General features: G+C 38.3%; 5 protein-coding genes, 1 long non-coding RNA gene and 1 pseudogene across 14 annotated transcripts in view; 2 read left to right on the top strand and 5 right to left on the bottom strand.

Annotated features, from left to right (window-relative positions):
* The window catches only part of LOC132157800 (G-protein coupled receptor family C group 6 member A-like), a 12538-nt gene extending 1749 nt beyond the window's left edge, over nt 1–10789 (bottom strand). Inside the window, 4 exon segments of the mRNA XM_059567078.1 lie at nt 2982–3179; nt 3317–4078; nt 9086–9383; nt 10539–10789. Of these exon segments, the coding sequence (XP_059423061.1) occupies nt 2982–3179; nt 3317–4078; nt 9086–9383; nt 10539–10738 (1458 nt within the window). The 5' untranslated portion in view covers nt 10739–10789.
* A 2681-nt stretch (nt 10790–13470) lies between these two features.
* Nucleotides 13471–25939, bottom strand: sphk2 (sphingosine kinase 2). Of its 4 annotated transcripts, none has more exons than XM_059568106.1 (8): nt 25865–25939; nt 21199–21381; nt 19768–20252; nt 18448–18600; nt 18214–18308; nt 17759–17874; nt 15520–17254; nt 13471–15310 (listed from the first exon to the last, which is right to left on the bottom strand). In XM_059568106.1, exons 3-8 carry the CDS (start codon nt 20219–20221, stop codon nt 15248–15250), a joined length of 2616 nt encoding a protein of 871 aa, XP_059424089.1. In that variant the 5' UTR covers nt 20222–20252; nt 21199–21381; nt 25865–25939; the 3' UTR covers nt 13471–15247. The 4 variants fall into 4 exon arrangements, with proteins under 4 accessions (XP_059424089.1, XP_059424091.1, XP_059424088.1 ...); XM_059568108.1 differs by having other exon boundaries at nt 19768–20208; XM_059568105.1 differs by having other exon boundaries at nt 19768–21381.
* Nucleotides 25940–27504: 1565 nt separating this feature from the next.
* On the top strand, nt 27505–39258 carry LOC132158620 (CCR4-NOT transcription complex subunit 3-like). 3 transcript variants are annotated; one of them, XM_059568102.1, is made up of 19 exons: nt 27505–27661; nt 28278–28338; nt 28480–28547; nt 28650–28724; nt 28974–29063; nt 29255–29383; nt 29476–29571; nt 29898–30117; nt 30203–30330; nt 30478–30528; nt 30881–31520; nt 31608–31790; nt 32298–32403; nt 32505–32646; nt 32799–32898; nt 37743–37920; nt 38044–38176; nt 38254–38379; nt 38935–39258. In XM_059568102.1, exons 2-19 carry the CDS (start codon nt 28314–28316, stop codon nt 39031–39033), a joined length of 2589 nt encoding a protein of 862 aa, XP_059424085.1. In that variant the 5' UTR covers nt 27505–27661; nt 28278–28313; the 3' UTR covers nt 39034–39258. The 3 variants fall into 3 exon arrangements, with proteins under 3 accessions (XP_059424085.1, XP_059424084.1, XP_059424086.1); XM_059568101.1 differs by having other exon boundaries at nt 30881–31790; XM_059568103.1 differs by lacking the exon at nt 28974–29063 and having other exon boundaries at nt 30881–31790.
* Nucleotides 39259–41300: 2042 nt separating this feature from the next.
* Nucleotides 41301–44774, bottom strand: LOC132157798 (U4/U6 small nuclear ribonucleoprotein Prp31-like; annotated as a pseudogene).
* LOC132157799 (uncharacterized) lies at nt 42642–44923 on the top strand. Its single transcript, XR_009437621.1, has 2 exons — nt 42642–42765; nt 44715–44923. It is a non-coding gene; the product is annotated as an uncharacterized LOC132157799 (long non-coding RNA).
* A 5527-nt stretch (nt 44924–50450) lies between these two features.
* Nucleotides 50451–66001, bottom strand: lmtk3 (lemur tyrosine kinase 3). 3 transcript variants are annotated; one of them, XM_059568098.1, is made up of 16 exons: nt 65491–66001; nt 63214–63347; nt 62908–63046; nt 62646–62734; nt 62281–62399; nt 61728–61815; nt 61175–61323; nt 60970–61054; nt 60597–60718; nt 60191–60340; nt 53566–59884; nt 53333–53496; nt 52892–53025; nt 52125–52459; nt 51931–52009; nt 50451–51821 (listed from the first exon to the last, which is right to left on the bottom strand). In XM_059568098.1, exons 1-16 carry the CDS (start codon nt 65576–65578, stop codon nt 51694–51696), a joined length of 8322 nt encoding a protein of 2773 aa, XP_059424081.1. In that variant the 5' UTR covers nt 65579–66001; the 3' UTR covers nt 50451–51693. The 3 variants fall into 3 exon arrangements, with proteins under 3 accessions (XP_059424081.1, XP_059424083.1, XP_059424082.1); XM_059568100.1 differs by having other exon boundaries at nt 52125–52387; XM_059568099.1 differs by having other exon boundaries at nt 62646–62716; nt 65491–66000.
* A 1277-nt stretch (nt 66002–67278) lies between these two features.
* Nucleotides 67279–69565, bottom strand: leng1 (leukocyte receptor cluster (LRC) member 1). 2 transcript variants are annotated; one of them, XM_059568097.1, is made up of 5 exons: nt 69374–69565; nt 69095–69235; nt 68637–68828; nt 68217–68527; nt 67279–67863 (listed from the first exon to the last, which is right to left on the bottom strand). In XM_059568097.1, exons 2-5 carry the CDS (start codon nt 69224–69226, stop codon nt 67650–67652), a joined length of 849 nt encoding a protein of 282 aa, XP_059424080.1. In that variant the 5' UTR covers nt 69227–69235; nt 69374–69565; the 3' UTR covers nt 67279–67649. The 2 variants fall into 2 exon arrangements, with proteins under 2 accessions (XP_059424080.1, XP_059424079.1); XM_059568096.1 differs by having other exon boundaries at nt 69095–69564.
* Between the last annotated feature and the right edge of the window lie 825 nt (nt 69566–70390).

Genomic DNA, 70390 nt, shown 5'->3' with positions numbered 1-70390 from the left:
GCCTTCCAGAACTGATTTTGAACACCCCTGTTCTACACTATACATTACACAGCGGTCCTAATGTAGTACTACGGAGCTCCTAAAGGGACATGGTGATGGACAAAAATATGAGATAAGAGGGGAAAAATATTTCAATGCTTTTGTGTTTATTCACAGATTTGTGTTACCCCCAAAAACTCTGCGTTTGGTAGCAAGACAACTAATCTTCTGAGCAGTGTTGGGGAGTAACTAGTTACATGTAACGGCGTTACGTAATTTAATTACAAAATTATTGTAACTGTAATTAGTTACAGTTACTAAGAAAAAATGAGTAATTAAATTACAGTTACTTATGAAATTTTGAACGATTACAAAGTGGATTACATTTGAATATTTACACACATCCACATACAGATTTAACTGATATCTTTCCCAAATTTCACTGACTATTCTGAGACATACCGCCCTAATAATTTCCGGGATGCGGAAACACAAGTCTAGTTTGTAGAATCCAGTCATAAAAACGGAATGCCTAATGCGGACGGAATATGCCACATTTTGGATGACTAAATCAAAAGTAGGTCAGTACACTTGAATCAAAACATGACTTGGACTAGTGTCTGTGAATATTAAGCCCCAAAAATGCAATATATGACTTGCATATTCTGCGTGTCTGTGGAAATCAATCAGGCGCGGACTGGACACCGGGAGAAGCCGATTTTGCCCCAGTATTTGATATCATTATTGTATAATTGTCTGCCGAATGTACTAAAGCGATCATTTGCGAATCCGCCATTTGATAATTAAATCTCTAATAAGTCATGAAGTGTTAGTCATGAGTCGCGCGCTCTCCGCGCCTCGCGCCAAACGGTTTGGATCAGACTCGGAGTAATCAATGCGAAAGAGAGAGAGAGAGAGAGAGAGAGAGAGAGAGAGAGAGAGAGAGAGAGAGAGAGAGAGTGGACTGCTGGAGCAGAGAAGCAGAACTCCTGTTCACGGTTTCAGTTCAGTTTCATCTGTAAAGATGCTTTTTTGTCTTTGTTTTTTTTATTTATTTAATCAAGCAGCAGCACGTTGCTCATCAGTCATCACTCAAAATACTATATAAAGGACATCATTATTATCTGTTGTAATGTTACAGTAGGAATTTAGCTGAAAAAAAATTCAGATTTTTTTTATAGGTTTAGGGGGAGCTTCGACAGACAACAACACAACCCTTACGAAAATTAACATTTTAATATTTAACTATAAATCCAGAGAAAATGGTTACTATTGTTTAACTGTGATAACCAAAAATGTAAAATTATTTTACAAATGTATTTATTTAAAAATAAATACAAATCCATTAGCAAAAAAAAAACAAGGTTATTTTACTTTTATATAGGCTAATAAAAGCATGGTAATTTTTTGTAAGGGAAAAACATGACTCATGTACAGTATTAGGATTTTTCTATAAAGATATTGTAGTATTGTAGAGTATTGTATTGTAAAGTATAGTTTTGTTCAATCTTGAGTATTAAAGTCATGAGAGAGATGGATAACAGGGCAAAATAAAGAGACTGAAGAGAAAAATGGAAGTGAAGGTGCAGTTCAGGAGAGAACTTTTAATTATTTTGCATGTCCCCAAATTAAAGATTTAAACCTTTTTTATGTCAGGTCCATACAAAAAATAGTTTTGTCCATGAATTTGTTTGTATGAGTTTGAATTTTCCAGTCTGAATTTTTTTCCCAGTCCGCAAAGACATGGTTTTATTTACTACACATAGGCCTACTGAAGCTCGCAGTGCTTTCAACCTCTGCTGCCTCAATATAGGAGTACACGAGCACATAAACATAATTTCTAGAACTGCTCTGTGTCACTTCATGTGCATTTTACTTATTTTGAGAAAACTATCATCATATACAGAGACAGCAGTTTAAAAAAAACACCAATGTTTCAGGAGTTTATTACACAGAATACTATTAGATAACTGTATTTAAGTTGATGTATATGCTTTTATTTATTATTCTTTAATTTTCACAAATTTAGAAAAGTAATCAAAAAGTACTCAAAAGTAATTAGTTACATTACTTTAATAAAGTAATTGAAAAAGTTACACTACTATTACATTTTAAACAGGGTAACTTGTAATCTGTAACCTATTACATTTCCAAAGTAACCTTCCCAACACTGTTTACTACACATAGGCCTACTGAAGCTCGCAGTGTTTTCAACCTCTGCTGCCTCAATATAGGAGTACACGAGCACATAAACATAATTTCTAGAACTGCTTTGTGTCACTTCATATGCATTTTACTTATTTTGAGAAAACTATCATCATATCATATACAAAGAGACAGCAGTTTAAAAAAACACCAATGTTTCAGGAGTTTATTACACAGAATACGACACATGCTCATTAGATAACTGTATTTAAGTTGATGTATATGCTTTTATTTATTATTCTTTAATTTTCACAAATTTAGAAAAGTAATCAAAAAGTACTCAAAAGTAATTAGTTACATTACTTTAATAAAGTAATTGAAAAAGTTACACTACTATTACATTTTAAACAGGGTAACTTGTAATCTGTAACCTATTACATTTCCAAAGTAACCTTCCCAACACTGCTTCTGAGAAACTTTGTGTTCTCTTGCAAAAGCTTTGCATTTCCTTGCAAAATCTTTTTTGATTCCCAAAGAAAACTCTGCATTCGTCAGCAAAAATTACTCAAAAGTTTTGCCAGGGAACACAAACTTTCTTGGGGAATGTAAAACCTTCGCGAGAGAACGCAAAAGCACTGAAATACTATTTTTACTTAATTCTTATTTTTATTTTATTTTTTCACCATGTCCACTTGGGGCCGATAAAAATAAAAATGTTAATAATAATAATATACACTGTAAAGAATTAATATAAAAACATTCCCTGTATAAACAAACATCCAAACAATGCTGCATGCTAGCTTCCAATTTTTGTTGATTTTTCTTGATAAAAATGACAATTAAAAAGAATACATTACCTCAATATCACTTAGATTCTTCCTTGTAAAAGTGAAACTGCTGTTAGATGGATAATATTCTGCTATTATGTCATGTTCTTCAGATTCATGGTCATCCCATAGGCAGACATCATAGCCCAAATTAATGTCCCCATTGGCGTCAAAATTGTACATGACTCCTTCTTTCTCAAAAGTGACGTTCCTCAGCTGTTTTAAGAGCTGGAATGCAAACATGCAATGACTTGTAGGATGTTGATTGTGACAAAGCAAATAAGTAATTAAATAAATAAATGAATAAAATCCAATAAATAAAATACTGAATTTGAACGTATGTGTCTCAAAATTTGGTAAAATACCTCCCAGGGTTGGATAGCTGAAGGGGTCTTGCATTGTCTTTCTACACATAGTTGAACCACAGCTTTAGCAATAGCACTGACTGCCATCTGAACACTGAAGACCATGTCCAAATATGTGTTTTTAATCAGTTCCTGTACAGCATTTGCAGCATTTCCTATATCAGGCAGTTTTAAAAATTCTTCCAAGAATGAATTGTTCATCTTAGATTCACTTCCATACTTCAGATCCTTAAGGTATTGAAGAAAAGCTGTAACATTTCCACTCTTGAAGGTGAAGCCTAGTATATTTCCGATATCTGAGAGGTTTACGTCTTTTAGAATATTTTGATCGGTAGACCAGTTATCGCTGGCCATCCATACTTTATTTTTGGGAATGTTCCTACTACGCAGGCCCTCAAATAGCAACTTCATTTGAGATGACTTAGCAAATGAGACCACCACATTAACCTTAGTATTTTTTTCAATGATGTCCACAGTCTCGTTGATGTGCATGTTTAATTTTTGTTCGTCTGCTAGTGAGTCTGGTAGGATCACCTTAAAGGCCACACAAATTCCCTCACTTTCAGTGTGCTTAACAAAACTTTCCATGGCAGAACGCCCATAGTCTCCATCTGTAATGATAATCCCAACCCAGGTCCATTTATTGTCCTTCAGAAGTTGTACCATGGCATGGGTTTGGTACTCATCATTTGGGACAGTCCTCATGAAAGCAGGAAAACGACTTTTGTCACTAAGAATCGTAGCTGTAGATGCATAACTTATCTGCACAAAAGAACAGACAGCAAACAAAAGGTTAAATATATTATAATACAATATATTTAAGTTAATATATATTAAGGTCTTTTAATGACATCTATAGTTGCATGAAGAACCTTTAAAGGGATAGTTCACCCAAAAATGAAAATTTTATGTTTATCTGCTCACCCCCAGGGCATCCAAGATGTAGGTGACTTTGTTTCTTCTGTAAAACACAAACCAAGATTATGAAGTCAAACAGTTGAAGTCTGTCACTCTTATAATGTAAGTGGATGAGAATCATGGCTAAAACATACAAAACTATAAAAAAAACATACATAAACAAAACCAAATTAAACCCTGCGGCTCGTGACGATACATTGATGTGTAAAGACACAAAACGATTGGCCTGTGCAAGAATCTGAATAATATATTTATATAGTTTTTACCTTTGATTCACGCAATGTCCGAACTGTTAGAACTATCCTGAGCGCGTCCTCTTGAGCGTGTTCTCAACAGGCACATGAGGCATCATCTTCTTCTTATTGCTTTATGGCAGATCGCAGACTAATAAATGCATTACTGCCATCTCTCTCTTAAATGGACCATTGACACTCTATCTACAATCTCAATTAGAAGTGTCAATGGTCCACTTGAGAGATAGGTGGTAGAATGAAGAAGACGCCTCACGTGCCTGCTGCTGAGAACGCACATAGGAGGACGAGCTCACGAGAGTTCTAACAGTTGAAAAATTACATGAATCAGAGGTAAAAAAACGATATACATACTGTTCAGTTTCTTGCGCAAACCAATAGTTTTGTGTCTTTAAACATCAATGTATCGTCATGTGCTTTAGAGTTTAATTTTGTTTTGTTTGTGTGTTTTTTTTTTAATTGTATGTTTTAGCCGTGATTCCCATCCACTTACATTATAAGAGTGATAGACTGCAATAGTTTGAGCTAAAAATCTTGGTTTGTGTTCTACTGATGAAACAAAGTCATCTACATCTTGGATGCCCTGGGGGTAAGCAGATAAACATCAAATTTTCATTTTTGGATGAACTATCCCTTTCATACCCATGGAAGCTTTCCATTGGACAAATGATAGTGGAAAAAAAGTGTCTAAATTATGGCTTCACATTAAAAAAAAGTGCTTTTGAGAACTGTTAACTGATAAGTTCTTTGGTGAACCAAAAAATGGTTCTTCTGTGGCATAGCTGCAAAACCATATTTTTATGAACTACTTCATACTAATTATGTTGGCTTGGCAAACAATCTACCCGTTAGAACACACCAAGAGCTAAATTCAGATGTTTCTGAACTGTTTAAAGTAATAACATGATATATTCGCGGCACCCAACTGGCCGCGAGCTCGCGATGTATTCTCTGAACACTTGAAGTCCACATAGAGAATTTACAGCCTTTCACATTAAAACACTGCAGCGAAATGGCACAAAACAATTAGAAGAATATATTATACACATGAAAATGAGTGTTTATATGTGCTTGTGAGATTTTCTCTGTCAGGCTGAAGGTCACCGGCGCTGCACAACAAAGCAGGGAACTACACTGCGACCAAAATGGTCACATATGCATCACTGATTATTTTTGTACCTATGTGTTATGCTATTATTTAATATGAGCATTTATTAAAACAGAAATGTGTATTTTAAGAATACGTTTTATAACGTGCTCCGAGCATTCAACACATCAAGTTGGCTTCAGCCCCGCGATGCGGGAAAGCTGAACTGAGCAGCTGGTGACTCGCGCTGTGTTCGGTCTGCACGAGAGAGCCGCGTCTCACGAACAGCAACACTGAACCGAGCTCTCCTTCAGGTGAACGTCCTCCTGCACCTGAACGAACAAATACAAATCGCAGTTTAAATAAACAGAAAAAAAAGAGCGAATAGCGAAAGAGCTCAATTCAGCACCGCGGTGTTCTGGTGTTCAGGGAGCAAGCAGAGAAAAGTCTTTTTGCTTATGTACCGACAGCAAATAAATACAAAATATGTCGAAATACCCGACAGAAAGTCACATAGATTGATCGGCGCTGCACACAGGGGCGCCCCGAAGTGGTGACCGAACTCTGGCCACCCCTGCGGCCACCCCTAGGATTATTTACAGTGGGTCCTATTAATTTAAATGCAGATTGTAAATTCACAATAGTTTAAGAAGTGAAAAAAAGTGCAGCACCTGCTGCAGCCACAGTTTTGCGTCTCTGAGCAACATTAAAGTGTTTCGTTCCTGAATGAATCAACCGTTTAAATGATTCGGTTCAATCGCAATGACTCACTTATTAACAGTGACTCGCTGCCACCTATTGGCGGTTTTAGTTTAACATTTAATGGAACCTTTTCATTTTTTAAATAATTTCAAACATCAGTTTTCAATGTTTTATCTTTAAAATATCAATACATTTTTTATTCATTTGTAACTGCAGGTTAAAGTATTCCATGTTCCACGGAGCTGCATTAAACAGTGTGTAAAAACATCTAAATGGCACTTCAGATGCAGCTTCTGTTTTATTTACATTGCAAAGATCAATTTTGTTGATACTGATTGCATTTGCTTGGTAACAGCCCAAATGCAAGTATTTGACCTAAAATATGGTGCACACTTTTAGAAACAATGGTGTAAAGGTAAAAAAAAAAAAAAAATCAGGTGTCAGCACAATTAAAAATAAGATATCAGCACTATAACACTCAGCAAAATAGTGCAATTATCGTTATCGATAAAATCCTAGAACTCACAGAGATATAACTTTTTGTCTATATTGCAAACCCTTAATTTTTTTTTCTTTATTTTAATGTGCCACCCCCAAAATTTACTGTGGCCTCATTTGGCCACCGATGTTAACATTTTCTGGGGGCGCCACTGGCTGCACAACATGGTAAAGTCATTTATATATTTTTTAAGAGCTTCTTAAAATACAATATTACTGCGAATGCACACAATCCACCCTTTAGAACACAACGAGAGCAAAATCCAGGGTTTTTTGAGCCATGTATGTGTGCAAAATGCAATATTTGACATCGCGAAGGAAAAAAAAGTCACATGACAGCTGCGTTTCGGGGCGAGATCGGACAAATAAATACACATTTCATTCACACTGACAAGCTAAACCAACATATGTTATTATTACCGGGTCAGATCTCATTAAAAATTATGTCTCTGGCCAAAGAACAGAGAGAAAGACGAGAGAGAAATGAGCGCTTCATCAGCCAGCCCAGTTATCACTACGAGCTCAGAATAAAAGCATTTCTATATTTTTTAAGAGCTTCCAAAAATAATATCACAGCGAATGCACTAATCCACCCATTAGAACACAACAAGAGCAGATTTCAGGTGTTTTTGAGCTGTCTATGTGTGCCAAATGAAATATAATTTGACAGCGTGATACAGCTTATGAATACTGGAAGGAAAAAAAGTCACGACAGCCTTTTAAAACCCTCTGGAGTCGATTAACGCATACGCGTTTTGAGTCATTTTCTCCTGATATACCCGAAAATTACTTAAATTACACCTTCAGTTTTAACCGTACAGATAAGAGCAATACATCAATCGAATCTGTAAAGGGTCTACTTTTTTTGGATACAAACATAATAACAACAAAACTTTGTGCACTTATAAAATAAAGATAACAAACAAGGTGTGCTGTCTGCAGCCTTTGTCTGCGCTGATCTTCATTTACAAACACGTCATTAAAATGAACTGTAACTCCATGAATACTCAACGAAGAGACATGAGAGATATATCTATAGAAAGCTTGACATGTCTACTTTTAAACTAAACAAGTGCTGCCGAACAAATATTCTGTGATAAAGTAATCCATATCAAAACAACGCGATGTCCTTTTTTCACGTCTCCCTTCATTATATCTAATGTGTATGGAAGGCCAAGAGGGTCAAATACACGTGAATTTTAACGCGTCAACAACACGTTAAATACGTGTATTTCACGTGTAGACAACACGTATTTAACGAGTTAAACACGTGTTGTTTACACGTGAAAAATCAACGCGTATTTAACTACGGGGAAGTCGTGGCCTGGTGGTTAGAGAATCGGACTCCCAATCGAAGGGTTGTGGGTTCGAGTCCCGGGCCGGCAGGAATTGTGGGTGGGGGGAGTGCATGTACAGTTCTCTCACCACCCTCAATACCATGACTGAAGTGCCCTTGAGCAAGGCACTGAACCCCCAACTGCTCCCCGGGCGCCGCAGCATAAATGGCTGCCCACTGCTCCGGGTGTGTGCTCACAGTGTGTGTGTGTTCACTGCTCTGTGTGTGTGCGCATTTCGGATGGGTTAAATGCAGAGCACAAATTCTGAGTATGGGTCACCATACTTGGCCGAATGTCACTTCACTTCACGTGAAGTACTGCATTAAAAATCAGTTTGAACGGGTCATTGGCTGCTGAGGACTTGGGTCAAACCACTTCTGTGAGCTTAGAGGGGTGTACCATTCATAGTCTTTTTTCTTTTCTTTTTTTGTATAGCCTATAGAAATAATATATTTAAGTTTCAGTTTTATGAAATATTTATTTTTTAATAAATATAAATTAAAATTTTGTGGTGATAGTATAAAAAAGGTACAGTATTTTGTAATGAAACAGGACTTTTTGTTTAGCTCTTGACTCGCTGAAGTATACTATATATAGTGTCCCTTCTTTAATTTTTCAGTACTGTGTGATAACTTAAATATGTTGTCAGTACTATTAAAATAAGATCAAATTGAATGGTATTTAGGAGATTATAGTTTTTGCATGACTTATTTTGCATTCAGCTAGACAACCCTGTCCCAGCTGTTATCATAGCCTAGGCTTTTTATTAAAAAGGAAAACAGCAAGGGACCATGCAAAACGACTGTTGCAGGTGTATTTTTTTATGGTATTATTATTTATTTTTTTTGCAGCGGGGCAACTCAAGAATGTTGGGCACACAAGTACTGTGGCTCTTTTGCCCCATGGCCAAGATGGCCAAGCCAACATCAAAGTTAGTTCACTAACTTTTAATTCTAGTTTCAGTTTGAGATCCTACCTGTGGAATCATCTGAAGGTTGAGTTCTCTGGCAACTGCGATGGAGATCTCAGAAGAAGAGGGCCCAATTACTGCCATTATTGGCTGGACAGGTTGAGAAGAGTTAGTTTGTGAGTCACAGTATGAGTTCGGTCATGTGAGATCTTGGACGGCCCAAAGTGCAGTCGTGACATCAGAACATGTGTCATAGATGCGATATCCAAGAGTTAAGTTCAAACTGCTCAACATGGGGGATTGGTTTGCCATTTCCACAGCATGAATCATAGCTAGAGCCTGATTTAGACCTTTTGTGTAGTATCTAATGAGAACAAAACAAAATTACATAGAAATGATTGAAAAAAAGCATTATTCACAGTATAATGATGATGATGCATCTTCCAATATGCTTTTACGAAAAGTAAGTGTGTTTATTTATATACAGATTTAAATGTCGTTGTTGGTACAATAACAAAACAATTAATCAAATAATAGGTAATTGGTTAAAAAAAATTAAATACTATGTATGCATTTTGACAATTTAGTTTAATAATGACAGACAAATGAAAACAAATTGTCAAATAGATGCATCTTAAATACACTATATGATTACATAATTGTGTATATATATATAGATAGATGGATAGATAGATAGATAGATAGATAGATAGATAGATAGGTGACATTTATAATGTTACAAAAGATTTTGATTAATCAAATTGATAGCTGTAAAGGCTGTTCTGAACTTTCAATTAATCAAAGAATCCTGAAAAACATGTGTAATGGTTTCCCAAAAATATTAAGCGGCACTTCTTGCTGTGATAAATAATAAGAAATGTTTCTTGAGCATCAAAGCATATTAGAATGATTTCTAAAGGGTCATGTAACAATGAACACTGGAGTAATGGCTGCTGAAAATTCAGCATCACAGGAATAAATTACATTATATAAAAATATATTATGAATTGTAATTTTTTAAATGTATTTAATATTATTGTTTTATACTGTAAATAATTGCAGCCTTGGTAAGCATGAAATACTTTTACTTTTTATTTTTTTTAATATTAAAAAGCACATCAGCACAAAACGTTTATTTTAATAAAAGTAATTTCATAATAACGGTCCATATGAATTTGAACATATGATCAATGAGACTGAATAACTACCTATAGATTATAATAAATGATTTGACGTTTAATTAATGGAATTATTAAGAAATACTCAATAAATTTTAATTATTATATTAAATCATAAAAACACGAGTAACATCATGCCACTAACATTTAACGTCAACATAAAAACAAAAATGTTATTTTACATATCTAAATGGGTTACTGTAGTGTCCATAAATGCCCCATTAACAAATCTTTAATGTCCATCACAAATAAATTAATGGAATTATCCAGTGTCAAAACTGATCAGTTCAGTCATCTTTTGTTTAACGTTCATGACGGGATTCTCCACAATGAACACTCACCTGTTGCAGACTGGATGCTGAAAAGAAGAGAAGCTGTTTGAGCCAGTGTAGTTCACTGCCTCATGGATGGGAAAAAGACCTCCAATGATGATGTCTCCAGGGGCTATGACTCCTTGGTGGTTAACCTGTGTCAGTGAAACCTCTCTGACTCCTGCCAGCACAGACAACATGAGTAACAGGCTCAAATCCAAACCAGCCATCACTGCTTTAAGCTGTTTTCCCTGAGTTCACCTGGACGACTGACAGGTGTGCTATCACACATCTTTGTTTATAGTAAACATACGGCTTCTTCCACGCATAACTACAGTAAAGTAAAACACACACACCTCCCACACTTTCCTCAAGTTCCTCCCCCACCCCCCTCACCTGTAAAACAGGTGAAATATAACCGATGCCAACAAATGCCTTAAAAGAAAACACTCAAGGCCACCAGGTGTTTCTTAATATACAGTGCCACCCACTAATATTGGCACCCTTAGAAAATATGAGCAAAGGTGGCTGTGAAAATAATTCTGCATTGTTTATCTTTTTGATCTTTCTTTTAAAGAAAAAAAAATACAAAACTCTAACCTTTCATTGAAGTGAAACAATGGAAAGTGGGGGAAACTCACATTGTAAAATAAATGTTTTTCTCTAACGTTAGTTCACATGAGTTATTACTCAAGATACCAGTTCTGAGTTTTCTCCTATAATGCCTGATGAGTTTGGAAAACACTTGACAAGTGATCAGAGACCATTCCTTGATTTACAGTAAAGTTACGTTACATGACTGCTTCAGCTAATGTTACACTATTGACAATGACCCCGTTTTGCCCACAAAATTTCGCTGTGCCCGCAAGTTTAAACTAAACATATTAATATGTGTAAAAGAGGTTATTCTTTTCTACACATTTCAATATCGACACAAAATGTGTAAATTAGTGTTACACATAAAGTGTGTTATTTGTTCTACACATTATTCTAAAAATGTAGACACACTTCCTCTTCCAGGCAGATTTGTAACATCTTTAGTTCATTGGAACTTCTTTATTATTATTGCCCTGCTGACGGTGGAAATTAGGATTTTTAAAGCTTTAGCTAATCTTACCCTAACCCTTACGTGCACTTTCTATTTTGTGAAGCTCAACAATCTTGTTCTTTACATCAGAACTAGGCTCTTTTGTTTTACTCCTTTGTGTTGATTGTGGGGATTTGGTCTTTGTGTTCCTCATATGTATAATTATAATTATGTTATAATTATAAAGTCATGGCTGAACATTTTCATGTTTATAGTCACCCTGGTGTGCATTATGTGAATTTCTCCCCACTTTCAATTGGTTCAGTTCTATGACAGTTTACAATTTTGTAAATTTTTGAATGAAAGACCAAAAAGATAAATGATGCAGATTTATTTTCACAGCCACCTTTGCTCATATTTACCAAGGGTGCCAGTATTAGTGGGCAGCACTGTACATTTGGTGATGTGTAAACAGGAACAAAAATAATCCATATCAGGATTATTATAATTAACTAAAACTGCAACCATATTGGTTTTCTTACTTGGTATAAGAATAAGTAAAAAAAAAAAAAAATAAAACTTACTTTTTATTTCAGCTAGTTGCAAAGGAAGCATTTTCTTAAATTTTGACCTGATGTACCTAGAAAAAAAACTATATAAACATATCTTTAAAAGTCGAAACTAATATAAATGACAAGCCAAATTCATGCTAAACTGACACACACACTCTAGGAAATCATCTTGAAGTGCAAGTGGCTCGTTCACGCCACCTTGTGGTGAGAGAGCACGTGTTAAACGTTGTTTTTAACAATACGAGGCGCAGATACTTTCATATCATGCTAGGCAAATGGATTTCAACATTGTAACGGACTATTTTTCTAGACGAACGTTTATGGTCTAATCTACAAAACAAATCATTAAAATAATTCCATCTCAAATCATGATTCATTATTTTAGTGACTGTGTAATAAGCGTTTTGTCAGCTGGTCAGTACTTAGTTTAAAATAGGGAAAGTCAAATTAGATTGAGACAAGAGTCGATGCTTGAAGTCACGGTTTTATGATATAAAAAGCTAAAAGTTAACAAGTAGGTGGCCATCAGCTACACAAGGACCTTTTGGTGTAGTAAAGGCATGATGTAGGCCACAGTTGAGCAACTCCTGAGGACAAAAGAGCACCGAAACAATGTATTGCTTCTAGGGGAAAAGGAGGGGAGGCAAGCGTAAGGAGGGGAGGCAAGCGTAGGGAGGGAGGGAGGGGGGGAGAGAGAGAGAGAGAGAGAGAGAGCAACACAGACTAGCTGTAATCTAAAGGAGCCAAAGGGCAATGTAGTACACAGCAGGTCTCTAACTGAGTGGATACTGAGATACAAGTGGGAAAACAAGGGGAAAATAAACTGCTCATGGAGCTGATAGGAAGGTGGAGACACTACGACAAAGCAAGATAGTGGCTGAACCTTGTAGTGGTATGTTGAGATTAGTAGACTGTGAAGAGAAAGATGAAGAGCTGAAAGAAAGAGAGGAAGAGAGTCCGAGACGACGGCTTCCTTGTTTACAAATTTGTGCAAACCTGATAACCAAAAGGAGACAGAGAGAAGTGAAACACTAGGCTATCATACCACTGGTGCCTTACTCATCTTGTCTAAGAGGAACTTGCTTTGTTTTCCACCTCCGAATCAGCTTTTAAATTAATTACCGTAGAGATTTTGTGAAATTATGTCACGTTTTTTCATAGTTCCAGCTGCTTTTTGTTCTTGCCTCCCCCTGATAATGTGGTAATCAAAGAGGAAAAACATTCCTGAGCTGACATTCATTGAATTTAACAGGAAGAAAACATTAATCCTCAGTGTTCGTAGTGATACCTTTATCGTACAGTTGTTTTTCCTACCTTGGAAAGCCTACAGAAAGCAAGAGTAAAAGACTGGAAGACACAGATGCATGGTTTCATAGTTAAATTTTATCTGAAACAACTTTTCAACCATACAGAACTAGGTACTGTAAATAATATGTATATATGCTTAATATAATATTATTTTAATAGTAATTACAATCTTAATACAAGCATCGGAGAATAAAGATACATCTTAAACTGGCATTTTCAAAGTGGACAGCAGCTTGATATCAAATTTATTAGATCACTCTTAAGCATGGTACAACAAAAGGAAGGAAGGAAGGAAATATAGGGAATGAAAAACAAATAACTGGCCATCTGATTGCAGCTAAAAATCATTTTGAGTGCCAGACTCGCACTAGACCTACATATCAGCCGACACTTAAGAGCTGAGGACGGCGGTGATCAACAGAATGATTGCACTAGACAGAAATAAACAGCTGTTCGGAAATACCAGTCGAGTTATTGGAATTAAATATTATTAGCTAACCACTTTCATTTCAGAAAAGAGAGCAAAAAGAGTCTTTTTGAGCATTTTTCAAGTTGTGGTCCTCTGGAAAATGAAAAGGACAGAAGAAATGCAAATAGGGCATTTTTCTAAAGTTAAAGCACTGGGAAGGCTCCGGTACAATCATGATCAGCTCCAGAGCTGGACTTTTCACAGGACTCTTCTCTTAAAGAGCTGAAAAATGTGAATCGGTCTTAAGAATGGTTTGTGAAAGAAATAGACTAAAAATTGATCATGTTTCTGATCACGATGAAATGGGCCTTGCCTAATATTTAACATGAATCTTTCAGGAAAAAGAAGTAGAAGATGCATAACCAGTCGATCCATAACTTCCAGTTCTTTCTTCATTCATTAGGAATAAAAATGAGCAAATGTTATGCAAGTTTGCATTATGTCACAGAAGACAGTGATACAATATTAGCGGGGGTAGAGAAAAATACCAAATGCAAATTTTCCTAGCTTTCTGTTTTCGCTGCAATGCATATTAGCTAGTTACCAAATATCATCGTCATCATCATCATCATCATCACCACCATCAAGATCATCGCATGCGTTTCTTACACAAACTAACAATGCAATATAAACCATTACTGCCCATGTTTAACTGTTCCACTCAATCCACACAATGATTGTGTCCTTAAAATACCAGCCAAAAAATGGATGCAAGATGGAACTGATTACATTTCTGATCAGTTCCATAAAACAACTTTTCAAAAGCTGGACGGAGACTTCGATCAAGGCAGATAAATCTTTGCTAAATGGGGTTTCAGAGCAAGTGTGATACTAAGCGAGTATGTAAATTAAGGGGTGGTTGCACTTAAAACTACAGCGATGGATAAGGCATTCCAGGGGTACCTATTTTGCAAAATGGGTGGAATCATATTTGGATGTTGGCGTGACAACCTTAAAGCTGACTATTGTTAGTGTCATTCCACTCTCTGAAATAAGGCAGGAAGTACTGCTGAGAATCTATGCACAAATGCATACTAAAATGTATACACCAGTTGGACACATTCAGTTTTGCTGTTTCTTCATTTATGTAGGCATTTCTGCATTCTCTCACCGACTACAGTGAGGGTAATCCAAGTGTAATCCTACAGTCGTGCAATAGGCTGCAAGTTTTCATCCCTTCGTTAAATTCAAAAATACTCCTCCCATATGCAGCTTGAATAAGCAATCCCTCAGTTAATCCCAGTAAAAGCAGTGATTGCAACTGCTGGCTTTCTGTTTCTCTCTCCCCTTCAATTTACGGATTGCAAAATGTTATATAATCCAAAGCGTCACGCTAATCCCTGCCCGTTCAAATCCAAACAGGTCAGAATCTTGTAATCTTTATTCCAGAGTCCCCAACAATCAAACGAGCCATCGAGGGATGAACCTGGGACAAAAGAAGGTACAATCAGGCATGTAAAAAAAAAAAAAAAAAGCTTTCAGATTTTTAGAGAAGATTCATTTAAAATAAAACACCAAAAATCAATCATTTTAAATGCCTCAGGAGTACGTAGGCTTCACATTATAATATACAGTATATAAAAAAAAATTATTCATAACAGTATTTTTTAATCAATAAAGATTGACCAAACTCACCTGTGCCTGGAGTGGCCCATAGGGTACCAGCTCTCCATCTACAGTGAGGGTTCCTCGTGGTGAAAGCGGCTGAAGGCGGAACGCCCGAGCAGGAACATGACTAACATAAGGAGAGCTAAGGGACAAATGGGCTCCCCTCTCCATTGCCAAGAACAATCTAAGCAGTGTAGCCCGAGAGATACCAGCCCGCACAAATGTCAGATGGATCAGCCCATCATCAAATCGAGCCTGAGGCGCAGCGTGAAGATCTGCTCCCAGGTGGCTCTGGTAGATGGCAAGCACCAGGACAAAATCGCCCTCAATAGTGACCCAGTCGCGGGTAGGGAGAGGCTGGTCCAGAGGAGGTAGCAGATCATCCTCTGGCAGGTTGATGGAGGATGTCATGAGAGGGCGGTTCTTCAGGGGTCCTGCAGGCTCTGCAAGGTCAAAGTTGAAGGAAGGGGTCGGTGAATGAAAAGAAGGTGATGGAGAAGACGAGCTGGGAGTGTTGGGACGTGGCGTGAGATAAGAAGATTGGGGAGAGGCACAAGATGGAGACGAAGGAGGGGTCGGGGAAAGGGACAGCGAGAGGGATGGAAATTTTGGAGGGAGAGAGTTTGAATGCGATTGGTGGAGAAGAGACAGGGGCCGTGGCCGTGTGGGGTTCTGGTTCTGGTCTAAAGTTTTAGGTTTGAAAGCTTTGAAAGGAGACTGACGGAATGGAGAAGATGAGATGGTAAGGGCTCGCTCACGAGACTTGTCCAGTGGAAATGCCTCTCTTTGAAAGTAGGTGCCATTTATGTCTTCGTCCTCCTTGCCATAGGCTGCCAGCTCCAAGTCTTGGTCAGGTTCTGCACCAATTGGCTGGCTGAAAAATGCATTAATTATCTGGCTAGAAGGGGCCGAGTTTTTGCGTAGTGAGCGTTGCATCTCAGGTGGAGTCATTTGATAACTCTCGTTGCATTCTTTTGCCTCATCTCTTTCACTCGAATCTCTTGCTTTCATCACTTCTTCTCCATCCATCTCAACCCCACCTGGTTTATTCTCTTCTTCCCCATTTCCATTATTACTGGCTATGTTGTCACACTCTTCCCTTTCAGTTGATTCTGAGCTGATCCTTGACGTCTCCTCCATCTTCTCTTCTGCTTCCACTTCTCTCTCTCGGTCTTCTGCGAGACTGCTAGCTCTCACTACTCCAACCCCTCTTGCCCTCTCTCTTCTCCTCTCTCTCTCCCGCTCTCTCTCCTGCCTCTCCCTCTCTCTTTCCCTTTCTCGTTCCCCATCTCCTTTACGGAGACTTCTTTGTTCACTCAGGCCCATGTCGGAGCAGGTCCGGTGGATGGGAGTGCGACAAAATCCCTCCAAACCTTCGGTAATGCTGCGTGAAAGTGGCCTGCGAGGCGGCTGAGGTGTGGCATCGAGGGACGGGTTGACCATACCGGGTGGCAGGTAGGAAAGACGGCCCTTATAAGAGCGTAGAGAAGCCAATCTTACTAGTGTTCCAAGTGTAAACCGTGCTGAGCCCAGCCCTCTGTAGCGTTCACTCTCTATGTCCACATCAGACACAAAACCCCAGGCCACTGAAAGGAAAGAGAAAAGCCTCCTGGGAGCAGGTGGGTGCCCATTCTGATTGGCTGTGGATGATGAAGCACATGGGCTGGTTGTAACAGACACCAAGTCCATCGGTTTAACCCCACCCCGGCACAGCAAAAAACAGCAGTTGAGGAGGAGAGGCTCCCGAAGGCACATGTCATATCTAAGAGACAGGAAAATGGAAATGGGTTCAATTCAATCACATTAATTAAAACACACAAAAAAAATTGCTCTCAATACTTGATTCTCGTCCGTAATTTAATATTTTTTTATTTCATCACCTCTGCATAACATGGATCTAGTCTATGAGTGTGGGTTCATTGCAACCAATACACCTACACTAGAGCAAACAACCCTTGAGAAATGTATGAAACCTATCTTAGTAGCAGGAAAGGCGAGTTTTTTTTTTTGTACAATGAAAAAGATTTTCTTTGTTTTCCTAGTACATTCATTTTAAAATATATATTTTTTCTGCAGAGGGAACATAGTTTTTACATACACAAAGAATTCTCCACAGATTTATTGCACATACAGTAAGAGATAACGGGAAAAATAACAACTTACATGTTTGAAATCACTGAATCATGACAATTAACAATTTTGGGTCAACTTCTTTAAAGAAGAACTGGAGATTTTCACACCAGGTGAGCTCAAAAACATTTCGTACCCTGCATAGTGGTTGATTGAACCAGAAAGTGCATTTCCAGAGCCACAAGGCAGGATTCCCACAGGAGTTTTTATTGCTTGTTCCCAGTCTGGCCGTTCCATCAGGCCATTTATCACCTGCAGAAACAGGACACACAGATTAATATGTAAATAATATGCAAATAATCTTATTTTTACATACAAACCATCTCAGGTCAGTCAGATACTAAAGAAATCAAACTTGAGTCATCCAGAATATTCTTACAACACTGCCCATACAATTATTAAATACTTTCGCTAATTTGGGCATCTTTAGCTACCAATAAGAGAATATTATTTTCAGCAATTTAACATGTTTTACCACGTTTAAATCAATTATATAGAATTCCACAGACGTTCCAGTAAGAGTAGTTTCTATATTAGCTAAGTTAATTAAATGTATGTGATAAAGCAATCAAAGACTGTTACGATATTTACCTCGTGCAAGAGTCCATCTCCAGAAACAATGACAATTCCGTCCCATTCTGGGAGCGAGATGTCTCTGATTAGATCACGTGCATGATTCTGACGCTCTGTTCAACAACAAAACCACATGCGTCACATCCGCTCAATGCAAACAATCAGATTCGGAGCACTGTTATTTTGAGAGCTTCAAAAAAAAAAAAAAAAAGTGTTTGCAGCTGACACCATATGTGTGAGAGTTGTTTTTACCTGTCTGTATGAGGTTGTAGCTGATGTTGGCTTCTCTTATCATTGGAAGTATGTGCGTTTGACACCACTGCATTGCCTGACCCCGGCCACTGAATGGATTGACCAGCAGCAACAGTCGACGGGGACGGGGCAACATGCTTTTGCAAAATTCTGCTCAATAAAAAACAAAAAAAACAATTGAGGATAAGGCCTTCATTTTCAGGCTAAAAACAACACTAAGCCACACCCTGACCCATCTGAAAACCGACCATAAAGGTTTTTGGCAGATGTGATAAATAAGTACACCTCAAAAACAAATATGACCTTCACTTAAAAAATACTGATGAAAGAATTTAAAAATGATCCAGTAACAACCGCCACATTATATTTTATTCAAAATAAATCAATCACAAAGTTTCTTACATTAATGTTTCAACTGTATGATATTTCAGATTGGAATATGGGATAGGTCTCATCCATCCAGAACACAGTGATGTACAGTCCTGTTATCAAACTAGATCAGAACTTCACAACTGCCCATGTGAAGCAAAGTTGTGCTTTTTCAGATGGTTGATTTATATTTTGAAATTAATTAAGGCAACACTTTACAATCAATTTCTTAATCATAACTTTTTCTATAAATGTTAGGCTACACTAGTTTTTCTTGTTTAAACAGCTGATTGTAAAAGTAAGCAATAAGAAATTTAATAAATAATGGGGTGTCTTTACATTTTCACAGGATTATAACCACTAAACTGACCCAATATCTGCACTGCTAATGCAAACTAATAATCTAACAAACTTCTTAACATCATATTAATGAATTTTAATGATTTACTGAACTGCAACAACTAGCACTGACAACTACCTACAGCACTGCAGTTAAAAACAGGGACAGAGCAACAACAAGCAGGATCTATTAAAGTCAATAAAGCCTGGTGTATAGCTACCAAACGATCTGCACTACTCATAACATGCAACATTTTCCCTGCCGCAGACCCACCCATTCTCTGACCGTCAATGACAGCATGTGGTACACATTATGAGTGCAAAAAAAAAAAAAAGCGCAGGAGGGAACAGTTAAACTCTTACAAAAATAAATGCATACAGACATGATTCATACTCGCATAAATTTAGCTCAAAGAAGAAATCAAAGTGGCATCTTATTTACAAGACACATACTAATGACACAACATTAATGCAACAGCACTGACTCAAACATCTTGAAGAATTCGCAGCATCTGGATGCATTTAGTGAAGACATTAAATGATCTCCCACTAACAAAAGCACAGACACTCCAGAGACAAAGCATTTACGAATGATTAAACTCTGACACCCACCTGTGGTGGAGCTGACATCCATTCCCCTCAGCAGGCTCTGTATAGCAGCGTTCCATTTCTCCGCCTCAACTCTGCTCTCCGCCAAGTACGCCCTCACCTGTCTATGTCTGGAGACGCCTTTGCGGCGACGTCCCGGAGGGTACCAGTAAAGCACCAGCAAAGGAGGGGCCGGCGAGCGCGGGCAGCTGCATCCGGTCAGTTCTGCCAGAGGCAGGATCAGCCTGGACTGCTTCCCTGCACGTGGTGACAACCGCTGGACATGGATGTGGGTTGGCGTGAGGGTCAGGGCGTAGTTGGTGGAGGCTGGGCTGGATGGTAAAGAAACACCTCCAGGGCTATTGGGGCAGCTGTTGCTGTTACTTCCACTTCCCCCTCCGCTGCTCCAACCGCCAAACTGTCCATGCAGCAGGGCTTCCTCAGTCATAGATGGGCTCTCTGGGCCTGGGGAGCGCATATTCAATGTCTGGGCTCAAAAGGTAGTGCCACTGGGATGCAGAAAGTATATTTGGAAAAGACAGCTTGAATGCCTCATGAAGAGATCTTTCATCTGAATGAAGATGACTTGTTCTGAATTAAAATGTGTCAGTTGTTCGGAGATAAAATGTGTCAGCTTTTTAAAGCCCAAACCATGGGCTTTTGCATAAACTTAAGGTTAAAAAAAGTTACAAATGATGACAGTGTTTCAACAGGTGTCTTTTTAAGAAAACACACAAAAAAACGTCAGCAGGCTTTTCTATCCCTGATAGTGTTAAATCTTTTCCATCAGTGCACTTTGCCTGGAAACAATGCTAAATCCTCTTATGATCATCTGATCAAAACACAATACACAAAAGAGATTTCCAGTTTAGTATTGCTAGTATCCCAACAAAAATTAAAGTTTTGTTTAAAAATGAAGATGCACAAAGAAGCCAGATTATTTGCTTTTCTCTCTTTGTCTGACTACACTGGCAGAATATCACAATATGAGAAAAGGCTTACCTTTTATCAAGGTTAAACGGAAATGTGTGTGCATGTACATTAAATAATCATTAAACAAAATTTCTTAAGTTACTGACTTGAACAATTTTCCACTATCACAACTTGTTTAAATAAAATAGGAAGCACCGTTTCAATTAACAATACATTGAGAACACAGAACATACAAATGACTAAAAATAACACACACTAAGGTTATAATAACCCTGTAAATGCTACGAAAATGTTCAGTGACAAACAAAACACAGGAAGCAGAGGTAACGGCCCGGCCGAGGATAGTGTTTGAGAATAAGCAAATTAAACCTTATCGTGGTGGTTTACTAAAAATACATTTCTTCTCCAAAAACAACAAGGTTTAGGAAGTGATAGAGATGAACAGGAATGCCACTTCTGGTTTAGGTCCAAAGCCGTGTCAGAGATTGTAGTAGTGCTGGGAACTCATGTTTTATAGCTCACCCAATAAAAAAATGCCAAAAAATCCAGGATTTGATATCCATGAATGTTGAACTCTGTTCTTCAATCCTCGCAAGGTAGTCCTCAAAAAGGAAAATAAATAAAACGCAGAATGCAGAAAGTGGAGGAGTGCAGGATTAGGGTCTCAAGTCATGGTAAACCTCTTTATCCGATGTGAAAGGTGCCCTGTTACACAGAGAACAGAAGGTTTGGATTACCCGTTTACCTTTCGAAGTTAAATGCGATATCCTGCATCCTACAAAGCAATATAGGTCAAGTTATATGAAGCCTAAGAATATGAACAAGATATTATTCTGAAAAGAAGCTGAGGACCTTCTGTTATAGAAGATGTACTACCTTTCAAATGTTTGGGGCTTTTTTAAAAATATTTCTGAAGGTGTCTCTGAATACAATTAAAAAAATATATATATATAATATATATATATTCATATATTCATTCCTGTAATAGCAAAAAAGCCATTGATTAGTCCAGTTTTCAGTATCACATGACCCTTTAGAACAGTGGTTCCCAAACTTTTCCATTCCACGACCCACCTAGACAAGTGTAATCTATTTCACTACCCAACAAAATATTTGAGAAAAAAAAAAAACGGTTGACATTATTTTAAGCCTAATCTTACTTAAATACTTAATTTCTGTCATCAAACTTTTAAGAAAAATAACCATTTTATTTTAGAGTACACCTGAAAAATTGCACTACTAATATTTAAGTTTAAATAATTGTTTACAGACATTAAAATATGTAGTGTCCATAAAAACGTGAAACAGGCTCACTCCGGTGAACTGTAATCTGCGCAGTTGTGTTTTGTTGCAGAAAATGCATTCATGATAATTCCGTGTGTGTCGGCGAGAACCGAGCACAATCCAACGCTTTTTTAGAAAATTATATGAAGCAATGCAGAAATATCTAAAACAGTTCGGAGATAAAAATAATTGTGAAACAGGTAAAAGTTATAATAAACAGATGTGTCTCGTTTAAAAAAACAAACAAACTGGATGACTTTTAGTTCCGGCAGAAATGTATTTTTGCGATGGTTAAATACATGTTCAGCAATATCTTCAAAAGATTTCAGAATTTTGGCAAATTTTTCTCTAAACAGAGATGATACGTCAGTGAAATATTGCAAACTTTTGTACATTTTGTTATGTGGAAATGTTTAAATCTTGTAGTGTTACAATTAACCCTGCGTTTGTGCCCTGCTCACCCTGTACATGTGAAATGCTTTTTACAAACTGTTTCCCGAACGAAAACAGTGCCGAGTTCAAAGAGACGATAGAAATGAATGAACATGGCCTGACGGAAACCGTTTTCATAACATTTGAATTTTCTGGTGTATGCAATCTCATGCAGAATATAGTGTATTGAAGTGAGCAAGTTTTTTCTTCACTGAAAAAACCTTCACTGTTATTACAACTTGTGCACGCCCGCGCTTCGAAACACGCAACGCACGTGGACTTAATTGCAATTCGAAAATCACATTAAGGATATTGCAGTTCATCATTAATGTTGGTGGGCTATATTGTTGTGATGAGTGGGTTCCCGGTTCCCACCTCCTTTTTACCGTCATTTTGAAGTTTTTAATGTGTTACACTGGTGCCGAAGCCCGGGAGGAAGGAGGGACGTGCCGCCGAGGATGCTCAAGGTGGTGGGCTGGAGTGAGTTGCCAGGGGAACAGACGAACTCACTCCAGCCCACCGCCTCGATGACTCCTTCGGGAAGGAGCCGGGAACCGGCGGACAATCAAACAAAGTTTTAATAATCAAATAAACACAAAACAGCGTGACAGCCTCTCACAGATGACTACTGCGCACAAACAAAAACCAAACACAAAATAAAACCCAGGCCTGGTCCTCTCTCATCCTTCACTGTCGTCGCTCATTTTTTGTATCCTTCCGATCTCCTCCATGGTTCTAAAGACCGGTGAGTGTCGCAGGTGTCGCTCATTTCCAAATCACTCCACCGGCCTCGCTCCGTTCCCACGGCTCTCGGCCCCGCCCCACTCGTCACAATAGTGCAGCCCTAGACTGAACTGTGTGAGTGTGTGTGTCATTGAAACCATAGACGGTAAAAGAAATGGACACAGCGACCCCATTGGATTCAACGGAGACAAGTGAAGTCAATTAGAAGCACGCACTTCCTGGGGGTCGAGCGTACTGCGCAGACTCAAACTGAGCTTGATGACGTAGATGTCACGTGAGCAACCTGTAAGTCTTCTAATCGTTGTGCCAAGTGAAATCTGAATCACCCACCAAATCTTTCAGAGAAGGCGAGTGTGAACAGATGTAAAGTTATTCGCTTTCAAAGGGATGCCAAAATGAATGGGAGTCAATGGAATGCTAACAGCAGGTGGGGGTCCGCTAGCCAATGGCGGCGCCCAGGGGTGCTTCAAAAAAAATATGAAACCCTGCCCCCCTGATTGAAACACAAATTTAGCTGCAGCCAAGTGACTTTGTGCGACCCAGCTTGTTCCATTCTGTGACCCACAAGTGGGTCGCGACCCATAGTTTGAAAACTCCTGCTTTAGAAAACATTCTAATATCGGATCTGTTGCTCGAAATCATTTCGTGAAAACAGCTGTGCTGCTTATTATTTTTTCTCATAAATCTTTGACATTCAAAACAACAGCATCTACTTGAAATAGAAATCTTTTTGTAATGTATTTACTGTCAATTTTGGTAAATGTTATGCATCCTTGCTGAAAAAAAAAGTATTCTTTTGGAATAATTTCTGTCATAATGCAGCCTAAAAAAATCCATGTCATCTTTGCTGCTTTTCTAATGAAATGTGATGTTAAGTTGACCGTTGACCTGCACTTAAAATTAACAGACTTAAGTAATCAGATAACATGTAGTGCAATATCTTAAAAGGTCTAGCATCAGCAGAAAGGAACATGCTGAACAATACGGTTCTGTTTCTCAATAGAAAGAATGTGGCAACCGCCAATCTGGGGAAATGTGAACAGATGGATTTAGTCGGCAAACAAAGTTCATTATTCAAAATGTTCAAGTGCCTCTGGTTTGCAAATATGCAGGGCTACGTCATTTTGATCCAAGCAGAGAAGAAAACCAGTCTGGGGTGGAATTACACCGGTCCAACATCAATCTTGGATGACACTACATATGTAAATTCCGCAATTGAGCCCGAAACGCAACACCGGGACAGTGAATAAAAACTAGAACTGAGATGTAATCGCAATTTCAACTCAATGGAGAACAGGAACGTTTGAAATGTAAACTGACAACATATTCAACAGATTAAGATCTCTTCATATGAGTTTATGGCTGACAGGAAACGCCTGCAATTGAGAGGCCTAATATATCGGCAGGGTCTGTAAACATCTGCGACAAAATGGACTGCTGTTTAGGACGTTTTAGCAGTATTTCAACATCTGCAGACTTTGTTTTTGGAATGAAATCTGGCAGTCAGCAAGTAATGGTCGGTGCAGAAATATGTGTTTACTTGTTAAGACTGCAAAAGCAATGCCTGGCAGATTTCCATAACTGTTAAAGAAAGAAAACCCCCTGTGATACCCACTTTGTCATTATGCATCCTTGAAAAGCTGGGCGGAGACACCATCAAGAAATCAAACCCACAGTAGACCAAAAAGTGCATTCCTCTCTCAGGCTGCCTCAAGCTTTACCTTTCAAGAGCCAAAAGGAGCTCTGTTGACTGTCAGGGTTTTCACACATGAGTGCACACGTTGTCCCTTTTATCACCAAGACTTTTACTGCATCAATGATATGATAGTTTCAAGACTTATTCAGATAGACCAAAGCAATTTGACTTTAGTCAGTTGCGACCTCACAGATCATAAAATATAAACACAGATGGCCTTTGCACACAATTGTGTAGACCTTTCTTTAGGTGAGTGGCTAAGAAATACATTTAGCCAAGCAATCCAATTAAGCAAAGGTAACAATACAAAGCTCTGTCACATTACAAATCAATTAGCAAGTTCATACAATTACAAAGTGTCTCAGGATGTGACAGGTGGTCATTCAGCTGTCACAGTCACAAGTTTATTTAAGTGTTACAAGAGGTAAATGGCTTTTATCATCTGAGTGTACTTGTATTAATTAAGGGTTTTTACATGCAAAAAGCAGCTCATATAGTGACATTTGCCAGTTTATTATGTGTGATAATAAGTGGATGAAGAAACATCTAGCTTCTATGCTATCCTGTCCCAAAGAGTAGCTACTATAAAATGAACCGCAGTCTAAATGTGATTATAAACCATCATAGAAACTAATGTCAAGGCAATTAATAAGTACAACTGCAGTTTCTTAGCAACTCAGAATCAAACTCGCATATAAACACAGCTAGCTGATGACAGGCTAACACAAAACACTAGTATATGAGTGGACTTGTTTGTACATTCCTGTGACATTTAAAACCTTAAAGCCTGTAAAGACAAATGTCGGTTTTGCTGATGAAAAGAACAATGTATTCAGCAAACATGTTGTTAATGTCATTTTAAATATTCAAGCTGACGGCAGCTCAGAGACATCAACCTGAAAACGGGTCTGTTTCTGTTTAAATTGTTCATCAAATAGGGCGAACTATAACCTTTTATGTGTCTTACGAGGTGTAAGGACTTAATAAGAAGAAGAAGAAGAAGCGACAAAGCGAAAATATCATCGGACTTACCTGTTTTTTTTTGTCCCCCCTACAAAGCGAGTTTTCCAGCTTTCCTGAGCTGTAGAGGAGGCACGAGCGTTTTCAGGAAGTCTATGACGCGGTGGGCGGAGGCCAGTGGATGATTGACGTGATAAATGTACAATCATGAAATACAATCCGTCCGGACCGCCCATATCTTGGCGATAAAACACACTTTTGCGCGATACGCCACCGTACTGTCTTCTGAAGAGCTTATTTGCTACATTTCTATTTATATTTCTATTTGAGAATTGGTGAGAAAGATATCTTACATTAATTTATGTTGAATATACAGTTACTAACAGTTGATGTTTAGTTATATTCAGTCAAATTATGCAAAATACTGAAGCTATCTCACATGTATAGAAATTTAGACAAAGATTAAATAAGCCATAGAAAAAAAACTGAAAACGTTAAGGGTAAGTTAGAAGATGTTCGATCATGTTTTGTTGTATAATGTTTTATTTCTTTTATAATGAAGTTGTGAAAAGAGGTTTACAGTTTGTATGTCCGCATATGGAGATGTGGAATGAAATTAAATGTTTAATATAACTTTCATCATAACAAAAAAATATATCATTTATGTATGTAATCAAAAGACAGATGAACAATCAAGACATTAATACTTTCCTAAAGATTTTGAGAAAATTGGTAAAAATCAAACTATAGTTTAAAAATATATATATATTGACTGAATTTACTACAAAAATGTTAAGGTAAGTGCTTGCAATCAATTTATTTTAGCTACATTAAAATAAACAAATTTAGCTGACTAACTTTCAACTAAATTTGTTTATTTAAATGTAGCTAAAATGATTTTAAATATAGCTAAAGTGATTCAAGGTTTCACAAAGAGAACATTATGTAGGTTAAATATCTGACTAATGAAATTAAAACGAATGAATTAATGTTAGATAAATCTATTTTACTCATATATCTGTTTAAAAAATAATAAATTGTTTCCACTTTATATTATTAAATAGATTGTTCCAATAAGAAATGATGGAGGAGGAAATAACATTTTCAGCTTTTAGAGTCCAAGAAAACAAATAAGTGGTAATTTGATTGTGATTGTTATGATTATTAGGTATGATTATAATAGTTATAAAACACACACACACACACACACACACACACACACACACACACACACACACACACACACATATATATATATATATATATATATATATATATATATATATATATATATATATATATATAAAACCCAGGAACAGGCCCCATATCTGAATAATTGTTTTTTCCTGCAATTTTGTAACGTTAACTATAAATAAAATGTAAAATAAAAAAATTCTAATAAAATACAATTCCATCATTATTACACCCTCAACCAACTCAATTCATTAAAAGACTGAATTTTCTAGTTATTAAATTTTTCAATACAAACTAGTGCAGTTGTTACAAATAAAGAAAAATTGTGTTAGGCCCTGGGAGAAGTCAATTTTTGTAAAGAGAACGGCCTTTTTCCGTAAATATAACCTTTCACCCAATATTTCATCCAATGGGATCAGCGTTCCAGCGGAAATGGTCACAACTTGAGAAATGATTGACAGACATTTTTAATGAATCACAAGACGACAAAAGATGAGAGGCGGGAACTTCAACAGCGAGCGGTGGGCGGAGTCTGCCGGCCATCTTTAATTTACTGGACAGAAGGGGGATTGACGATCTGAAAACATTACCAAATTTGAAATAAGGAATTGGCGGATATTTTGGTCGTGGCTGTCACATAGAGATACTGACGAATATTACACACTTTTGAAAAAGGTATACGAAGACTCTGCATTCAGTTTGAGAGTTTAAATCCCCCACACCTTCTGCTGAAAAAACTATGTGTTTATGCTAGCAGAGCGTTAGCCGTCAGTGCTGCTCGGCATCACAACAACAGCAGTTTAATCCACGATAACTGCAGAAATACACAGTATTCCGTCTACATATACTGCCAGGGTGACATGTTATCAGTGTAGATGAGATATGACGATAAAATGCTGCTGATCTTACACGGTAGCATCTTAGTGACTGGTGCTAAGTGATCAGAGGCTGCGTAAACACACTGTGGTTGTGTTGGCGTTACCGTGTAAGAGATCTGAACTGTGGGGACGATCGAGGCGCGCTGTCGGTAAAATTCTTCAGAATTTATTTTATCTAGGGGGATTGCAAAACTGACAGTTGCGTTTATTTGTTTACCTGGAAAGAACTCGAACCTAACCTTAACTGAAGTTATTAACCGTTTTCTTTGCCCAGATAAATAGTGTTACGTGAATCGAGCAGGGTGTTTAATATCAGCCTTTTCTATTGAGATGAGATCTATCTGTCAAAACACTTACCATCTGCCTAACACTGAATACTGCACAAGTTAACAGTCTCTCTGATGTGCTTGCAGTGACAGAAGGTATGAAGACAGTATCATAGCGAAGCCATGGCTGATAAGAGAAAACTACAAGGTAAGATGTGATATAGAAAACATTTTCTTCTCTGCTCTCGACTGCCACAGTTGCTTGTACACTGAAGTTTCTGTTCAGAGGTTTTCTGAATCATCATATGAGCTTATGACTTATGCATAATCATATGCTTTACACAACCAGGTGAAATAGATCGATGTTTGAAAAAAGTTGCTGAAGGCGTCGAACAGTTTGAAGACATTTGGAAAAAGGTGGGACACCTTTAACACCTCAACAACCAATGCATATAGGAACTAAAGAAATCGTGCACTTGTTGTTAGATGTTGTATATTAATAATCCATTTCATTCTCAGCTTCACAATGCAGCCAATGCCAACCAGAAGGAAAAATATGAGGCTGATCTCAAGAAAGAGATTAAAAAGCTCCAGGTAAGGATGTGCTGATTTGATGTTTAGCTGGAATTGTGTGAACATGGATAAGTCGATTAATGAAAGAACAGAAGCTTTTCTTGCTGTTGGACTAGGTATAAGCACTTTTTGAACACTTCTTGGGCAATCAGTTTAGAGACGCGAAACTAGCTGTTGCGTAGGATGATTTATTGTACACTTTATTTAGAACCAAGGGGGAAATTTGTGTTGTCAATCAGTAGAATTGTCCTCACCTGTTTTTCTTCTTAGCGGCTACGAGACCAGATTAAGACATGGGTGGCATCCAATGAGATCAAAGACAAACGGCAGCTAGTGGAGAACCGGAAGCTTATTGAAACGGTGCCATTCCTTAAGTCTATTTTATTTTAACACACTTGTCAGTTTGCAAAATTCTTTTGTACTTTTGATAAAAATACCAGTGCATTGTCATAATGTTTCAGTTTTGCCTCATGAATCTTTAGATACGTTTCCCACGCTTGATCTGTCAAGCTTGTACCCCTTAACCTGAATCTCTGTCTCTTTCTTCTCAGCAAATGGAGCGATTTAAGGTGGTTGAAAGAGAAACCAAGACAAAGGCCTACTCTAAAGAGGGGCTGGGCTTGGCTCAGAAAGTAGACCCAGCGCAGAAAGAGAAGGAGGAAATGGAACAGTGGCTCACGGTACAAGAGGGCTCATGGATAACAGTGGGGGGGTAGAAAAACTTTGAACAGGATGCAAATAGTGCAGTAATGACATGATTTCTCTCTGGCAGAACACAATAGACACTTTGAACATGCAGGTGGACCAGTTTGAAAGTGAAGTCGAGTCCCTCTCTGTTCAAACACGGAAAAAGAAAGGAGACAAGGAGGTCAGCATTTCACTTTTTCCATTTCCCCATCCTTTCCTGCTTTCCTGTTTTATTATAAATTAAGTCTTTTTTTTTTAGTCCTCCTTTTTATGCTTTCACTATTATGTGTATATTGCACATTGTCATCTGTATATGTCTGTGTGTCTATATGTAAATTGTTTCTGCACTCTCTGGAGCACGCTTCCAAGAATTTCACTCACCAAAGCACATTTGCTCTGGTGATGTCACAATAAAAGTGATTTGATTTGATTTTACATTAACACAAACTTTTAGAGAATTCAACTTTTTCTCATACTATTCTGATCTGTTAATTGTGTTGTCTTCAGAAGCAGGATCGGATTGAAGAACTAAAGAGGTTAATCGAAAGACACCGCTACCACATTCGAATGCTAGAGACCATCTTGAGGATGTTGGATAACGATTCAATCCAGGTTGATGCTATCAATAAGATCAAAGATGATGTGGAATATTACATTGACTCTTCGCAAGACCCCGACTTTGAAGAGAATGAGTTCCTCTACGATGATCTGGACTTGGAGGAAATACGTACGTCTGTGTGTGTGGGAGGAATGTTGTTGTTGATGTAAATTGTCAAGATAGGTCACATTTATAAATATCTCTTTCTCCCCAGCGGCAACTTTGATGGCGACGTCTCCTCAGGGCCATAATGAAGATGAGATGTTCCTTCAGTCCAGCAGCACACCGACTTCCACCACTTCCTCTTCCCCCATCCCTCCATCTCCTGCCACAGGTGCAATGGTAATCCGCTTTCTTTTATTTCTTCCTCTGGTCTCAGTTTATTCTGCAGAGCATCTCCATCATTTATAATCTATCAGAACCTCAAATCAAGCTCTTTTATTAACATATTGATTGTCTTACTATGTTATGTGTGACTGTATTGCTCAGGAGATTTTGGAGGATAAGAGAGGTCGATCGACAGACAGTGAAGTCAGTCAGGTGAGCCCTCAATGTATGACTTTATTACAGTGCAGAAGCACAAAAAAATACTTGTATGGCTTCAGGAGACTTAATATAATATGCAAAGTAGCACACAAGTTGTATGGATCACGTTTATGGTGCTTTTTTTTTTTCCTTTTTGAAGCTTGAAATGTCTAATATAATTATGTGGAGCAGAATAACCAGCACAATCTTCTGAGTTTACACTTTTTGTGTTGTAAAATCCTACATGTTTGAACCACAGCATGAGGGAATTATGATTTTAAAGGGATTGTTCACCCAAAATGCCATGGATTCTTAATGAAAAGTGATATTTGTGTTTCTAATCTCATGGCTTTCTTGCTCGGATCAGTCTCCTGTGAAGAATGGCAACCCATCTCTCTCGTCCTTCTCCTCATCCGCCTCCTCAGGCTCCTCCTCCTCTTCGCTGGTTTCTATGGCGACTGTTGTCGGTGGCTGCACAGCGGTCTCTGGGGGCAGCAGCCTGCTGGGAAGCTTTAGCAGTGCAGTGCAGCAGCATGCTCCTCAGTCTCAACAGCAAGCACAGGTCAAACTCTCCTCGACATCCGTTCTTTCCAACAACACACCTAGTCCACCTAGCCACCCAACGCTACCTGCCTCCACTACTTCCTCTCTGCCTAGTTCAAGCACACCTGGCCCAGTTACTTCCAATTCTCAGTCCCAGGCTTCATCTATTACTGGGGTTGAGGGCTCTAGACTGGGTTTGGGCCTGGGGAAAGGGGGCGTGATGGTGACCAGCAGCAGTAGTGGGGCTCAGATGCCAGGTCTGGGCATGGCCGGCATCTCTAGTTCTCTCAACACCATGGCAGGGCTTCTCTCAGGCTCTACCCCTGCCCCCTATGCCCAGGCGGCTGCAGGCGGAACAGCAGGTAATGTCTCCAGTGGTCCAGTGGGGAGTGGCAGTGTAAGTTCTGGCATATCTGTACCGAGCGCAGGTGCAGGGGGAGCAAACACAGGCGTGACCAGCAATGGTACGGGTACAGGGGCTGGTGTGGGCTTGCTAGGTTCCAGTCCGGGTCACGGTGCTCTAACTGGAGGAATTCTTAACCTGGTACCAGGGCAGATGGCTCTCCAGGGGTCTGCACAGATACCTGTAAGCCATGTGGGCACAGCACCTGGAGGAGGAACTGGAGAGAGCGAATTGAGTGGAAATGGAAGCAGTTCTGTGGCGAGTGCAGGAGTGGGAACGAATGTAGCGCCTGCAAGACCCCCTAGTGGCCTCAAACAAAATGGAGCAACTAGTGAGTCTGACCATTAATTATCCACTCTGTTTACGATTTTCATATTTTTATTTTAGATTTTAGGAGTAGGAATAAATGTTAAGCTGAAGATAATGGCTGTATTTTCCAGGTCTCTCCTACATCTCTTAATAAATCTGTGGTTTTGAATATTTATATTTTGAAGGCATCTTATGTTGTTGTTGTTATTTTAACTATTTTAATATTAAAATTGTAATTGTTTTTATTTGTTCTTTTTAATCTCTTTTTAATTGTTTTTTTAGTGTTTTATGAATAATAATAATTAGTAGTAGTAATATTATTAATCTTTTTAATGTTTTTGTAAATTATTTTATTTTTTAATTTATTATTTTGTCTTTATGACTATTTTAAATGATTGCTTTCTCTTAATTATTTTTGTAGTAATTATTATTGTATTTTTAAAATTCGTTTTAGGTTTTTTTTTTTTTTTTTTTACAAATTTTATCTTTTTGATTCTATCTTTTTTAATTCTTATTTTTCTCCATACAGGTTACAGTGCTGTGGTTGCGGACAACACAGCAGACTCCTCACTCAGCAGTGCCAGCCAATCACAAAACAGCCATTCCTCATCCTCAAGCTCATCAACCAGTCAAACGTGAGTGTACATTTACATTCTTTGAGTTGTAGCTACTATACCAGTAATACGATTGATTGATTGTCGCTGTCTTTCTCTCTCCAACTTCCTCTGTATTGTAGTCTGGATAATGGCCCCAGTTTATTGAGTTCTATCACTCTACCCCCCTCCTCCCCATCACCTTCTTTCACTGACAGCACATCTGGTGGTGGGAGTCTGCTAAATGGCCCACACTCCTACACACTCAACACAGAATCCATCAAGGTGTGTTTTTTTTCATCCTGGCTAGACTAGATTCAGTCTGCTAGTGGCTCAGAATTCACACACACATTTCTCAAGAGTCACTCCAACCGAATACAATGAAATCAGATTTAAATTGTTCTGTTTCTAATGTTGTTCCATTTGGTGTCTCACAGACTCCTGAACCTCCAAGCTCTTTGAAAGCTATGGCAGAACGGGCGGCACTGGGATTGACACTGGATGGAGAGATTTCATCACTACACCTCCCAGATCGAGGTACCTTATGTGCTGACCTGATTAATAGAGAGTCACTGAACTAATCATGGGAAATAGTAGTTAAAACAACATTTCAGCACCTATTTAACTGACATACAGGGTTGTTTGTAGTGCAGTCAACTGTCACACCTTAATATCCTTCAAGCTTATGATTAAAGGGGTGGTGTATAGTTTTTTTTTGTTTTAGGCTTGATTGTGTTTATGGGGTGCAGTCTAATGTGTGTTAATGCTTCGTAAAAAAAAAAAAAAAAACTTTTCACATAATTTACCTCTTTTCCCACACTGCTCTGTCTTCTCCTATAAACACGCGGATCATTTCCTGCTTTTATGAAGCCCCTCCCTCAGAAATATGCGATGGGCTCTGATTGGGTAACTAGCCCAGTGTGTTGTGATTGGCTAAACTGCCTCTAGTGTGTCTAAACATCCCGACCCTCACCTCAGCGACATGTGCTCCGGTTGTATTTTAAACATGGATTGAAATTACATTTTTCACTCACCAGCCAACTTGGCAACTAAATTATTATTTTTTTTTTTTAAAGCCCAGAAATAAACCAAAAGCTTGAGGCTGTCTACACTGAATGTGACAAAGTGACCATTGCAAATTGTGTCAGAACTAAGGGTGTGCAATATTTTCAGCAATTTTATCGATAAAGATAATTGGAGAATATTTTGCTGATATCTTAGACTAACGTGAACAGCTGACTCCTAAAGTTTTTGATATTTCATATGCTGTGTGGTCAGTCAGTTCACCGCAGTGATGGAAATTAATCGTTTCCAATTGATTTTTAACTTTTATTTGGATTCTTACCTTTTTTTATAAAGCCTTTTTTTCTAAAAGTGTCGTCATTTTTTGTCAAATTCTTACATTCAGTCAATTAATATTACATTTAGGCTGTTGTTAAACAACTAAAATCGGTATCAGCAAAAATTCATATTTGGATAAGTTGCATATGAAATGGCATTTAGATCGATTTACATGTTAAAGCATCTTAGAGGGACATGGAATTCTTTAACCTGCAGTTACAAATGCATATATAAGGTTTAGATATTTAAAACATGAAATATTGAATACTGATATTTTAAATATATACACAAAAAAATATGCATTAAATGCCAAATTAAAACAATGAAAACCGCCAGTAGGTGGCAGTGAGTCACTGTTAATAAGTGAGTCACTGCGCCTGAACTGAATCTTTAAACGGTTGATTCATTCAGGAACGAAACACCATCATGTTGCTCTGAGACACAAAATAGTGCCTTGGCTGTTTGTTTGGAATGATATTTGTTGGCAAAATAGAGCAAAAGCAGGCATGGTGTCTAAAACGTAAGTCTCTTGATATTAACTTCTTTTATACAACAGTTTAGTCTATCACATTTGTAACCATGCTGATTTTTTTTTAAACGGGACTCCGTGTTGTATTAACTTTATGAAATGAGATGTGTACACTTTTCTGCCCACTTATCTTGAATTATGTGATCATTCTAAATGCATATTAATAGACAGCAGTGTCTATTATCGTTCATGCAGTGAAAGAACACACAAAATGCGTTCGCGCACTAAGTTAGGTTTACTTAGTCGCTTATTCGTGCGCTCCGTAGGTGTTTTGTTTGGGGTTTGAAATATCCTCGATAATGTGACGAGTCTAGTATTTGAACTAAACCTGCGCTGATTTAGCTTGCATGAACTTCCCCTAGAAATCAATGAGTGAACATTTACCCGCATTTTGCGGGGTGGCGGGTGTTAATTTAAACCTCTGATTGTACACAATGGCGTCGTCTAGATTTAGTGTGGCCATATGCGACGTTCAAACGGGACACGCCCCGGCCGGGATTTTAAACCAAGAAGGGCGAGAAAGCCAAACTGGACATAGGAACGATGTTTACTGTTAGCCCAGTTAGTGGATGAACACAAGGCCATTCTTAAAGGAAAATTCGGGCCGGGTGTCACAGCGAGGGACAATATTAAGCAGACATGGGAGCGTAGCACAAACTATTAACGGTTCATTCCCCCTGCTTGTGCGCACCTATAAGCCTGCTATATTCATTAATGCAGTTTTTTGAGCCTGCAAGGTGGGAATGTCCAGTGGAAACGAAATGAACTGAGACACAATAAGATGTTCTGAAAGTGCTGTAATTGTTTGTGTGATCACTCTGCTTACAGAAGGTTGTGACCGACCCAAATCATCACTATTGCATTGTTGCATTTTCCCAGTTGCCAAATATCGTATAGTGATTACTTTAATTACTGGCGCTATGGCATTTCTGCGCTGTGTCGGAGATGTTAGCACGTCTCTAATAAGATCAGTCACAAACATGATCCCTGCACCTTCTAATTTATAGCGTCTTATTAACTCACTGTCATCCATTGTCTGCAACACATTTCTTCTGCCTCTTCGCCTTTCTGCCATTTTCTCCTCTGCTAAAGAAACTCTTAAGCCTCTATTGTCCTCATCTGTGCTCCTAACAAGTTTGACCTTAAGACCTCTTTTAAGGGTTAAGATGCTTTCTGAATTACTTTTTTCTTTACTAGGATTTGTTCTTTAATTTTAAGAGTAAACGCCCACATTTCTAATAATTTTGTTAGAATTTTGTCACTAGGAGCTACTTTTTGCATTAAGATTCTTTATGAATACGGGCCCTGGGTTTTAACTGTTTGTACTGTGCTGGTCGATCATTGTGTGACATTCATGAGAGTTACAGAGAGAAGAGCAGGTGGCTCCTTAATGCTTTCGAATCGTTCTCGCACCTTCTTTGGTCTTTTTTTTTTGAACGGTGCAAACTAAAAACACGTGCGCATATTTGCATCGCTTTGACCGTTCCCTGTAGATCTCACCTTCTCACGCTCATTCCCACGATTGGTCGATTATGTACAATACCTGCATGTTATTGGTCAAACTGCTTTAAATGCTTTAGGCAATATTAATATCCTGACCAGGTCCCGTATGAACGGCGCACAAGGCCACTCCATCTATATTTCTTATTTTGAGACCGCTTGACACGCAGAGGATATTAGTGAAGAAGATTCGCGAAGAACCTGTGCAAACACGGCTCTTAATGGTACATTTTTTGTCTGTTGTCCTTAGGGTGCACCGATCAAGATCGGTCGATCGTTATGCGCATCTCGTCAGTAAAGCCGGTTCTCTAATCAGCAGTAAATTCCATCAGGTGCGTGATTTCACATAGAGCCGCTGTTACTACACAGAGCCATTGTTAACTGAGAAGCTGCGCTAATCCACGTTAATTTTCAGCGTTTATTTGCGCATCTCTTCGATCATTTTTGACTGAAAAATTCTACATTTTGAAATTGTAAAAATCTTGGCTTCATCGAAATGAGATGACACTTGGTGACTTTTGTAGCAATAGGAAAACGCACACAAAAATAAATCATGGACATGATACAGATATGTTACAGGGTAAAAAAAAAATTGTCACACTTGACTTCTTTGCGGACATAGGAAATGAATGGGAAAACTCAGTGAACCTATTGGTGGTACAAACTACAAATCAGCCGCTGGTCAGAAGAAAAATTTACAGCAATCAAGGGTTGACTCTCTAAAGCCCCTTTCACACTGCCATTCCGGCAAATTAAAGTGTTCCGGCAATTGTTCCCGGGTCGCTAGATTTTGCACTTTCACACTGCCAGTGATTACCCGGGATATGTGCGTGCTTTCACACACAACCCGTAAAGATCCCGTAACGACACATGACATCAGGGCGTGACGTGTAATGTATGAGTTGAGAAGTTAAGCACATTATACTTTCACGGAAGCAAGTGAACGATCTTGGCGAAAGTGAGGAACTAACTGATCTCTGCTTCATTACAGTTTGCGCACATTTTTTCGTCGCGAACGTTGATCTTCCTTCAAAACAGCTGGTAAAAGAGTCGCGCGATAATGTGCATCATCACTTCAACATGGCATTAGATCTGGCTTTTGTTCACACAGCGTTCGTCCCGGGTTGAACCCAGCAATGTTACTAGGTCCCCGACCTGGGTTCAATGCCGGAGTCAATCCCGGGACGTGGTTGCTTTCACTAAGAAGGTGACCCGGCAACGTTCTGGCAAAATGCCGGGTTCGACGTGCAGTGTGAAAGGGGCTTAAAATATCAGGAGTGCAAAATAGACGCACACACACAAAAACACTGAAATAAACTAGTAGGGCTGTCACTTTTAGTTAGAAAATCGATTGCACAATCGATCGGACCAACCAAAAAAAGTTTCGAAAATGAAAATAGGGAATCGATTTTAACCAAATATGTACACTATTAATTTTAAAAGAATTAAACCGTTAAAAAATATAAATGGAAAATCGATTTTACAATCGATTCAATGAACACTTATGTCTTAAAAATCGAAAATGATTTTTTCACAAAAGTGACAGCCCTATAAACTAGTGAGACTGCAACAGAGTAAATTTTGGAAATGTGTGAAATAACATTTATTGAATTAGATTTAATAAAATATAAATTACAAAATGTTTGTTTAAAGTGTTTTGAATTATTACTGTCTATTCCTAATATTGTTAGATTTTTTAATAATCAAATAATGAGTAACAAAAATGCTTGTTTTCTTTTTTAACAAGGTTTTTAATGTTTGACTATTCATAATGTAAAACCTGATACTTATCCAACCATATTTATGCAAAACCTAAAAATGTTCAAACAGCAACATTACACACTAAAATTAAAAAAGTGAAATCGCAATCAACCACCCCTTTTAAATGACTCAACTACACACCCTGTCTAACAGCCCTGTCTGGTGTGCCAGATTAGATGTTACATAAGTTGCAGAGCTGGTATAATCATCACAAACATTAAAAATATATTTCCTTTAAATCTGTTCTCAGCTCCACCTGGACCCACAACAACTCCTCAGCCTGCTGTTTCAGAGGTCAACCTGCCGCCATCTTTAGGGGCGTGTCCCTTAGGCCCCACCCCTCTCACTAAAGAGCAGCTTTACCAACAGGCAATGCAGGAGTCAGCATGGACACACATGCCCCACCCGTCCGATTCAGAGAGAATCAGGTACACAATATGGTCTCAAGTCTAGACGCAGATTAAAACAATGCATTCAAAAGCAAGCAGCTGACCCTCAAGCTAAAGATCTGGGCCTAATATGACACAAGTCTGCTTTTTGTCCATTTGTAGGCAGTACCTGATGAGAAACCCCTGTCCTACACCGCCATTCCACCACCAGATGCCCCCACATCATTCAGACTCTATTGAGTTCTACCAGAGATTGTCCACTGAAACGCTCTTCTTCATTTTCTACTACCTGGAGGTCGGTGTTTGTTGCTTTTAAATGAGCATAATCTGTTGGCTGTTACAGTCTTCCAACTTTTTCTCTTTTTGTCTCAGGGCACAAAGGCACAGTACCTGTCAGCTAAAGCACTGAAGAAGCAATCATGGAGGTTCCACACCAAATACATGATGTGGTTCCAGCGGCACGAGGAACCCAAGACCATCACTGATGAGTTTGAACAGGTACAAACCCAGTACTGATTTCATAGTCACCACTGAAAATAAAAATGGCAAACTGAGTTTAATTTCCTAAAAGCCATAACAATACCAGTATAAAAAAATATTTTTAATAAATGTGTATATATTACACAAATAAAGATTACTATTACTACTACTATTTTTAAATTGTTTCATATGCTACTGTTCAAAAATGAGATCTTATGTGGACTAAGAGTCAGTAAAGAAACATTTATTCACGTTGAAAACATTTTTTTACTAGTTTTGTAGAAACATCTTTGATTTTAAGCAAATTTAATGGATAAAAAAGTTCCAGGAGCAGTATTTATTTGCAATGTAAATCTTTCAACTCTCACTTTTGATCAATTTAACGAATCCTTGCTAGATTAAAGTATTAATTTCTTAAAATCTATTTCTATAATCGTTCTACAGTTAAAAAATATAAATACATATGATACAAGTAAACATGTCTACGCGCATATACTTGAAAACTACATTGCATTCCTGTGATGTAATGCATTAATAACATGCTTGAAATTGCATTTCTTTTACTGTCTGTAGGGCACGTACATTTACTTTGACTATGAAAAGTGGGGCCAGAGAAAAAAGGAAGGATTTACGTTTGAGTACAGATACCTGGAGGACAGAGACCTGCAGTGACTGACGGGGAGAGAGAGCGAACGCTACGACAGACAAAACGCTGCTGTTGACATTCCGAGATGAACTCCATGTCGTGGTTAAAGTTGGATGTGATGTTGGCCTTTTTCTTTAAAAGAGAGAGAGAGAGAGAGAGAGCTGGGGGTCGAGTGCCTGTTTACATGCAAACATTTGAACCTCCTTCAACGTTGAATCTTTATCCCCTTCATTTCTGTTCTAAATGAAAAACCCATCTAGTCAAGCGACAGAAATGAAAGGAAACAATTTGGTTTGGCCATAGACAAAACATTTTGCTCATAGTTTGTGTTTGGTGGAGTGCTGCATTAGCGTGTCTTATCCTCTTAGATGACATATACTGACTATGATGTGCCGGCACTTTGCGAGTTCCCGAGTCTAATGCATTGATTGGTTGTTCTTTGTTCATTGAGCCCCTCTGGGAGTGTTTAGGCACTGTGACTTTGCCTTGCGAGATAACGTGTCGACCATTAAATTGCTATGCAATTGAATTCCTCTCGACCTCCATACCTTTATCATGACCTAAATGTGGTTTTGCTAGACCGCAAAAAAACGTTGGCGTTGATAGGGTAATGTTCTGTAGCATCTATCTTATGTATGTTCACAAGCAAGGTGGGTTGAAGTTGTCAGCCTTCAAAGTGGCGTGTGATTATTTGTCTGTTAAACATGGCATGAGTGATCTCATTTCAAAAATATCTAATAAAAAGACAGATTAAAATATGTACAAGTTAAAAACCTTATTTTTTTCTTCTTTCAGTGTCCTTTAGGTTGTCCATGGCTGAATATTTTTGTTGTGTGGAAGTGTGCATGTAAAGTAAAACAAAGGCCTTCCCCGAACTTTCCTCAGTTATATTTAACGTCACATCTCAAAATGATTCTCACATACTCTGCTGGACAGTTTCCCTGAATAAAAACAAAATAGCATTGTTCTGTCACTCCATTTATTAGGCAGAGCTGTTCCGAACACCCCACATCGTGACACGATCCCATGTGAGTTTCCATTCATTTCAGTTTCCTCTATTGTTTGGGGAGAACGACTGGCTCGACCAACACACAAAATGATATAAATGTGATGAGATGAAAAGTATTTTTGATGCACAGGGCAGCTGATTGCATTTTGTCTATTTCTCTCCAGTAATAAACGCCATCATCCTTGCCTTTTTGACATGGACAGGACAGGACAGCATGCGATTGTGATGTCGCTTCGTAGGTTGGGAGGAAACAAAAAAAACAAGTTGTAAAATTTCAATAAAATACTTTTGTGATGCAGTGCCAGTGTTCTTGTTGTCTCCATAAACCAGACTTTATATATATATATATATACACCAATACAAATATGTAAATGATGGTATCCAGTTGCAACCAGACTTAAAAAAACAACGGTTTAATGGTTCATTACCCCACTTATTGCACAGCTTTATCAAATAAACACAAATATTGAGTTTTAAATTTAATTTATTATGGTGTTAAAGAACATACAATTTAGCTAGCATACTTAATATTTAATAATAGACTGTTCTGCAATTGACTAATTGAAGGTGTATAATAAAGCATGTTAAAACTATTTTCTTTTGATTATTTTTCATTTTTGTGACTTGAAAATTAGTGGTGCACCACTTCCAGTCAATTTATCTTGAATGTACTTTTAGTAAAAAAGAAATATATTTATACATTATTCAAAAGACATGGTGATCCTTGGTCATTATGTAAGAGCTGATGTATGTATTACATAAGCTCGAAATGTGGCATAACAGGATTGACAGGATAAGTGACTTTAAACACATTTAACCATTTTGTTAGTTGAGACTTTTGTTGAACAAAAATGTATTGCCACAATCCATCCTACAATAAAAAAGTGGAAAGCAATACTGGTGACAACCAGAAAACATTAACTTGAATATTCAAAATGAATTTCACAAAACGTTTTGACATTTAGCTTTTAATACTGCATATGAAGTTAAGATATTTAATTCATAATAGCATTTGTGTCTCCTCTGAAAGAACAGTGATTGAAATGCTTGCATATTCAAAAATATTTTATGCAAACACACTACCGATTTAAACTAAATAAAAATCTTCTGTGGGAGCCATTTCAATTAATTTTGAGTGTAATATGAGTTTCCTCGGGGACAAAAAAAATGCATCACACAGAGAAAAAAACAGCCAGCTTTGAACTAAAATGAAAAAGGACAGGAGACAATGCGTATAACAAGATAAGCAACTGTGTTATCCAGTTATTGAAATTGAAAAAAAATGCTGAAAAGAAAAACAACTTTTTACTGTTCTTTGTTATATATACAGACAACACACAATTCCTCAATACACATTTAAAAAGATAAAAATGCACAAAAACCAAAATCTAGAATATGTTGCTCTCTCTTGAATATGTTGGATCTCCAGTCATGTGTCCTTGTGCTGTCCTCATAATGTCACCGTTCCCACACAAGTCCGTCTGAGTGGGTGTGTGACAGAGTATAAATTAACAGTTGAAGTGTGAATCCGTCCATGGCTGTCAGTGTATATGGTTTCCTTCGTCTGACACACCGCCTCACACTATACTCCTTCTCGCGCTTGACCTTGAGGAACTCTGCCATGTTGGAGAAATATTTTGATATTAGATTGGCTTCAGTCACCTTCTTCTCTGCAGCCTGTGGGTTCACAATCTCCAGCCCCTGACAGAGAGCAGACAGTGTACAGACTGTTAACGAACAAATCCACCACGGATGTCTGTCAGTGTTTCAGCAAGGGAACCAAACAGAAAGCAACTGCATTTGAATGTGCAAAAACAATTTGAATGTGGAGGATGTAACATTTGCATCCTAGAGCCAAGAGGGAAAAAAAAAAAGAGACTTGAAAAACATTTTTAAAATCTTACCAAACCCAAACTTTGAATGGTAGTGTATATAAAATACATTTAAATATGAAGAAACTGATTTTTCTCTTAAAATTGTATCATTAATTTGACAGTATGCAAGCATACCTGTAAGGATTTGGATATTCTGGCCTTGACCTGAGCTTGTCTGACCCTGCCGCTGCCAGACTTTCCCAGCTGACTGAGACTGAAGCCCTGATCCTCCAGATAAGCATCATCTTCGATCTTACAGGGAGAAAGACAGAAAGTTTATTATCCACAGTTGCGGAGTCAATCTATGGGATTTTAAAACAAAGCATGCTAACGGAGCAATACTGAGAGCGGTCAACTGACCTCTGCAAATGTCATTCTGTTGGCATGTTTCCTGATTTCTGTCAGACCCAGCCTCTCTTTCATCTTACGGTACCTAAGAGTATTAAAAAAAGAATGACAAGTTCATGCAATGTTAAAAAAAAAAAAAAGTTTTTCAAAGCTGTAAATAAAACATATTTGGAGTAGGTCTCTCCACTTCAAAATGTATTATGTCTAATTCAATGTCAACTCTTTGTAATTAGATGTTAAATTTACTAGCAATTTCTGAATGAACATTGTTTCTACTATTTGTACAATTGTTTTAAGAGTGTAATGCATATTATAAATATATATAACATATTTTGAAATGAAAGTCCTTGGCGTGCTTCATTAGATTCATAAGAACCCATAATTCCCAGCCCTTTTGATCCTCACCTTCTTCCTCCTCTCTTCTTGCTCTGTCCATCGAGGGGAGCTGGAAGAGGCTTCACCTGCTTGACTGATGGGGGCTCCTGCCATTTATCAAACTTTCGCTCGATCTCTTCCTTCAAATCATAGTCAACCTGTGTAGAAACAAATAAACAAGTTAATCGAGACAAGTGAGTAAAACTCTAATCTGTACACCATGATGACACTGCTGACCTTGCCATCCACGCTCTCGTGAAAACTGTCCACGCGGGTAGCCAGAGTGCATTTAGCTGCAACCAGAAGAGCTGCTTTTCTCCTCAGATCCTGGAAGCAAAGAAAAAAAATTTCACAAAAACTTTTTTTTTACCTTTTGTGTCCTACAGAAGAAAGTAATGTGGGTTTGGTACAACTTGTAAATAACAAAATTTTTAATTTCTTTATCATTTTTAAATCAGCGGTCTTGTTCTCACCCATAATTTTGGCAGCAGTTGAAGCTCCGATGATAACAAAGATTTGGAGCAATAAATCACATCATGAATTCCACATATTCATAGATCCACTTGATTGGTTGAGCTCAAGGGCCATGTCACATGCCTCCTCCAATCGCTGAAGCTCATAATCACCAAGCATTGTTCTGCAAAAATACAATCATTGAATTAAAAAAAAATTCTAAATTTCAGTGCAGTTCAAAAGTTTGGGGTTGGTAAGAGTTTTTGAAATATTTCTGAAAGTCTATGATCCTCACCTAGGTTGCATTTATTTGAGCAAAACTATAGTATTATTGTGAAAATGTTTTTTTGAAACCGTTTTAAAATGTAATTTATTTTCTTGTGATAGCAAGGCTCAATTTTCAGCAGTCTTCAGTGTAGCATGAACCTTAAGAAATTATTCGAAAATTCTGATTTGTTGTTTAAATAACATCATGTTGAAAACAGTTTTAACAAAAAAGCTGTTTTAATATGTTCCATTTTTTCTTTTATGATTCTTTGATGAACAGAACATTCAAAAACAGCATTTATTTGCATTTGAATCTTTTGGAACAATGTGAAAGTCATAGAACTCTGTAATCCTACTCGCTCCAAACAAAAAACAAGGTTCTCTTCCTGTAATCAAAACAAATATATCTGCTCGCTCACCCTTGTGTGGCTGAGGCTGTAACACTGACCACCATGATGGTAGCATTAGTCAGGATCTGCTGGAGGGTCTCATTATGTTTGCATTTCTCTAGATTGTTCCCCAGCTCCTGAATACACACAAACACGTTATCATATATAAAACACACAGGAGAATATAATAAGCTTCATTAATAATAAAACAAACAAAAATACTGATCAAAGGATGTAATTCATGTGACACCACATTTTGCATAAATAGGATGCTCAGAAATGCCCATCCCATCACATCTTCCAAATTAATATGCTTCTTCATACCTTAACCGTTCTGATATAGTCTAGTGCATTTGGCACAAAAGACTCCAGTTCTGGAAACTGTTTGGAGTACTTGTCACAAACAAACTTGTGAATGATATCTGAGGAGGAATTGATGTTATGGTGCTTGATAAGCGATAAAAATCTTGAAATTTGGCAATAAAGATTTTGCATATTCATAATAAAAATTAACATTAAACTCACTTAGTTCATTGTCAATTTCCACTGTGAGATTGTTGGCGGTGACAATGAGTCTGTACTCTGGGTTTGCTTCAACAGGTCCAGACACTGAAGACAGTGGAAAAATATGTTAAACATGGAAAATATAATAACCAGGATGTTCGTAAAGGAGATGGGTGTTACTCACCTTCTGAATTTTTGCGTTGATTTCCAACATAAAGTCCAATTTTATCCATTATTTCAGCAAACTTTACAAAGTCGAGATGTTTGCAATAAGCTAGTGTAACGGTACTTATACGAATCCATTTAGAGAAAAAAGTCAAATGAATGGAGTTAAAAACTCACTGGCTTGCTGTGTCTTAGTTTTGCTATGGATGTGACGCTCTCCGTCCCACTGTAATCCACCTCCATCTCCTCCGATATGTATTCCAGACCCCCATCGGCGTGATTCTCCCTGGGTTCCCCATCACTCTCACTCCACCGGGATACAGCCCGTCCTCCTCTTCTCCTGCCTCCTCCAAGTCGGCAAGCAATTCATCTGCCAGAGACATCTACGAACAGTGCGAGAAAACAAAACGAATTAGATCAAAACATCGTTTATTTGCAGAAAGAGGTTTTTAAAATAATGATCCGAGTAAATGAGCATAAACTTACATTTCCAGAGCGCTTCTTTTCTCCTCACCTCAATAAAACATGCGAATATCAGCCAGCTTGCAACAAAGATATTTCTTTTACGGTCTATGACAGAGATTTTTTTTTTTTTTTTATTCAATAATTGCACAGTTTACATGAGCGTTCCTCTCCATTTAAAAATGACATATTGTGCAGTATCCAACATTGCAAGTATTTTAACATAGAAAAATAAAAATAAACAAAGACTCACATCATCACAACTTGCCAGGGGAAGTACAGATTTACAAAAATATATTAAATTGTTTACACACCTTCACAGTTTTTGTTGCCTTTTGATTTTAAATGATATTTCTCTAATTTTGTTGGTCAGCAAATATTGGTTGGGTAAGAGCCAGACCTTCTTCCAGTCAATGTTTTGCACAAATTTATTCCAGTATGGAACCACATATGGGACTGTGATAATTTCTGTTTTGAACAGGGATCTAATTAGTTTATTGTTCTTACCATTGTTACAAGAAAAACAAATCTTACCAACTGAAGTGTCAGTCAGCGATAACAAAGTTAGTTGTTGAGTGTCCAATCTGGGTTGAGCTCTATATAACATGCAGACACCAGAAGAAATTGCTCCAAAGACTTTGGCATAATCTCCAGGAGACACAGGAATTTTGTATTCTTCTAGAAACTCACTATAAGAGTAAAGACAACCATCCCTGTTAAATAATTGGTCAACAAAAATAATGTTATTATTAAACCAGTAATCAATAAATAAAGATTTGTTTTTAAACAGTATGTCTTTGTTGTTCCATATGTAATATTTGTTGGGTGAAAAATTGTGTTTAAAAATAAGAGACCATGAAAGGAAGGCCTGGCGGTGAAAGGATGCCATTTTTATCGGGACTTTATCAATATTATAATTACAGGTTAAGAAATAACTCAGCCCACCCAGTTTTGACAGAATATGATATGGTATGACATTCCAAATAGAATTAGGATTTTTAAAGAAATGTTTCAACCAATTTACTTTAAACGTATTATTAAGAGAACAGAAATTGATAAAGTTTAATCCACCCTTTTCATAGTCATTTGTTAGAACAGACTTCTTCACATGATGAGTTCTATTTCTCCATAAGAAATTAAAAAGTAGCTGGTCAATCTCAGTAATATGTTTTTTGTCCACATACAGAGATAGAGCTGGATATGTTAACCGTGATAAACCTTCTGCCTTAGACAGTAGGGTTCTGCCTCTGAGGGAGAGATCCCGTAACAGCCACTGGTTCAGCTTTTTTCTGGTTCTTTGAATAATCGGGTTAAAGTTCAATAAAGTCCTTTTTTGTTGGTCCTTGGTAATTGTGATACCTAAGTGAACAAGTTCACTCTTGACTGGGATACTACAAATGGAAGATTTCATGCAGTCCTTAATAGACATGATTTCACACTTATTGATATTCAGCCTTAAGCCAGAGGCCATGGAAAATTTTTCTATGATATTTATTGCACCAGAAACTTGATTTTCATCTCTAAGAAAGAGAGTGGTATCGTCCGCCAGTTGAGATATAATAAGTTCTCTACCTAATATATTGATGCCGTTTATCTTACTTGATTTAATGTGATCAGACAAAAGCTGGGCTACCAGTAGGAAGAGGTATGGCGAAGCTGGGCACCCTTGTCGGATGCCTCTAGAAACATTGAACCTGGGGGACATACCACCTGTTAGTCTAATTGAGCTATTACTATTGTTATAAAGACTTTTAATAGCAGAGGAAAAAAACTCACCAAAACCGAATTTTTTAAGGGACTGTAAAATGAATGGATGCTCAATGGTGTCAAATGCTTTGTAGAAATCTACAAACAGCATGAGCCCACCCTCCTCTACCATTTCTGGGTAATCTAGAATATCTAAAATGAGCCTAATGTTATTTCCTATATGCCTTTTGTTCATGAAGCCTGATTGTGTTTCGTCTATGATGGAGTCCAGAACAGACCGTAATCTTCTAGCCAATAAGAGAGCTAAGATTTTATAATCGTTGTTAAGCAAACAAATTGGGCGCCAATTATCTAAAAATAATTTGTCCTTGTTTGGTTTAGGAATTAGGACTGTTATTCCTTGGGTCAGAGAGGTGGGGAGACATTCGTTTTCAATGGATTCTATGAAGACTTTTAATAAAAAAGGGGAAAGTTCAGCGATAAAGGATTTATAACATTCGGAGGATAGCCCGTCACACCCAGGCGATTTGTTATTTTTTAGTTGGTTTATAGCTTGCTGTACTTCTTCAAGTGATATAGGCATGTCACAGAGCTCTCTATCCACTTCACTTATCATTTTCACTGAAAGGGAGTTTAAAAAATTATCAGACACAGTTGGGCTAAATTGAGAGCTATACAAGTCTTTATAAAATTTTGAACAAAACTCTGATATTTTACGATGATCTTCAGTGATAGCTCCATTAATATTTAACTTACTGATACTGTTGTTAGTGGAACGATATTTCTCTAGACTAAAGAAATAACGAGAGTTTTGTTCGCCTTCTTCTAACCACTTAGAGCGAGACCTGATAAAGGCACCCTTTGCTTTTTGCTGATACATTTCATCAAGTTTGATTTGTGAGTAAGATAACTCTTCTTTTTCCTCCTTTGTTAAAGAGTCAAATTCTCTGCAAGATAAATTTGTTATATTAGACACAATCTTTAACTCCTCCGCTTTCCTAGCTTTGACTGTTTCAGCACCAAACTTTCTTAAATATTTTCCTATCTCATATTTGAGCAGGTCCCAGTTAAGCCCAAAACAGTTTTCTTTGTTTGCTTTAGACCAATAAAGTGAAATCATATCCTTAATTTTATATTGGACTACCTCATTTTGCAGTGCAGAACAGTTAAGCTTCCAATAACTTGAGTGTGTGGTAAGTGTAGAACCAGCTGAGATATTAAGAGATATGCATATGGCTTTATGATCAGTTAAGGGAGTAGGGCAGATGCTAACATCAACATAATCCTTGTTTAAACTGTCAGATATAAGCCAATAGTCCAGTCGTGATTGCCTAGAGCCTGATTTATTGCTCCAGGTATACAATCTGCTATTAGGATTCTTCTCTCTCCATATATCTATCAGTTTAAATCTTCTTATAAAGTCAGTAAAGTATGAGTCTGAATTGTTACGTTGAGAGGGTGGACTTTTATCTATAGAACCGTCTAGAATAATGTTAAAATCACCTCCTAACAATATAAGCGCATTTGGGAATCTAACCAACCAACCTGTAAAAATATTTTCAATTGACAACAAAAGGTTCACATTTTCTTTCTTGGTATTGTACCCATAAAAATTAGAAACTAAGTAGGTAGAGTCATTGTGTTGAATAACTTGGCAAATAAAGTGACCGTCTGGGTCACATTCTGTGGTCAAGACATTTCCATTAAACCTGTTATTTAAAGAGGCTACCCCAGCTGACCGCTCTGTTCCGTGTGAGAGCCATATAGTATTTCCCCATTGAGACCTCCAAAAGTTAGAATCGTCCTCATTAGAGTGAGATTCTTGAAAATAGACGAAGTCTGACTTGAATTGTTTCGCAAACAAAAATAATGCTTTTCTCTTAACACTATTACGAAGACCCCTGGCATTTAGTGAGATAAATGACAACATTAATAAAAACAAAAATAAGAACTATGAAAAATAAAGAACTTAACCTTAGAAAGGCCTTGGTTAAATAGCCTACTACTAGTGTTGATAAGTAACAGTGGGCTGTCGAGATCGGCACCATATTTAGCATTATAACTAAGCACCATAATATAACCTTAATATCACTCACGTAAAAAAAGAAAAAAAAGAATAATGTTCTATGTCATACAACCGTATAAGTAAGAGGTATATAAACATTATATAAACATTACCCCCTTTTTTCCCCATCTTTCTTTTTGAACCAGCAGGAACTTCACCTGCTATCTAAGTAACACAAAATTTTACCCTGAGATAAAACAATTCAGAGTTATTATCCTGGAATGCCCTGAACACGAGGCACTTCTTAGACAAACCTTCTGATCTAAGCTCGACAGATCACAGATGAATTTCCGAACCGTTCACGAATCCTTTTCCTCCCACGAAATAGGCCGTTTTTCCTTCATCCCGAGCTTTCTTTATGTGCGGCCACAGTTTTTGTCTGTTCTCTCTGTCCTCTTGGGTTAAATCCTCTGAGAAGCGAAGACCGTTGTTTTGGAGATAAGAGTTGTTTTTTGCTGCTTTCCAAACTGCATCCCTGTATCTTCGAGAGATAAACCTCATGATAACGCCTCTAGGTTTCGTCTGATCTTGCCTAAGTTTTCCCGACCGGTGCGCGACGTCTAAAGCAGCAGGGAGCCTTTCCTTTTCCTCCGGTAGAATCGCCTGACAAACACTGGTTACTCGAGCCCGCACATCCTCCTCCCTGTCCTCTGTCAGCCCTTGAAGCCGCAGGTTCCACCGGCGGCTGTATCGTTCCAGCTCACTAACCCGGTTCATGGTTTTCAAAGCAGAATCCTCGTTCCTTTGCACCCTCTTCTCAATGTAAACCACCTTTGCATTTAAGACTTTAATGTCGCCGCGGACAGATTCCACCATTTTTCGAGGGTGTCGCTCCTGTTGTTAATAAGATCAGCCAAGGAGCGCACTGCATCGTCGGAGCCGAACCCAGCTTCTCTAGTAAAAGTTGGTTTCTTATGGAGCGGAGGCTTACTCGGCGTTATGGGCAAGGGCGGGAATTCTTCGTTGAGGTTTGTTTGCTGGTTGCAATCCATTCCGTCGTTGGTACACTCGTGGTCGCTAGCTAAGCAGCTAGCCCCCTCCTCGGTGGACAAGGAATCGTTAGGACGCTTCTGTCCGGACTTTCTAGGCATTATAGTCGTGTTCGTTTAGTCTTTCACTGAGAGTTTGTGTTAATCTTTTCTTGTAAATTATTTCAGCTGCATTTGCAGAGGCTGGCGGTCAATATGTGCTTTAAAACCGGTTTGATGCCGAGAGCTCGTAACGTTGCGGCTATTCACTCCGCCATCTTGCCCTGCCTCTGTCTATGACAGAGATACTCGCAGAGGTCGCAGCTTAAATGCGTCACATGTTTTAAAGCGAAGGCTTCTGGGAAATGTGGTCAGGAAAGAACGCATGAAAAAGCAGTAATTTGCCTTGATTGATAGATATAGATAGATCAAGTAAAATATTCATGGTTATGAATAAGAAACTGAGAGGACAGTATATTTTTTGTCATCGTGACACAAAATACGGTTCCTATGGTACCACATTTTTTATTGCAATAGGATAATATCATAAGGTAACAGGGTTGAATGTGACAAAGCTAATAGTATTTAAATAATTATAATAATTCAATATTTCATTATTTTTTAAATAATGTTGACTAAACTTTACTACAAATTTTCTGTTAGATAATAGGTCAAACAAAAATAGTGCTTCATGGGTTCAAAGTGTAAAGTATTGTGGATTTCGCCAGAGTTGACATCTCTAACCTGTGCTGTTTCATAATACTAAGCTTTATTTTATGGCAGTTTATAAGTTATATTATGGAAAAATGCACTAAAATAATATTACAAAACAAGGTTAGAAAAGTGTTACACTGAAGTTATTATAAGACAGAACAATTTATTGTCATCAAACAGTTCAATAAATGTTTCACAGTTTCCATGTTATTTTCACTCCTTCAGCTTCTTACACAATAATAAGAAACCTCCAAATGAAACAGATGCTGAACGTGATGCAATGATCTGGATTACCTCAGACATTTGCATGGAGAAGTTCAAAAACTAAAAATGAATGAATAAGTCAATTTATAGTTATGTATTCTCTTTTTTTCATGCCAAGCAATAATTACTGTTTCAAAAAAAAGGAAAAGCTAATGTCAAATACATTATTAGAAAATAACACCTGTGTAGCGACACATCATAGGACAACTAGATACACTGACATCTAGAAATAGCTAAATTAGAGAAAACATTTCAAAGTGTTTGTACCTATGCAAAGATACATGTTTGTTGAGGCGGTTATTAATAGGATTAAACAGCAAATGCCATAAATCCAAAATAATTTGATACAAAGTAAATATACAGTATACTTAAACTTATGAAGTGAATTAGGCCAACAGACATATATTTAAATAAAAAAAACTAATGCAGAATAAACAATTACGCAAACAAATTAGATACAGAAATAAATAACATTTGCAATAAAAAATACAGCATAAAACATAACAGTTAGTTGCAGTTTAATTTTTTCGTGCATTCTAAGAATACATTTAAAATAAATGGTTTTAAAATGAGTTTGTGATCTGTTGCAATTTAATTTCTAGTTTGTACAAATGCTAAATGAGAACTGCACTGCTGTGTTTTGGAAAGACACTGTTCCCTCCTCAACCACAAACTACAAGAATGTCTGACTGCAATGAGAACAAATTTACAATGTCAATATTTCTAAGCTCACAAATAGACAGGTACTGGTCAGAGAAAGTGCGCCCCTTCATTCAAGGGGAATAAAATACAAACGTACTTCAAGAAGCCATGAAAATAGAACAGTTAAGCTGGTACATAATAAGTCTCCCATTGCATAGCCGAAAAGTACATGTCAGATTTTACATAACTCCAAGGATTTGGGCTGTTTGGAAGGTACTTTCTATGTGTGGATTTACCACTCCTGCTGCTGCAGTGTGTAAAACCTGGACTGCCTCCAGCCTTTTGAAACGGGAGTCCTTCTTTTTCTCGCAGTTAAAAAAATAACCTCAAGGAGCCGTCATAGTTACCGATGACAACGGGGGCCACTCAATCACTCCAGGGGGGTACATTTTGTCCAGGTATTTAGGGAACAGTAGTATGTCACACTAAATGCGGGTCGTCGGCAGGGCTCACTGTAAACCTTGATGATAAGCTGGAAGTTACTCCGGTTGGAGATCTTGACTTCACTGCGTGGTCTTTACTTTTTGATGCCTTGTGGCTGGCCGATCCTGACAAAAAGGGCGGAAGAAAAAGATAAAACTGAAAAATGTGATCATATGTGATTTGCGTTATGCAAATCAAGGACAAATTATAATAACTTCTGCTGAATACCCTTACCAAAACCGTCAATGTTGGGGGGCTTTCCTTGGGGAGATGAACTAGTAGATCCACAGCTCAGTTCATTGGTTGGAGTTTCCTGGCATGAATAGTTTCAAAATATAGAGAAGTAACAAAACAGACAATGTTTAACTATGTGAAACCTTGCAACTGAAGGTACTCGTTGCTTTTCTGTATAAACACCCTTCACATACCTGATCGAAAAGATAGACTGTGACATCATCAAAGAATGACACATTCCTCCCACGGTCACGGTTCTCTTTGTCCACGGGCTCCTTTGGTGATTTCAACAAGCTGCGCAAACCCACTCTCTTGTCAACATCTGTTTCCGTGACAACGATGACACGCCTGGGAGATTCATCTTCCTGTTCCTCTTCTTCCTCTTCATCTGGATCGCTACCTGTTGAAGCAACCCTCCTCCTTCCCCCTCTGTGCTCTCCCCCTTCCCAGAATCCTCCTTTGGCATTTGGTGACAGAGGAAGAGAGAGAGCGAGTGGAGGGAGGGACAAGGACAGACGGGCCAGCTTAGCTGAAACGGGATGATAGTACAGATGAAGAGATGAAAGGCAAACATCAGAAAATGGTAGTACATATATATTTGTGTGTGTGTGTGTGTATGTATATATATATATATATATATATATATTAAGAGAGAGATATATTTATTTATTTATTTTTTAAATGAAAGAATATATTAAACATATACTGAAATTTTTTTCAGTATATGTTTGGGATGTCAACCTCTCATAATGATTCAGAGACTGATGTGATATAAACTAGATAATTAGCCAAATCGGTTAATTAACATAAAATAATCTTTAAAACATTGACTTTTCAAGTTCTTTGGTTTTCAAGTTTGGTTCTTTTGTCAAAAATATTTAAAATTGCACAACAGCATAAAATGCACAACTGATGATACCAAACCCAACTGAAACTGTTGAGCGCTTTCAATTCACAGTACCTTTCATAGATGGATTTGCAGCTGGTAGTGAAGGTGTAACCTCAGGCTGTTCAAGCACAGTCATTTCTTCTGTCTTTGCTTCAGCAGGTTCACTCACAGACACAGAGGGAGAGGAGGGTTGAGACTCCTCTTTGCTGCTAAGATAAATCATTTACACTAAGAACTCTGGTTTTATCTTCTTTAACCAAGAAATGGATTCAGTTCAAATTAATTTGAAAGTACAGACTGTGGTTACATTAAATGCTGTGCTGACATCACATTTTCTGCAGTTCACACTGATTAAATATAGAATATCTGGCTATGATTTATAATCTCTAGAATAGTGAGAGATGTTATATTATCTCTCTTAGAATAGTATTATATAGACATATTGTCTCTTTCTTAGAATATTGACCCATTCTTTTTTTTTTTTTTTTTTGTATTTCTGGAGCATAGCCACACCTCTCATTTTCTTGGAAATCTTTGCTTGCAAAACTTTCTTCAGAGGACGAAGTGGTAGAGGTTCCCCAAGGGTGCACAATCACGCTGTCACTTACTGTAGACCCCCACAGGACATTGGTTTTAACATTTTCACTGAGAGAGTACTGAAGTCTTTCCTCACAAACCTAAAAAAGACAATGTTTTAGAAATAGCAGGGCATCAATATAGTACAGGTCACAGTCATTTTTACTCACCTGCATCATCAGTCCATTTTTTGCCTGCATTTTTGAGAATGACCTCTGCCCTTTGGAACCATTGGTAGAATTGCATGGTGAGAGAGGCGCTGGCACATGTTTCCCCATTCTCTTCTCCTCTGACTGCTGAGCTTCTCCTGGGAAATTTGGAGAAATGTTTTCGGTACTTTTCGATATCCCGTCAACTTCTTCTTTTAGCTTGACTCTCGTCTTCCCCTTTGCATCTGCTGAGTCATGATGATTTATTATGCCACCAGCAGCACTCGTTCTTTGCTCTGGATTTCTCTTCAAAGACTCAAGCAGATCTAAGTTTCCTAAAAACAGATCTCCAAGGGTCTCTTCATCCCCAGAAATGCAGCACAGTTGCTCCAGTTTTTCAAAATCCTCCAGAGGCTCCTCATCCATGTCCTTCCACTCAGAGATCAACAACTCAGGGATGGAGTTCAGAGAACACTGGGAGAGAGGTGGATGGGCCGCTTTCTGGGACAGGCTATGTCTGTCGTCCACATCATTCGAATCTGGGTGAATATGGTTTTCTTTCATGAGTGATGTGTGCAGTTTTTGTCCCAGGTTTGCAGTGATACCTTTGTTTTGAGTGGTGGTACTGGTGGCAAATTCGTCAGTCTGATCTATACAGTTAACATCATCAGAACAGTCAGAAGGCTCCTCATGTTTAGTAGGCGCTTGATCTGCAGTACAGAACAAACTTGAACTGGTCTTGATTTCTATGTGGTGTACTGTATTCGGGAAACTACTTGGGCCTTGGCACTTGCCCACTCCTGCATGTGGTGAAGCAGAACATTCAGAAATCTCCATTGAAATCAGTGCAGGGGCTGAACACTGAATGTTGCTACTATGAATCTTACATGGCTCTGGATCAGTGGTAATTGTGAGACTTGGGCAAGATGGAGAATCTGATCTTTCTTTTTCAAAAAACACATTACTGATTGTGGCAGGACAGTTATTACTGTCAACATTATGTCTACCGGTTTCTTTACTGAGACACTCTGGATTTGCTGTGATGATGTGAGAACTATCAGCTAAGTCAGTGGTTGAGTTTGACATATCTATTGTGCAGGTTTGACGGTCTTCAAGGACTGCAACCAACATTTTGCTTGCTTCAGTCTTGGGTGCCCATCTGGCTTTCGTTTGGTCCCTTTGTTCATTGTTATTATGACTAGAAAGACATTCTTTGTGGTATTGTAGAGGTTCCAACTCATCCGTTGAAGCATTTGTAATAGAAAACGAGGGACAGTGAGTCAAGCTACCTCTTACACCCACTATGTTTTTGTGACTATCAAACTCTTTAATATCTTTATCCCCAAACAATTCACCTCCCACATAATTTTGTAAACATGTCTCCGAATTCTGGGTATCAATCACCACCTCAAAAGGTTTGAGTTGCACAGGTGCCTCCAGCTCTGGGTTCTCCAGATTCTCAACTTCCATTTTTATATTGCTAATATAGTGCTCTGGTGTTCCATTTTCCATGTCTGGATTTTCCATGTTCTCCTCTTGCTGAAAGTCGAGCCTTTCTACAAGTGCCTGCTGAGCTTCCTTTGTCCCAGCAGAAAGCATCAGCGTCTCAGGTGGTGGAAAATCAGCCTGTCCTACCTTTTCATCATTAAATGCATCTTCACATATTCTCTGTGTAGAGGGATGAGACTCATTATCTGCAAGCTCATCATTTGCTTCAGATTCCCAAAATTCATGACTCACCACTAAGTGTTCCTCCTCCCCCCAGGCCTTTTTTCCAAATCTCGGGAACAGCTCTGATCCAAGCCCTGTTTCTGGTGTCTTATCTTCGGCTGCAGCCCACTGGTCATTTTCTACAGGCCAAAGGTGAAGTTCTCCCTGCTGAAATGTTTGGCAGTTGAATTCCTCTCTCATATTCTCCTCTGTACCATAATCTTCCTCAAGGGCATTCCACAACTCCTTCTCCTTTAGTTCAAGTCCCACTGAGGCACCTCTGCCGAATTCATCAGAACATTCATCTTTTGAAATGTCCATTCTGCTGACTTTCTCGTCTGCAGAATGTTGGGGGGATTCCCTGATAGTGAAGCAGAGCTCCCCTACAGCTAGCTGCCTTTCAGGCCTCTCCTTTGTCTGTTCATCCTCACTCTCTTCTGAATACGAGAGGTTTCTCAAGCCTAGTTCATTTGCATCTATGTCTTGGATATCAAGCTTATCCTTTTCCTCTCCTGTAGGTTGTTCAGCTTTCGTCTCAGACCATAATTGGGTCAGGCCACATTTGGTGTCATCATTGCTGAGCTTTGTGTTTATCTCAGGACTGATGATGCATTTAGAACAGTCAGACTGTAAGCTGTAAAACCGAGATAACCTGGATTTACTTTTGTCTGATGAATTTTCATCAACTGCGAATTCAGGTGATGTACAACGTGTCTCCTTATACTTCGTTGTTTGCAAATACGAACAATGTTCGATAAGTTGTTCTTGACAAACTGGTCCAGAAACAGGTTTCTTAGGGTCTGAGACTGTGTCAGCAAGCATTCTAAGGTCTGTAGCACCTGAATCGGGAAGCACACTTTCTTTTGAAAATGTGTGAGACGTGATCAGTTCACTATTTTTAACTAAAGAGGAGTTTTGGACATTAAGGGAGCTGTTGCTAAATGGAACCATTTTATTTGGCTCATCCTCTCCATTGGAAAACAACCTGGCAATAAACTCAGCATTGCATTCACTTTGAGAATCTCTTGAAGTGTCAGCACCTTGAATGAGAGCCTTCTCTACATCAGCTCTCTCATTTGAACTCCATAATTCATGCATATGTTGTTTCATCTCCACGTCCTTTTCTACATTCTCCAGTAGTCCTTCATCCTCAATCTTTTCCTCAATTCCCACCAATATTCCTCGATTCCCACCAAGTACATCGGTGCCTCTTCTGCCTAAACCCTCTCCGCCATCCAAGTCACTGTCAGAGAAGTAGGCTGAATCCCGGTGTGGTGTTTCAGTTCCCAGGGCTCTCCATCCACCACTTCCTCCACCCAACCAGGAGTCTCCAGGTGTGAGGCAATCCAGTGAACTAGAGGTCAAAGGTGACAAGACAGAATCTGTGGGGGTCATGGTGGAAAGTGACTGATCAGAGTTGGGTTCATGCACCATAGGCGAGTAGAACACATCTGTGCTTGATTCATTCAAGGAGAGTGAAGATTCACTTGGAAGTATTTGCTCTTTTGCCATGTTTATGTCTTTATCATGACACGCTGTCCTTGAACTAGTATCTTTGTCAGGTAAAGTGGTTTGCTCGAGGGATTTAACGGATGTCTCCATTTGCAAGTGAGCAGTGGGGCAGTCTTGACTCATATTTGAACTGTATTCCCTTTCCTTTGTAGAGCTTGTGCCACCTGCTGACTTACTGTTTTGCGAAGGATCAAGGAAAGTCGATTCATTTGGCCTCTTGTTTGGATCTTCTGGCAGTTTCTCATTGTGTACCTCTTCAAATGTTGCATTTGATGTCATCACCTCGATGCCAGCTGAAACACTGTGATCATTTTTCTGCATTACCTCTTTTGCCTGAACAAACATGCCCTTCAAATAGTTTTCATCTGCACCTACAATTTGTGTATCATCAGGGATTTGATTTTTGTCAGAACTCAGTGAACCATTAACAGTGTGCAGATTCCTGGGTTCTACTGGACCTACACTTACACAGTCATGCCGATTATGAGACTCTTGAGAATTTTGTTTCTCTTTTATAATGGGAGATATCTGCTCCAATAGAGGCCTGTTTTTAGGCATTACTTCTGAAAGAGTAAATTCATTAAGGGAATGCTTCTCTAGCTCCATTTCAGGTGAAAAGTGACTGACTGGAGTTAATTTCTGAGCTAATTTAAGATTTTGTAACTCAGATGCAATCTGAAGTACTGGAATTTCTGGGCGCATAGCAACTTTTATTTCACTCCTTTTCGCCCGCTTGGTGACTTGAGCATAAATTGCTTCTTTTGTGTCAGCTGGTGGCTTTCCTGCTCTTGCTCTTTCTGATTCAAACTGTATTGTCTGAGATGATTCTGGGTCTATGCATATTGACTCATACTCAGGAGACAGTGGAGCAGGTGAAACACTATCTTCCTTTTTGCACTGCCTTGTAATGATTTCAGTTAAAAACGTTTCAGCAGATTGAATCTCCTTCAGGAATTCCTCTCTCGTCATTTCCCCTTTCTTCAGCTCAGGTTCAACACTCTCATTTGGTATTTCGGAGAAAGGGAAATGAGACTTTTTTATTCCTGATGAAAATGCCTTTTCAGCTTCTGCATATGCTGGTAGATCTGAGGGACATGCAAAAGGATGAGGAGTAGTTCCGAATCTGGAAACCGGGGTGCCACCTTCACCATCATATGCATCCTCACAATCTGACACAGATGTTTCGATCTCTGTAAGGAACAAATCTCTCTTTTTGCCATGGCCTTCATATCCAGGCAGGAAATCTTTATCTGAGGCCCAAACTTGTGAGGATGAGTCAAGTTCTGTGAGAAGAGACTGGGATCTTCGCATTCCTTTGTCTTTCCTTCTATCACTCTCTCGTGCCCACAAGCTTTCTCGATCTTTCATGTCCATGGAGTCATTGGAGATCTCAGTCAGAAACAAATGTATGGGAGATTTCCTAGCAGCAGCAACTCGCTCACGTTGCAAGACTGCATCTTCTTTCCAAATGGCCGGAAGAATGGTGGCGAGGCGGGATTGTGTTCGCTTCATTCCCCTTGAGAAAAGCTCAGTCGTAGCTGGGTCTGGTTTATCAACCAGGTTGGTGTGCTGAATGGTTGTTCCACTGGTGCATCTATGCGGTGACATGAAGGGTGAATCATCATCATATTCGTCATCATCATCATCATCATCATCATCATTCTTGGAGAACTCCAGGCTAGAGGATGATGTTCTCTCAATTTTTGGAATTGTGGATTGAGATCGAGTCATTCTAGACTCAGTGTCTGTAGTGTACGTCTCTGGAGCATCTCTTGAATTATACAAAGACTGAGACCGTGTCATGCCTCTGTCAGCATTTCTCTCATGAGTATGATCACAGCTTAGTGGGTCTCTTTGTAAGTGCATCGGATTGTATCTGGAATATAAACCCTTTTGGAGTCTATAGTGGGGAGGGAGAGGTGGAGGACAGGTTTGAGGTGGGAGAAACAGGGAGTGACTACCAGAAGATGGTGGAATAGAAGGAGAGAGTGATGGAGATGGAGGCAGAGTCTGGTGAGTGCGAATTAAGCCCAAATGGTCAAAGTTGGCCTTTGACAGTGAACTCATTAGTAAAGAATCAGAAGTCTCAACTTTGCCTGTCGGGAACGAGGATCCAGGATAGATGTCTAACCCATATGTTCTTGCATAACCTAGTGGAAGAGCAGGCAGGGGACGTGAATGTAGATGGCTGCCAGAGGACATGGACATTGAACGAGGTTTAGGTGGAAGGATGGGTGCTTGAGGACTAAGGGACTTTTGGTTCGCTTCTCCAATGTCTATAACTGCATAATCCGTCACTCGGTTACAGCTCTCCTTACTAAACTCAACCAAGCCAGTGTTTGGAACTCTAATCTTTACCTCACTGGATCTGACTGTCTGAGAGGTGCCTCTCGCAAAGCCATCTTGCTGAGTGGAAGCTGGTCTGTCTTTTCCAGTAGTCCCTGTTTGAAGCTCGACCAGCTCCAGATCTCCAGGACACACTGAACTTTTTTTTAAAGACTGGACTTTTCCTAGACTAGGGGACTTATCCTGGGGAGTATGCTCTTCCAGGCGAATGTAATACTCGCTGGCCAGTGAAGGGCTGCGGGCACTGATCACAGGGACGACGGTGGGTGTGTCCAAGGTTTGCCTGTGGCCAGAATTGGGTGTTGGTATTGGCTGAGGTGGAGGAAGTGGTTTGTACCCTCTCCTGCCATGGGCCTTTTCCCAGAAGTATTCAAAGTTTAACCCTTTGCTGGTCTCTGTTACAGTAAGGATGTCATCTAGCTCAGATGTAGGAGTGATCATATTATCTACAGGATCCAAAAGAGGAAATGAGTTTCCATTTTCTCTGAGGCAGCCATTCTCTCTCCCATACTCTCTCTCCCTCAGAAGTTTGTGTGTGGCTGACTGAAAAGCTGGGGGCCGGAGGGCATCCCATCGTCTTTCAAATGACTCATCGCTCTCGCCTCTCCTTCCTTCTCCACTGTCTTCCTCATAATCCTCCTCATCTTCATCTCTTCTAGCACTCTTCTGACTTCCTTGTTCTGCAGCAAGGAGAGAGGAGAGGAGGAGGAAGACTTTGTTGACCGTTGGCCGCTGGGATGGAGGTAGCCAGCAAGACTGCATGACCTCGTACCTAATGAAATATACAAAAATAGAATTCACATATTAGTATGTGACATTATATACTACATTTAGATTACAAAACCTGTTTCATTTTTGCCTCATTTTATTAAGAGTGCAGTAAAACAAAATACACTCAAGATTCACTGATTTTAAGGAAAAGTCAATTTTTACGCTAGTTACAAAATGGGAATGTAATTTCACAAGTACTATTCATTTACTATTCATTCATAGGTGTAAAACATTTTGTAGGTGAATCTGTATCCTCATCTATGTTCAGACACAGTTTCATCTATTTAAAGGCATTAAAAATACTGACCAATAGTCTGCATGAGTAAGTTTGAGGCGAGGTTGAGCCAGAGTGATCTGTCGTTCCCTGATGACAAAGGTGAGAACCTCTTCATCGCTCAGATGTCTGTGTGGCTGAGCCCCAAATTCAAACAGTTCCCATATTACAACACCCAGAGACCTGTCAGTTGTATAATAAAGGGAAAAAGTGGTTGAAGTTTAGGAAAAACCAAGAGAAGCACAACTGATAGACTGGGATAAAATGCAGAAAATTAAACAAGTTAACACCTCAGAATATAAAGTCAAAATATTATGCAGTATTATATAAAATACAAAAGTCAAAGAATATTGTATTATATGGTATTATTAAAGTCCCAAAAGCACCTTGTTTTTAAAATAATTTCCATTAAATCCATTTGTCTATAATTTTTTTATACCACACATTGCTGGTTTTGGTTTGATCAGTGACAATCAGATTCCCGCGAAACTCCTCCAGAAGTTCAGGGGCAATCCAGCGGAGAGGTATCCAAAGTTTGTCTGGGGTTAGATAGTAATCCTCCTGTTTGTGTAAAATATGGAAAACCACATTACCAAAATAAAAAAAAAGAGGCTAAGCTGCTTTAAAACCATTATGCATCTATATGCTGATTATGCAATACAAAATATTAGTTTTGAATACTAACAAATCACGTTCTATTAATCACCTTCTTAACACGAAAAGCCTTCTATATTAAAAATCTGAAGATGCTGATTGATTGAGGTCCTGTTCTAAAGTCTCTTTAAACTTCAAATGCTGTTTAATAAAAGTACCTTATACTGATTGTGTGAGAGGCCATAGTCTCCGATCCGAACAGTAAGATCTGAAGTGAGGAGGCAGTTTCTCAGTGCCAAATCACTGGACAACAACAGACAAGAATAATATCATAATTTTTGATTTCGCTCCAGTTTCACAAATGCTTTGTCTGTGTCATTCACATGGTCTTGAATACTTAATTAAATATTTTATCAGTCTTACCTGTGAATGTAATTGTTCTCATGGAGATGCAAGAGACCTGAGGTGATCTCATATGCCATTCGTTGTAATGTCAAGAGGTCTCTGTTTAACAGGTCAGGGGTCATCCCATCAGACTTCCTCTGAGCTCTTAAATACCTCTTCAGGTCACCCTGTAGATACACACACACACACACACACACAGAAATGAAAATCCAGAAATTATTTAATACAGAAAATAGGATCAAGACAATTTATGATTACATAATGAACTGTTATATTTAAATGTATTCAGTCCCTTGAATACACAATGTGCCTTGTTCATGAAACATTCATTAATTTCTATAAAACTAGTGAAAAAAAACTCATTAACTATCTAATCCAATACATCATAAATCCATTCTTACATAAATTGCTTCATTTAACTGAATGTGCCACTGTTTTATGAATGAGACCCACTGACTAAATTTCCCTGAACTACTGATAAGAGCCAAACAAATCATCCAACGCAGTAATAAAAAGTTGTACAAAAGTTGTTGTCTAAAATTGGTCTCAATGTTCAAATTTGGGTTCTCACCAGTTGACAAAACTCCATGACCAGGAGGAAAGGAACACTCTCACTGCATTGGCCTAAACACTGCAGAATATTCGGATGCTGAAGACTTCTGTGAGATGAGAGAAACAAATCAATAAAGATTAGTGGTGTTGTCAATGTTCTTGTAAACGTACATTATACAGGGTGAGAGGGAGAAGAGAAAGGGAGACAGCAAATGTAATTAAACTAATACTTTGATCTAATAAATAGATCTGTAATGTTTTTTTTTTTTAGCATTCCTGGACCCATCTGAACCTATACAAATCATGTGTGTATATATGTTTATGCCCAGTGTTCAAATGAAACCTTCCTAGCCATCACAAGCGGTTGTACTGCAAATAAAAGAGCACAAAAATAAGGTAATTCATTGCTTGCATGAGCAATTTGAGTGTAAGATAAGTGGGGAGTAATAGCCTCAATAAAAAGCAGCAGAAATTTCCACTTATATAATAATAATAAAAAGAAAAAATATGGAGTAGGAAAAAGCACAATCAGCAAGACATAATGCCAGGCAGAGAAGCCCAGTTTGTCTGACCTGTATGGCTCGGACTCTGCCAAGAACTTCCTCTGTTCCAGAGGACTAGCACTGACCCTCAGCTCCTTCACCACACCCTGATAGGAGCTGCAGTCACAAAGCACTTCAGCCAGGATTACCTACCAGAGACAGATCAAACAGTTATACAACCAAATATCCATAAATCCTAAAATCCTACACCATATCTGGTAAAATTACATTCATTAATAATCAATTTCACAGATATTTAGACTATACCACACTCATTCAGAAGCCTCAAAAGTTTCAACTGCATATCCATATTTAGATTAATTATTTCAGTTTTCTTAGGCACACCCACCAATTTTTTTCAGAGAGAAAAAAACACTTCATTTAAATGTGTCTACCTTCCCAAACCAGCCATTTCCAATCTCTTGCAGGTAGTTGAGAGTGTGCCTTCGGAAACATTGGGAGCTGTCTGTGGGAATTAATATGACTGAGTTATATATATTTATATATAGTTATATATATAGTTATATATATATATATATATATATATATATATATATATATATATATATAGAGAGAGAGAGAGAGAGAGAGAGAGAGAGAGAGAGATTTCACGTTATGAAGCAAGATGTGCATATTGCCTTTAGTGAATGGGTTTACCTGTGCCATTCGGAAGGCAGTTCTTATCCCGCAGTGGAAGAGTGTAAACCTCTGGTAGTGATGGACAGGAAGACAAGCTGTCCTCAGGAACAGGGCTGGAAGCCCCAGAGCATTCTTCCCCTTCAGCATTATCAAACTCCTGAAAGAGAAAGGTGGAGGTGGGAAAATATAAAAAAAGATATTTAACCACCACCAGATAAAAAAGAAAACACATTTTTCATGCTGATTCATATCAATAACACCCATGCACATTATGCAAAATTCACATAAACCCACATGTATAAAACACACAGCAAAGAGACTTACATTGAATCCCACGCCTTCTCTCTTACAGCAAAGGCAGGTGAGAAGCAAAAGAACAAAAGAGACCAGCCCAGAGCAGGAGATGAGAATAATCACATAAGGGGGAGGAGAGAGAGACTCGTCCCGGGACAGAGAGACTGAGGGGGGAAAAAGAGGGTAGAGATTTACATATCCAGGCTTATAAATTCTAAGTGATTGATCCATAGATAGACAGAGATATAGAGAGGGAGTGAAAGAGAACTTGTATATATTCCTAACAGGGAAAATTTGAAACGGGCAGCGTTACATTCAGAACATAGCACAGGAATCCAATGAAGTGTTTTCATTGCACAAAGGGTGAGAAAAGCAGAGGAACTCGGAATAGATCACCTTCAGTTTGGGTTTAGGGAGGGGTTTGAGAGTTAAGGTTTAAGGGAAGCAAAGGAGAGAAACCAGAGTCATCATACAAGACATTTCTTGTACTCGTCACTATTGAAGAAGAAGGAAATGTATTGGAGTTTTGTTTGGGGAAAAGGCCTTTTTTGTAAGGGAAGGAACTGGATTAATGAAAAAGATTCTTGTATCTGCAGGGTTGCTGGGTCAGAAGGAAAGGTGCCATACTTGATTTTGTACCTCAACTTGGCTGTTTGTTTTAGGAGAGCCATCTGTGGAGAAGAGAAGGTGGGGAGGAGGGCAAGGAGGTTAAATACCTTTGGCATTGTGATTAAGATGCTAAGACTGAATATCCACTAAACTTAAATGTATTCAGTTGACTTGAAACGTTGTTGTTTATTCATCAATGTTAGCGCACATGCCATAGAGACTCTACACATCCCTTTTACTTGCTCTTTAATAAGTAAAATATAAAATAAGGATACAAATAAAGCAATTCTTTAAAATTGTGATGAGAAACAGATGTTACTATATTTATTAATCATTTTCAAATAGTAATATAACTTTTAGAGGCATTGGCCCATGGTTTTCCTAAAATAGCACAGGCACAACAAAGACCTTTTTGGACACACCAGGACTGACAGCAAGGTCCTGGCTGAAGCTGAGAAAGGCTGTTTAAAAGGAGTCACAGAGTACTGAGCAGTCATTAAGGTCTGTTGTGTGAAAATGGTGCAGGTCATTTGATGCTGTGCAAAGTTGAAGCTTATAGTTGGCATTTTTCAGGAAAATAACAGATACCTAAATATTTGTACATCTTTTCTCAATGATAAAGTTATTATTATTATTAATTATTATTAACATCAACAACAATAAACATTATTATTAATATTATAACAATTATTGTCATATAACATTACATAATACATAGCCATTATATCATTATTATTATTATTTACAAATAAAATAATATTTATAGTATCTCAAGTCAGAATATCAGAAGCCTCTTGTTCACATTTTATGGAGAATATCGTACAGCTTTATAAATTTCGAAATATCACATGATATCAGAAACACTCGAACCTCATTTGTGTGGCTATCAATGCACAGGCTAGTAACTCATGACAAAAATACGTAATAATAATATAAAAAAATCGCGTAAATGCATATTAAAATTCATAATTAGCTACACAATAGACACGCGTTTTGGATTCGAGAATCCCCCGTGGAATTCGTATACTTTAACTATGGAAATATATAGATTAATGAGCAGGTAGCTGTGTGAATACATGAAGGGTGTTATTATTCATCTGATAACCTTTTATTGTTCGAGGAACAGTGGCTAGACATTGGCAGACACGGACCTGTGCGCAGTTCCCTTCTTTGACCATATGGTTACACATACTGCATACGAGAAGAGAGCACACAAATAAACACGCGGGCCTGTTGGCACATTTGTGTTCATGATACTGCTAAAATCACGCGCGGAATTAAACATCAGACATACTAATAAACCGCAGATGATGCTATTCTGCCAAAACAGGAGCATATGACGATTCAGGGAAAATCACGTTATGTACAATTTATGATTTACCTCAGGCCCATAAGTAAAATTACACAGAGGAGAGCTGTTTTTCAGGCCCACAATGAAGAATCATAAATGCGTACCAGCATACCAGCCAGACACCTCAGCGCAGGATGTCTGTGCTCAGTATTACGACCCATTATATTAAACTTAGGTATAATAGATATGATTAAATTATGAAATAATACACGAGTCACCACCCCCGTGACAGAAATATAAAATTTTCTCATCAGACTGTCACATTTTCCTTATTCATAGAGCGTCTCTTCGCCTCCTCCCCCCTCGTGCGCATCAATAACATAATGTCCTCTGAACGACATGCTCACCTTCCTTCTGCGGGGCTCCCAGAGCTCTCTCCGGGTTGAAGTACGACATTAGCCCCACCAGAACAATCACCCAGCACTGTAGTGACATAGTCGCGCGGTCCACGGCACCACCATCCGAGCGACGCTGTCAACGTTCCCCAACGCGCGTCTGGCTCCCCGCTAATAAAGAACCGTCCCCTTGTTGTGCAAGGTTGATGCCCTTGTTTAATCCGCAATTAAACACGGTGTGAACGCTCTTTTGTGTCAGCCTAATCCCGCGATCCGCATCCTCACCAGCGCGTTGTTACTATTCCGTCATCATCGCGTCCCATCGGTCGAAAACGGGCAGAAAACACCAGAGAAGTCATTCTGTTGGTTGTATATCCGCTCCTATATACGGTGTCAGTATTATGTGAGTGGTCCAGCTATGTTTTCTTCCAAGAAGCCCCTCTACGTCAGACGCAACCGAGCTTGCGCTTTATGATCTCTGTGGAGCTGCGTCCGTCTCGCGGCTATTTTCGTAGGTAGAACGATTACGCGATTCCATGCGCTCAGGTACCTGCTGCCGGCCAACAAAAGAGTTTGTTTATTAGACTGGAGAGAACGTCAACGCCCCCGTGTCGTGGCCTTGGGTATCTGTGCATCAAAATCCCCCTAGATCGGACCACCTCTGCGGAGCGGTGACATGATCCGTTTGGGAGGACAGGTGCACGGAGCGTGCCATTGAAATTCTCTGTAGCCTTCAAGTTAATGACATGCAAATCTCTGTCTGTCTGCAAAAGGCCATATATTTTCACCAGAAAGATGCCTTTAAATACCAATTACTGCTTTAAATACCAACTAATTTTATAATCTCATCCTCCGAGCATTTATTTTTATTCGTACAAGAACATATTTGCTTAGAGTGAAAACAGTGCATATGAACTTCCATTTAGTCATGTAGCAGATGCTTTTATCCAAAGCTACTTACAAATGAGGACAATTAATTCATAATTGTGCTTTATATTATGAACCACAAAGGAAAAAGAATAGAGGCAAAATTAGTATTTCTAGTGGGAGCTTTAGATGGTATTTGCACAATATGCGACTGTTGCACTAAAATATATATTCTGTTTTGTTTTCTGAAATGTATTGAGTCTCCACACATTTTACACATTTTCTGTGACGTGTTTTCCATACAACTCTTTGAAGATAATTTGAAGAGAGTGCCTTTTTTTTCTTTCTCAAAAATATTTTATTGTGGTATAATCTATCTCGGTTAAACCTATCTTAACTGCCACGTAAAAACAACATCAAAAAAATGCAAGTGCTTTATATCAGGGTTGGTTGGTGATTTTATATTAGCGCCTCTGGCTATTTTCATGGCAAGTAACAAGCTGACATGATATAAAAAAAGAGCAGTTTTAAAAACATCATGTTTGCTTTAGATAAAAACTCTATAATGAATTCTGGGCTGACACTGTTAAAGTGTTTTGCAGAGTAATGTAATTTCCTAAGAGAAGTTAAACCAGTGCAATTTAATAAAATATGTTCAAAGGATACTGGACACTGGCATAAAGAGCATATCGACAAATCTTTATTTAATAATAAGAACTTGTGTTTGTTTCTGCAATGTTCTATTCGGAATAATGTATATATATATATATATATATATATATATATATATATATATATATATATATATGATCTTACCTTTAGATGCGGACAGTAAGAGGGCAGTCTGTGGCCAGAATAAGTGGCAATACGGACCAGACTTTTTGCAGTGTAACTCAGCTATGCAATACCAGGGTGAAATGAAGTATTTAGACATAACAAGAACAAAATATTTTATGGACTACAATATCACCAGCAAAGAAAAATGTTTAGTTTCACAATAATGGCTTGTCCACACTGTAATGCTGACACCTCTGAACTGTTCAGGAAAACAACTCTGATGCAGACCCAACAAATCATTAAGATTACATTTTAAGCACAAACAAAAAGGAGGTTTTCTGGTTTGTCCATATTTTCCCACAAGTCATCTGATGCCAATAAAAGGGTTGCAGAGGCCAGATCGATGGCATTTTAGGTAGCAATCAGTCATTTTAAATGGTCTTCACACTTTGCATGTGGCTAATTTCTTGTCTGACCACAAAACAGTTCTGCAATTTCTAGACTTATTGAATCAATGCCTTTGTAAGCTAATAAAAGCCATACTGATCTCGTTCTCTCCTTTGCCTTTTCCGTGCCAATTCAGGAAAGTAGGCGCTGTTATATGGTCTGTCTCTATCCCCCATCACTCGCTCATGCTCTTTATCTTTCCCGCCTCCGCTCCTCTGATCCAGTAAAGCCTGTGTCCTTTTTCTCTCCTCCGCTTCTCGCTGCAGCCGTTCAGCCCGTAACCTCTCAACTGAACTGTCATGAGAGGAAAATAAATAATTTTATGATAAAAAAAAAAGTTGACAAATGGACTCAAGATACTACTGCATCTACTCATGCAGTTGTGAACTTGTTTGTAAGGCAGTCTAATTTATGCAACACTTTTGCATTTGTTTGTAATCCTAGACTGCATTACACAAAATAAAAAAATTTAAGAAAATCTTTTAAGTTCTCATCACATCAAGAGCATATCTGAAAGCAAAAATGCACTAATTCTAAACGCATACACAATACTGTTTAAAAGGTTTGGATATAGTATGACTACATTGTTGTGAAGAATGACAAGATGCATAAATGGTGTTGACAGAAATAGAAAATGTATTTCACACCTCTCTCCACTCCTCTTCTCTCCTCTGTCTTTCTTCTCCTTCTTATGCTTTTTCTCCTTCCTGTCCTTCACTGCCAGTGCTTTCTTCATTTCCTTAAGAGGATCCAAACTGTCTTTCAGCTTTCTGTCTTTCTTTTCTCTCTCCTCCTCAGTTAAGGTTCTTGGCTTGTTTTTGCTTTTCTCTTTCTCTTTCTCTTTCTTGTCTCTATCGTCTTCTTTTTCTTTTCCACCTTTCAGGTACCAGGGAGTTACTTCTGTTCCAGGAGCGGGACCTAAAGACACTAAAAGACCAATAGCACGCTCCTGTTTCTCCTGAAATAAAATATCACAAAAATGAAAATTTTAACCCACTTATGTGCGTATAAAAACTATAATGTCATCTCTTAATATTTTAATTAAGGATTCATCTTTTTTGTCACACCTTCTCTTCCTTCTTCTCTCTGAGGTATTCTGCATTTCCTTTCTTTTCAGATGAGTCCTCTAGAGGAAACAGATTTAAGTGTTCGATCTCTCGGGCCCCTCGGCTTGTCTCTGCAGTCTCTCCATCCTCTGTCCATTTTCCTGTCTGCTGAAGGGCTGCTTGAGCTTTCTTTCTCAAATACTCAGTTCGAGCCTGAGGAATTATGGTATAGATGCATTGATCAGAAACCAACATTCAGCTCAAAATTCAAGCCATAGGATAAAATTTTGATAGCATTTAAGCATGCTTTATATTTAAGATACATGGCAAGCAAACAAAGATTGACAAAATACACATTTTATTTATTTTAAAGTAATACTGTGAGGACAAATACATCGGGGTCACTGAGTGCAGGAGGGGATGGGAATATAGTAAATTAATCTAGAAACAGTGGAAGGATGCTGGGTTACTATGGTTACCTCTTGCTCTGCGCGTTCCACTCGCCGCTGAATCTCGCGCTGCTCCTCTGCAGCTTGAGCCTCGTCGCGGCGCACGCGCGCAATGTTGTCTTTATTGCGCACATGCCAGCTCTTTTTGGGCAAAATGTTCATTATTTAATACTTAAGAGAACAGTGAAACAGACAAATGTAGTTTTAGTCCCGTAGCAAGTTTGTCAAACCACATACAAGGTCCAATAAATGAGGCAACAGCTTACTTCATGGCTCAGAACAAACAGACTCGTCAACAAACTAACTTACGCAGCGAAATTCAAACTCGCCACTGAAATCCCTATGTAACTTATATCCGTTAATTTCCGTTCTGAATGTTCACAAAAACACAAAATAACAGCTTTCGAAAAAAATATACCGACTCAGCTGTACGGAAAGAGAGCGTTGCAAACACCGGAAGTTGACGTGGCGTGTTCACGTCACACGTAAAATATTTGTGACGCAATGAATAGTCATGCGCTATGAAGGCGAATCTAAAACAAACCCTCAGCCCCAGTTATTTAACTCAGAAGGTCTTCTTTTAAGTTTTTATGTAAATTTAATTTTCCAGTAACTCCAAAGAATTTTCCATTGTCATGGATGCTATTCCTAGAGGAGATGTTATGCTTTTAAGGGACTCTATTAGATCATCCAGCACTTATCTATTTCTTTAGACCCATTTGAAATCCCAGTAGGAAAACTATGCTTTCTGTCATCTTCTTCATCACGTAACTATAAGATTAGATCACTTTTTCAAAAGGAGCTTGTAAAAACTCCATATGTTGTGTTTTATTGGAGGAATGTGGTCGATCATATAGATTGGAAAAAAGTATCGAATCTGTCTTCGAAATACATAATAACAAACAAGGTTAGAGAGATCTCATTCAGATTATTGCACAGATTTTACCCAACTAAAGTGTTTTTGAAAAGATTTAAATCAGACATAGATACAAGCTGTTTTTTGTGGTGACCCTAATGAAACTGATATACATATATTTTGGGATTGTCCTCACACACAGCAATTTTGGATTGAATTCTGTAGTGTTATCAATCGCAGTGTGCTCCAGGGTTTCTCTATGCTTTTTAAGGATGTACTGTTTGGCTTCTTTAATATACCAAAAGATAAAATTAAGGAATATTTTATTATTAACCTATTATTACTTCTTGCAAAATTTCATATTCACCGTAGTAAATTCAAAAATCTAAATCCTTTATATATTGTTTTTGAAAAAGAGGCTCAACAGTATGTTCAAACTATTTCATCTTCCAAGAATCTCAAAGTTTGTA

Source organism: Carassius carassius, chromosome 15 (assembly GCF_963082965.1).
Source record: "Carassius carassius chromosome 15, fCarCar2.1, whole genome shotgun sequence".
NCBI lineage: Eukaryota > Metazoa > Chordata > Actinopteri > Cypriniformes > Cyprinidae > Carassius > Carassius carassius.
The sequence above is the reverse complement of the archived record's forward strand: the minus strand, read 5'-3'. Positions and strand labels throughout refer to the sequence as shown.

Coding starts and splice junctions, on each gene's coding strand:
- sphk2 (XM_059568105.1), bottom strand. CDS start 20,221: ATGCGCTCCCCAGGCCCAGAGAGCCCATCTATGACTGAGGAAGCCCTG. Junction 18,601..19,767: donor GGATGTCAGCTCCACCACAG/GTGGGTGTCAGA, acceptor TTTTTTATTGAG/CAGAATTTTGCAAAAGCATG. Junction 18,309..18,447: donor CTACAACCTCATACAGACAG/GTAAAAACAACT, acceptor GTTGTTGAACAG/AGCGTCAGAATCATGCACGT.
- LOC132158620 (XM_059568101.1), top strand. CDS start 28,314: ATGGCTGATAAGAGAAAACTACAAG. Junction 28,725..28,973: donor AAGAGATTAAAAAGCTCCAG/GTAAGGATGTGC, acceptor TTTTCTTCTTAG/CGGCTACGAGACCAGATTAA. Junction 29,572..29,897: donor AAAAGAAAGGAGACAAGGAG/GTCAGCATTTCA, acceptor TGTTGTCTTCAG/AAGCAGGATCGGATTGAAGA.
- lmtk3 (XM_059568098.1), bottom strand. CDS start 65,578: ATGTCACTACAGTGCTGGGTGATTGTTCTGGTGGGGCTAATGTCGTAC. Junction 63,348..65,490: donor GGGAGCCCCGCAGAAGGAAG/GTGAGCATGTCG, acceptor TTCCCCCCTCAG/TCTCTCTGTCCCGGGACGAG. Junction 53,026..53,332: donor GATTTCCAAGAAAATGAGAG/GTGTGGCTATGC, acceptor TTATCTTAGCAG/CAAAGAGGAGTCTCAACCCT.
- leng1 (XM_059568097.1), bottom strand. CDS start 69,226: ATGAACATTTTGCCCAAAAAGAGCTGGCATGTGCGCAATAAAGACAAC. Junction 68,829..69,094: donor TGGAACGCGCAGAGCAAGAG/GTAACCATAGTA, acceptor ATAATTCCTCAG/GCTCGAACTGAGTATTTGAG. Junction 68,528..68,636: donor GAGAGAAGAAGGAAGAGAAG/GTGTGACAAAAA, acceptor ATTTTATTTCAG/GAGAAACAGGAGCGTGCTAT.